This window comes from Nicotiana tabacum, chromosome 7 (assembly GCF_000715075.1).
Source record: "Nicotiana tabacum cultivar K326 chromosome 7, ASM71507v2, whole genome shotgun sequence".
Classification (NCBI taxonomy): Eukaryota; Viridiplantae; Streptophyta; class Magnoliopsida; order Solanales; family Solanaceae; genus Nicotiana; species Nicotiana tabacum.
The window spans coordinates 73901170-73972740 of NC_134086.1; the positions used below are offsets into that span (position 1 = coordinate 73901170).

At 39.9% G+C, this 71571-nt stretch overlaps 4 protein-coding genes across 11 annotated transcripts; 2 read left to right on the forward strand and 2 right to left on the reverse strand.

Moving 5' to 3' along the window:
* The first annotated feature begins 10067 nt into the window (after positions 1–10067).
* Positions 10068–27190, forward strand: LOC107806737 (ATP-dependent RNA helicase SUV3, mitochondrial). Its single transcript, XM_075257279.1, has 16 exons — positions 10068–10393; positions 12609–12732; positions 12968–13089; positions 13183–13373; positions 21334–21474; positions 22196–22318; positions 22869–22946; positions 23353–23521; positions 24196–24308; positions 24496–24576; positions 24882–24947; positions 25095–25159; positions 25434–25479; positions 25566–25682; positions 26647–26738; positions 26821–27190. The coding sequence occupies exons 1-16, from the start codon at positions 10324–10326 to the stop codon at positions 26939–26941; spliced, it is 1719 nt and encodes a 572-aa protein (XP_075113380.1). The 5' UTR covers positions 10068–10323; the 3' UTR covers positions 26942–27190.
* A 91-nt stretch (positions 27191–27281) lies between these two features.
* Positions 27282–30133, reverse strand: LOC107806736 (pentatricopeptide repeat-containing protein At3g22670, mitochondrial). Of its 2 annotated transcripts, none has more exons than XM_016630964.2 (2): positions 30009–30133; positions 27282–29239 (listed from the first exon to the last, which is right to left on the reverse strand). In XM_016630964.2, exon 2 carries the CDS (start codon positions 29227–29229, stop codon positions 27508–27510), a length of 1722 nt encoding a protein of 573 aa, XP_016486450.2. In that variant the 5' UTR covers positions 29230–29239; positions 30009–30133; the 3' UTR covers positions 27282–27507. The 2 variants fall into 2 exon arrangements, with proteins under 2 accessions (XP_016486450.2, XP_016486451.2); XM_016630965.2 differs by lacking the exon at positions 30009–30133 and adding an exon at positions 29859–29986.
* Positions 30134–31752: 1619 nt separating this feature from the next.
* Positions 31753–43140, forward strand: LOC107806735 (protein RDM1-like). 7 transcript variants are annotated; one of them, XM_075257285.1, is made up of 4 exons: positions 31753–32064; positions 33896–34005; positions 34155–34304; positions 42708–43140. In XM_075257285.1, exons 2-4 carry the CDS (start codon positions 33939–33941, stop codon positions 42989–42991), a joined length of 501 nt encoding a protein of 166 aa, XP_075113386.1. In that variant the 5' UTR covers positions 31753–32064; positions 33896–33938; the 3' UTR covers positions 42992–43140. The 7 variants fall into 7 exon arrangements, with proteins under 7 accessions (XP_075113386.1, XP_075113384.1, XP_075113381.1 ...); XM_075257283.1 differs by having other exon boundaries at positions 31759–32064; positions 34155–34409; XM_075257280.1 differs by having other exon boundaries at positions 31824–32064; positions 34155–34409; positions 42609–43140.
* A 358-nt stretch (positions 43141–43498) lies between these two features.
* On the reverse strand, positions 43499–46320 carry LOC107806740 (pentatricopeptide repeat-containing protein At3g22690-like). The gene has a single exon (XM_016630967.2). The coding sequence runs from the start codon at positions 46154–46156 to the stop codon at positions 43643–43645; it is 2514 nt and encodes an 837-aa protein (XP_016486453.2). The 5' UTR covers positions 46157–46320; the 3' UTR covers positions 43499–43642.
* Between the last annotated feature and the right edge of the window lie 25251 nt (positions 46321–71571).

The window sequence follows — 71571 nt, forward strand, 5'->3', positions numbered from 1 at the left end:
AACCATTAGAGCGATGAAGAAGTTTTTTTACCCTAAAAACATGTTGTTCTAAGTGTTACAAAATACAAGGTTATTACCAGTTTATTTAAAACAGGATAATCAAATATGAAGTTGTTTTTACATCTTTCATAATCAGTAATTTACACTAGGTGTGACGGAGCAAGTACAAATGAGATCCTAAAGCATGGTATCTAATATGCACGTATAAATGCAGAATGATTACAAGATATACAGAATTCCCAAAGCATGATTTCTAATATGCACGACATGATTGCAGAATTTCCTAAAGTAGGATTTCTAAATGCATAAAAGGTTACACCATTGTAGAGCATGTTGTCAAATGTGCAAGAGTAGCAATCTTTGTTTTAATGCCCTTTATCCTAGAACAGGATTTCTGAGTGATAATAAGAATGTCAAAAATGAAATGTTGAAACATGAAACCTAAGAGCATGGTTTCTAATTCATGTTGGTTCTAAACATGGATTCTATTACGCATATAGGAAATATAAACCTAAAGCATGGTTTCTACCCCTTTTATAACATGCATAGCTATCCTCTCATTTTCACTATCCAACCCCAATATTCGTTTACAAACAGACTAATATCGAATGAATTACATAATTAGATAAGAAAAATGAGAAATTACTCTATAGGGAGCCTACAAATAAGACCAGATTTCCAAAGTTTTCAATGCCATATTGCCTCACAGCCTTTCACATAATCCGGGTGTGTCGGAGTTCCCTAAGGACCTCAAGGGATCTCGAGCAGTGCTCACACCTAGATTTCATAGTCATAGTTGAGTAAGTGCAGTATGGAAGGGCCAGCTCTAATGTATTAGAGTTTAGAGGGATATCATAGGGATCCCTAAGCAGTCACACATTAGAGGGGCAGAACTCAAAACCTAAGAGTAGATGTGAAAGTGCTTGAAAAGATTTAAGCCGGGAAATAGTTTGAAAAGGGACTTGTTTGAAATAGTTTTGTAAAAGACAACAGAGACAGTTTTGAAAAGAGAGTAGAGTAATAAGCAATTACAGCGCCCCTAAACAGGTTCATACACAGCTAGAGAAAATAGAATCAAGGCAGGTTTAGAAACCACAAACAGGGGTAAAGGGATTTGGGGACACATAGGTCATATAGGTAAACACATAGTTACAGGAGCATAGTAGTCCTTGTGGGGGTTTATGGGATTAGGGAATAGCTAGTGATACCAACACAGTATGGATTTCAGAAACAATCATAGAATCAAACATTTAAAGTGACAGATTAGTTTGCAAAGTAAATGCATATCAAAACTGGATAACAAGTAGACAAGTATTCAAAATAGGGTAGAGTTATATTGAAACAGACTACCAGGGGAGTAGAACATGTTCTGAGATGCCCTAAAAGGTTTAGACTAGCATGCTAGATGAAACAGTAATATAAACATGCCAATCACATGTTGAACAACAGAACCATAGATAGAAACAAATTGGAACCATGATAAACTGAAAAAGTAAAAGAAACATATTGGTTTTGGGACTTGAATTGAAATCAGAACATACCAGTAAAGAGACAGTAAACACAAAGTGAAGAATAGGAGAGCAAAATAGTTAGCCTTGGCTTGCAGCCGACTAACTTAGCACAGTAATAGGTAATCATAGAAAGAGAGCAGAAAGTTTCAAGTGTAAGAGAGGAAGTTTTGAACCAATGTGTTTGTGTGTTGTGTTAATGAAAGAGCAATGTACTTATAGTTTGAAAATAGGTAGAAAATAAGGCAAAAATCATAGTTCAGCAATAATTATGGAACTATGTACTAATTAGAATCAAATCAGTGTAAGTACTTCCCTTTAATTAAGGAGTTAAATAACAAATAAGGAAAAAAATCAATGTACGACCAATAAGGACAGACTTCAAATACAGTAGATATAGAGTAAACAATTAGGGCTAAGTTCATAAGGTTCTAATTAAGGAAATAGCATAAGAATCAATCAACAACATAGTCAATCACGTAATAAGGTAAGAGAATGATTTAAAGGTCAGAAATTAGCAAGGGTATCAATCATAGGAAATTAGTAAAAGGTATTAATCACAGGAGATCAGAGATTTAACTAGAAATAGTACTGATTAGAGGAAATTACCACAAATTTTCATCAACAAACAAAGTAAACATAATATAGGCAGGAGAAGCAAAATTAGAAACCCTAATGAGCACAAGGAGGTAGAAAATCATAGAAGCTCCAAACATATGCATGAGAAACATGTATCATACAAATTAGATAAGCAAAGACATTTTCAGAACCCCGGATTAAAACCAAAATAATTAGGGTTTTCATGATGAATCAGATAAAAGGAAAAACTTAAATAAACCGCTTAAACATGGTAGAAATCATAGAATAATACTGAAAATCAGAGGGAAGTCATTTGAGAAGGGGTTACGAACCCTAGTTTGAAGACGAAGAGGCATTTTCGAAAAATCGGAGAGATTATCATGAAAAACAGCAAGAATAACTCAAAATATAGCAGATCTATGGTAGATCTAAAGAATCAAGAGATGAGTTAGGGTTTCAGAGAGAGATAATCCAAAGATGGAGAGATTCCGACTTAGAAGCCATAGATCTAGCCGGAAAATAGAAAAAAATCTTACTCAGACGGGACAAGGGTGGCCTGAGAACGGCATAGAAACCATGGGAGGTGAGTGAACTGCCTTCTGGTTCCCTTGAGGGCCTCAAGGTAGCAAGGATCTGGCATGTGAGGGAGCTATAGAGGCTAGGGGTGGTGATGGAACCACCGTTGATACCGGCGAGCCAACGGCCGGTGAGTGGAAGCTTAGGTTTAGCAGAGGGCTTGAGAGAGAATGAGAGAGTGTAACGGTGGAGTGAAAGAGAGGAAATGAGGGTTTGGGGGGGGGGGTAGTCTATTAGGTTAATTAAGGAAGGAATTAACTTGGACCATTGATAAAAAATGATCAACGACCAAGATTTGAGCGGAATTGGGTCGGGTAGGATTTAAGTTTGGGCCTGGGTCTTTGGGCTAGTGTAATTAGGTGATTTGGGCTGGTTTTAATAGGTTATAATTGAAATACAATGGGGCTATTTGTTAAATACCCAATTAAATTAAATTAAATAATTTATAAAAATAGCTGATAATTGTACGAAATGAATTTCATGCATAGAAAATAGTTAAAAATGATTACTTAGTATTTAAAAATACAAATGATTAATTTCCAGTCAAAAATAGTATAAATCATATGATTGGGCTATAATTGCAAGGTTATTGCAATTATAGCCAAAAGATGCCAACTTGGCCAATTATGAAATAATTTGGTTCAAATAAGACCATAAATAATAAATTAAATCAAGAGATGCTTTTGAAAATATTTGTAATGCCATTTTGTAATTATTAATTGGGAATAAAGTGCTGGTAAATTAATAAAAAATATAGGAAAATTATAAAAGAAATACCAATTGCTATTAATGCTTGATTTTGAAGGTATATATGCAATTTTAAAAATATTTTGGGGAAAAATTGGGTATCAACAGCCTACATTTTGGAGCCTATGCCGTGTGTCTTTCCAATTGGGCATAGAAAAGGGATTTACACTAAGGCTAGGCTTTTGAGTGCAGTTCCAGAATTTTTTGGCATTAGCACATTCAAAGAAGATGTGGTTTATGTCTTCTATTGCATGATCACAGAAGTAACAATTAGGGAAATTCTCATGCCAATGTGATGCAAGTGATTTCCTGTAGGCAATCTGTTTTTTTGCATGAGCCATATGAAGAACTTGATCTTATTAGGGTTTTTTAGTTTCTAAATCCAGTTGAAGTGGTCTTCATTAGAATTTTCATTGTGCATAAGTTCATCAAGATAACAGTAGACTAATTTGGTACTAAACATGCCATTGGGGTTAAGGTTCCAGAATAGTTTATCCTCAACTGAGGTGGAGGTGAGGATGAAGATGTTTTGTATTATCAAGGTGATGTCATGTGGGATTGGGTAGGGAATGTAGTTGAAATCCCAAACCCCATTAGAGAACACTTCATTAATCCTGGTGTTCATGTCTCTGTGGTGCCATGGACCATTAAGGATTTTATCCAGAGGTTGCATCTTGGGCATCCATGAGTCAGTAAGAAATCTAACCTTATCCCTTTTGTGAACCACCCATCTAGTGCAATTTGTGCAAATCTTCCAGCCCTCTTAAATATTCTTCCAAGTTCTAGTCTTAGCCTTAACCCTACTCCCTCCTCCATTGTAGTGCTTACCCATGAGCACTCTAGCCCAGATGGAGGTAGTATTATTGTAGAGTCTCCAAGCAAGACTGGTGTGGCATGTTTTGTTCATTAGGTGGGACTGCTAGAGGCCCAGCCCTCCCTTGTTTTTTGGTTTGGTGATAGTGGCCCATTTGACCATGTGTAACTTCCTTTTCATAGGATTTGTACCCCAAATAAAATTCCTTTGGATTTTGTCAATTTGGTTGGTTATTAGGGAGGGTAACTGGATGTATTGCATGATATGGTTTGGGATGCTACTAATGTATGACTTGGCCAGAATGGTTCGACCATCCATGTTTAGGAACTTAGTTTTCCATCTTGTCATTATATTGTTAAGTTTATCTATGATGAATTGAAAGTCATTGTTTCTAGACCTTTTAGTGAAGATGGGGAAACCAAGGTATTTTTCAAAGTCTTTAGCACCTTTGATACCTAAAATGGCACTGCAAGATGTGGCACACTCAACTTGGCAATTAGAGGAAAAGATCACTTTGGATTTTTGGAGGTTGACTTTCTACCCAGATGCATAATAGAAATTGCCAAAATGGCTAAGATTGTCTCACAAGCTCTTTTATTGGCCCTGGCAAACATAGTAAGGTCATCAGCAAAAAATATGTGGGAGATTCTAGGCTTTCCCCTGCCGATAATGATAGAGAACCAATCCTTATCAGTTACAACATTGTCAATATCTCTGGAAAGCCTTTCCATGCATATGATGAATAGGTAAGGAGACATAAGATCCCCCTACCTAATGCCTCTAGTGGGCTTGAAGTAATCAGTCTGGGTACCATTGACAAGGATGGAGATGGAGCTTACAGTGAGACATGACATGATGAGGGTGGTAAGTTTAGTGGGTAACTTGATAAAGAGAAGGGATTCTCTAATGAAAGACCATTCTAACCTATCAAAAGCCTTCTCTAAGTCCACTTTTAGGATCATGTTGGCATTCTTACCTTTCATATTTTTGAAGTAGGTAATGTACTCTTGGACCACAATGACATTATCAGCGGCTCTTCTATTGGCTAGAAAGCTATCTTGAGTAGGGCCAATGATGTTTTGAAGCAAAGGTTCAATTCTATTGACAATGATCTTAGTGATAAGCTTATACAGTATGTTGCACAGACCAAATGGTCTGAAGTTTTTCAGCATAGTGGCATTAGGTCATTTAGGGATGAGGCAGAGATTGGTTTGGTTTATTTCAGGAGGAACCATACTTGTTGAAAAGACAGTGTTACAGAATTGGATTACACTGTTAGAGACTATGTGTTAGTACTTCTGATAGAAGAAGGGGTGGAGGCCATCAGGCCCAGGTGCCTCCATGGCCTTGTAGGAGAATAGGGCACACTTGATCTCAAAGAGACTAAGGGTGGAGTCAATGGTGTCCTGCTCCCTAGTATTTAGTACATTAGTACTATCAGTGATGTGGATCCTATTCAGCATTGAGCTATGATGTTCAGTGGTATAGATCTTGGTGAAGTAGCTAAGGATTGTGTCTTTAATGTCCTTTGGATTCTGAATAATATTCCCCACCTCATCCTTTAGGGACATGATCATGTTCCTCCTTCTTTTATTAAGTATGGATATATAGAAGAATTTAATGTTAGCATCACCCTCACTTAACCAACTAATTCTAGATTTAAGCTTCCATAAGTCTTCTTCACTCTTTAAAATGACAGAGAAGTCATGTTGAAGCTTGGCTTCAAGCTCCTGAAGGAAGGTTCTAAAAGGGTAGGCATTGGACTTCTGAATGCCAGAAAGTCTGGCAAGGATATGGCTTTTCCTATGGAAGATGTTGCCAAAGACATGTTTATTCCAGTCAGCTACCCTATTGGTAAAAATAGAGGTAACTTTCAGGATATCAGTACCAGCATCGAAGCTGCCCTCCATAAGAGGGAGGAAGCCAGGGTAGCTGCACCATATAGATTCAAACTTAAAAGACTTGTTTGCCCTGTTGTGAATCTGTTGGATTAGGCTTAAAAGAAGAGGACAGTGGTCTGAGTGAGTTCTAAGAAGGTGTGTAACAGTTGATTCAGGGAACTCTTCAATCCAAGCTTCAGCTGCAAAGCACCTATCAAGTCTTTCTAAGATTAAGTCTTGCTTATTGGAGTATCTTTTATAAGACCAAGTATATTTAGAGCCTTTAAAACCTAGGTCCACTAATTTGCAATTGTTCAAGCATTTTCAGAATCTATTGCTTCTATTGGTGTTCAAGCTATTACCCTCAAACTTATCCCCGACTTTTAGAAGTTTATTGAAATCCCCTCCAAGATGCCAACTACACCCGTACACAGAAGCCAGATCCTCTAATGTATTCTAGAGCTTATTTCTATTATTGACACGGTTACTAGCATATATAGCAGAAAAAGCCATTTAGTGGAGGAGGGAATTACCTTGACCATGAAATGCACTCGCTGTACAGTAGTAGCTACTTCCTCTAACTTAAGCAGATCATCATTCCACATGAGAACAATCCCACCAGACTGTCCAACAACAGGGGATTAAAATTGGGCCATCAAACTTAATCTCAGAAGTTAGGTGCTTGTGATCTGCCATTCTAGTTTCCAGTAAGACCAGCATGGCAGGGCTATGGAGCTTCACCATAGATGAGCAGTGCCTATAGAACTTCGCATTGTTGGTCCCCCTAGCATTCCATATTATGAAGTTCAATAAGAAGGGGTTTTGGGTTGGAGCTTTCCTTTTGATTCCCTTCCCCTTGCTCACTGGGGTTGGGTTTATGGTGCCCACCAGAGGGACCAGAGTCACTACTGAGTTTTTCAAGTTTGGAAATGAGTATACACGAAGATCGAGTTTGCAGCTTATGAGTTTTTTGGGGCACAGAGCAATAAGCATTTCTCTTGACTGCTCTTTGAACTCTATCTCCAAGGGTTCCTGCATGAGGAATGCCTTTGTCTTTGGCATCCCTAATTTTTCTAGCATGTTCTCCAGGTCCATATTGGACTCTCAGAGATAGTCCAATGCCATAGTGGTGCCCCTACTTAGAAGATCGATGGGTGAGAGTGGTTGTAGTGGTGGTGGCTGAGGGACTTGGACTATTGGTGGCCAGAGTTGGAAGGTCGGAAATGGGACTGGAGCCTCCAGGTTCATGAGTGGGAAGAAGGGCATGGTCTGGCAAAGCTGGCCCATGAGTGCGTTGAGTTCCTCCATGGAAAGGGGTTATTGGTGCCTCATGTACTAGGCTTGGAGTAAGGTGGACATCCATAACGGGTATCCAAAGCTTGCCAGACCCTGGAGGAGAAGTTGTGTGGCTAGTCGAGCTAGGTACCTGGGATTTTGGATGGTTATTTCCATTGGGACCAACCCAACCATCATTTGGAGGTTCTGGGAGTGTCCTTGGAGTGCCATTTCCAACCATGACTCTGGCATGAGCTCTGGAGGCATTGGAATGGTGGAGATGGTTAGCAGAGTTGTGGTCTGTGTTTGGGAATGAGGTTGTTGTTTTCCATCAGAAAGGATAGAGTGAATGGGGCTGGTGGTGTGACTAGGAGTGAATGAAGGAGAGGATGAGGGAGACACATTATAGTCCATCTCCTCTTTGGGTTTCGTGTGAGACGATTTTCCTTTTGCAATATCTTAAGGGATTGACAGGGGGTGTCACCTCAAAGCTAGTATCGGTTCTTGGATTTGTAATAGGTAATTCATTACCTTCACTGAAAAAGGCAAAGTCAGGGGAGAAGAGGGAATGTGTAGTGTTTTGCGCAGGTGCAGGCGCGTTAGAGTGGCCTTTCGTGAGTGAGTGTGCCAAATTAGGATAGGATTGTGTTGACAAGGGATCCTTTTCCAAAAACGAGATCTCTCTAATTGTGTCAGAGTACCCGATTTGGGATCCCATATTTGTAGATTGCATTTGGATTTTTGGGAATGGAGATATTCCTTAGAGTGACATCTTTTGTGTTTGTGTCTGACTTGTGCAGATGCCTTTTCAGCCCAGTCCACTTTGCTTGTGGGGCTTCACTTGTTTTGATAAGGCCCCCTTGTGAAGATGAGCCTTTATCAGAGTTGGGCCTTAAAGACTTAGAGTCTTGTTGGATCTCCGTAGCCCATCCCATATGGCCCAAATGTTCCCCTAGATTCAGATGTTCGTGTGTTTTAGGGTTGTCGCCGCCACTAGTGATGGCATTGAGGTAAAGGAACATACTTGTAGCTTCTCTGTACCACCTTACCTGGATCATGGGTTGCTCCGGTGATGCTCCGAATGGCCTAGGCAAGTGATTTCCTTTGTGAGTTCCTTTTTTGTTTCGTTTGAATGGAACTATTTGCCACAGAGAGTCTTTGGTAGGAGTTGTACCTGTAGTTGTAGATGTAGGGTTTAGATTAGTTGGATTGTTGGCTTTATTGACCTTGGGCATGAATGGATAGTGGCGAAGTAGTATGGCTAATTCTCCCACATCCCTTGCAGAGAATCCCTTCCCCCTCATATAGGATGGGTTTGTTGTGGATTCTGATGATGATTGTGGTGGTGACTGGAATGTCTAATGGAACTTGGACACAAATCCTAGCATATTTCCTCCTAAGGGTGGAGGAGGTACATGTATCTATTTAGTAGTTTGCCCACCCTATTGCCCACTTGCTCGAGGATCACTCTGTCATAGAACTCTGTTGGGAGCTATGGGGGCCTGATCCAAATTGCTGTAATATCAAATTTGGATTCAGCTAGGACAATGTTTGGTTCTCATTTCCGTATAGAAAGGAAGTGGCTCCTGACAAACCAGGGTCCCTCTCTCAAGACTTTGTTCATGCTAGCTTCTAAGTTAAATTTGATGATGAAGAAGTCATAACCCAGGTCGATTAGCGTTAGGGGTTCAATGGGCTTCCAAAGATGTGCGAGCTTTGCTCACAGTAGCTGATGGAGAATTTTCCTCCCAAATAATTTTACTATTAGGGAGTATCTCCAGGGTAAGTATAGTCTGTTCTCGTCCTCCTTTGACAAAGGGATATGGATATTCCCCACATTTAGTTCGAATAGGGGAGTGGAGTGAGTTAGTTCATATAAAGTGGTGGACATTAAATTCTTTTCCAGCAGGATCTCTTTGGAAGAATTTTTTTGAGGGGTATCCTCATCCATCTCAATTTGGGAGGCAAAGTAAGGGGATCCAGTGGTTCCAGTGATATTTTGGAGGATGGATCCTCTGTGGGGGTGGGGATGTGGCCATGTCAATGGTATTTGGTTAGAGAGTGAACAGAGTATGGTTTTCTCTCTCTTTTCCTGCAATCATATGTTGCTTTCATTAAGAAAGTCTACCCTTCCTGAATATTGCCAAGGATAAACTGCTATTTAGGTGTATTCATTTTTTTGTATGGTAATATTTTATATTTTTATTACCAAAAATAAAATAAAATTTGTGACACTATATTTTCTAATATTTTTAAGAAAAAATAATGTATTTGTATATTTTAAAATAAGTTAACTTTAAATTTCTTATTTTAATAATTTACAGAAGTATTTAGAGCCCGTTTGGACATAAGAAATTTTTTCTTTTTTTTTTTCAAAACAATTTCAATTTATTTCGAAATCAGTGTTTGTTCGTAAAATTTCCAATTTTCACTTGAAGATGCATTTTGAAAATTTGAAAATCTCCAAAAAACTATTTTTCAAAATTTTCACTCAAATCACTCACAAAACTTCAAAAACAACCCAAAATTATATTCAAGTCCAAACACAACTCTAAATTTGAAATAACATTTTCACTTTAAATGTTTTTTTCCCCTATTTTGAAATTTTACAATTCTTATGTCTAAACGTCGGCTTAATTTAAACCGCAATTTTAGAAGTATCTTCTTTCTTTCTTAAATTTAATAAAACATTGTCGACGCAAAATAATTAGTGTTTCGGAAAAATTAATAAAGAATTAACTGTTGAGAACCGAAGGCAGCGGTCGGAGTACACGCAACAATTTTCTCAGCACCTTTCTCCTCCCATGATTTCTTCTACTTCTTCTCAATTTAACATAAGACGTGTAAACACCCATCTCTAGCAATATTCCAAAGAAAAGAAAAAAAACTGTGTATATACTTTCCTTATTCTTTTGTATAAATTAAAAGAAAAAAAGGAAAAAAAATGGTAGCTTTGCTCTTCGGCCGGAGACTAATACCGGTGAGCATTCCGCGTAAGAGTCTTATATCACATGGTAAATTTTTCAACTTTACTTTATTCTGGGTAGTTCTCAATAGTTCTTATAGTTTTCTCAAAAGATAAGACATAGAAGCAAAATAGTGTTCCTTTTTAAATTCTTGAAAGTTAGTTTCTTTTTCTTTGTTGGGTTAAAGAAAATGATTGATAATTGCATAGACTAGTGGAGAATGATAAATCTGGAGGTAAAAAGTGGATTTCTTTTTCTTAAATAAAACTTTTTTTTAAAAAAAAAAATTTGTTTCAGTATTTTATAGAATGGTAGTGAACTTATTTGCTTAAACTTTGATGTTGAATCTTATCTGAATTGTCAAAATATATAATAGAGCAACTGCTAATCTGTATGCAGATATAATGGTTTTAATAATGTTTCAATTGATAGCTAAATGTGGGATATTTTTGGATTTTAAAGTTCATTTGCTGTATTGAAGGAATGTTTGTAGAGAAAGCTATGGCTTTTGCGCTTTGACTTTCATCGAGTCGAAAGTGTGAATCTAGAGCTCCTTGTAGGAAATGAGAATTTTGTATTTTATTTATGATTAAGATTGAGAATTAGTTTTTTATATTGTTCAGAAAAGAAACAGGCCCAACTTAAGCAAAAATGGTTCATATAGTCGACGCCAACTTGTTTAGTATTGAAATACAATAATTGTAGCCTTTTGTATTGTACATAAGCACAAGCGCATTGACATCTAGCTACGAAGAGTTGGTTTGTTCTGAGCAGAAAAACTTGTTATTTATATCATCTTTGAGCAGAAAATCTTGTTGTTATTTATATTATCTTCGCATCTTTGATTTTTGGTTTCTCCGGCAAGTCGTCAACAGAAAAATATAAAGATTAGTTTCCCCCAAAATGGTGTTAATACTTGTTTGTCCTTCATAATTTGATGCAAGAGGTGATATTGTCTACTAGTAGTCTATCCAAATCTTACTCATGAATCAGCACATGCGATGTCAATGTTACATCTCAAGAAATGTGAAGTTCATCGTAACATGGTAAGGGGGAGGGGGGGTACTGACGTTGATTGAGACGTCAAGACCTGCCTAGTTCCTTGACCTCCTTTGTCTTTATGTTATTAATGTGTTCATGCGGTCTTGTAGAGAACTGGTATGATTACTTGAGATAAGACGATTGCTCATATCAATTTTCTATTTATATTGAGATGACAATCTGAATGATTTGTGCTCAGTCTATGTAGGGCATTTGGATAGTTCTTTCTCTTTTTGTGCTATTGCTATGTGTGCAGGCATAGATTGACAGTGTGCTTATGTCTCTGTGCTTTAGTGATTCTCCTTGCAGATTATAATAAGTGTGTGTTTGGTACGAAGGGGAAATGTTTTCCCTGAAAATAAGTGGTTTTTCTGGTGTTTGGTAAGCAAGCAGAATATTAGCTTGTTTGGCCAAGCTTCTAAAATCAACTTATTTTGAAAAATGCTTTTCTCAAAATTGCTTTTCAAAAAAATACTTTTGGTGAGAAACAGTTTATGTTTGGCTAATTAACTTGAAAAGCACTTTTGAGTAGCAATTAGTGTTTGACCAACCTTTTAAAAAGTACTTCTAAGTGTATTTTTTCTCAAAAGTACTTTTCACAAAATGTGCTTTTGAGAAAAAACTACTTTTTCCTGCTTCTCAAAAAGTGCTTCTGCTTTTATTCAAAGACACTTTTTTTTCCTTCTAAAAGCTTGGCCAAACACCTTAACTTTGGGAGAAGGTACTTTCAGAAAGGAAAAAAAAAACACTTATGGCCAAAATGAAGCTTGGCCAAATAGGATATATATTGTCCCAAGAGCATTTATATTTATTTATGCAAACATTATAGGGGATGGGGGTGTTTGTGGGTCAAGGGTGGGGGTCGAGGTTGGCGGTCGGGTGTGGGCTGGGTGTGGAGTGGGAGGGGTGTTGGGTCGGTGGGCGGCAGCAGGGTGGCGTGGTAGATTGGGGATGGGGGTGGGGGTGGGGAAGGATGAAACCTTCAATTGGAGAGTTTCGGAATATGTTTTCTCACCTCTTGGCAGGGAAGTTATTTTCCTGAAATTTTAAGAAAATGGGTTCATAAGGAAATTATTTTTCCACACAGTTAAGCTAACCAAACATGGAGTTGTAGACCTTTTCTATTTGGTCATTTCTAGAACTGTGAGTTTTAGCTGGAGCGCTTGCATTTCTATTGCAGCCAACCAATTATTAACGATTTTAGCACTTCCTTGTTGGACAGGTGGCGGGGAGTTGTATTGGCTCCCATGGAATATGGGAACAGAAGCTTCTTTTGCTATTTGTAATTGCCTAAGGCAATTCAGCAATTCTACTGCTGCTAGAAAAGTCGATTTTACAGACCTTACGTAAGAATTGTATCTCATTTCTTATTTACTGCATGAAAGGAGATCATCTATTGTGTTTGTTGGTTCCTTGAATTTTATATAGTAACCTTTTTGTTTATACCTATTCTTCATCCACTGGATGCATATTAATACAAGTTGTATTACCTGATAAAAAAGGAGAACTAGATCATCTACTGTTGTACTGTGATTTTTGTGGAAGTCCATTTTGATCTCTGTGATCCATTTCTAATTTCAGCCATCCGCATACATGGTACCCACATGCTCGAAAGAAAAGCAGGAATGTCTTTTTACATGTGGGCCCAACAAACAGCGGCAAAACATATTATGCCCTAAAACAGCTCGAGTCGAGTTCTTCTGGTAAACTGTAATACTAATACCCTGAAATGTTCTGAGTTTAACTAGTCTGTTCCAATTAATGGAATTACCTTAATAGTCGAATCTGATATTCAGGTGTTTACTGTGGGCCTTTGAGGTTATTAGCATGGGAGGTTGCTAAAAGGTTGAACAAGTCAAAAGTTCCTTGTGACCTTATTACTGGACAAGAGAGGGAGGAAGTTGATGGTGCAAGACATAAGGCTGTTACAGTAGAGATGGCTGATGTTGCATCTGACTATGACTGTGCGATTATTGATGAAATTCAGGTGTGCCTTTAACTGATAACGTCATCATTTTTGTGTTTTATATGTGTGTGTGTTTACACTCTAAAAATATGAGCGAACCATCTCCCACATATACTCATGTCTCTCAAAGCCAAGTCATCTCATAGACTGAGATGTGACCTTTCTCTTTAAGAAACTAATCTGCCTTCTTCTAATAATCTGTCTTATAGATTCATGGTGCCAACCTGTTGCTGATTTTTCTAGCTGGATCTATTTTTAGGCTGACCTCAATGACTAGAGTGTAGCTTTATAGGGATTAGCTGATGCCACTTGCAACTAGTGATACGATCTGAGATAAACAAAGCAGCGGAATATGAAAATAATAATAATTAAAGTAAAACAAATGATAGGTTTGATTAAGATAATCAAAAGTAGTCATAATAAGGAAATTTAGAAGAAAATCTAGAACCCTAAGTGAACGTCTCAAGCAACAATCTAAAAACTATCTGATCGCCTCCCAAGAACGACAATTAGAACCCTAGATATAGAGAAAGGAGAAGAAGATTACTCTCAAGAACCCAAGTCTTGAAAACAGGTTATCCAAAGTCGAACTCGAACCAAGAGGTTCCAAATCTCTCTCAAGAGTTTTTTTATGTCAAAAATATGTTAAATTCCCAATGAAATAACCCTAGGCTGTTATAAATACCCAATGGGTAAAATAGGAAAAGTTTCAAAGTTAATGTTAGCGGAAACGTAAAAGAAAGAACACAAGATTTAACGTGGTTCGGATCAAAATAATCCTATGTCCACCAGAGAACAGTTGCCTTTTTATTATTAACAAAGGAAGGGGAGAGTTCCCCATTACACTTAAGAGAATTTCTCTCTTAACTCTCTACTCACTACAATGTATTGTATTATTTTTGGGATGGTTTCTACAAATGAAGGAGTGCATCAATTTATAGAGGTAAAGACCTCCTCTTGATGTCATGGGTGACATAAAAAAGGAGGAAGCTTCCTCCTAGCATCCACACCAACTCTTTCCACCAACTCTTCCAATTGGCATGCCATTGTTGACTAAACATAAACCAACACTTTCAATCTCCACCTTGGTTTGCGTTTCGAGCGTGCGTGTGAACAACTCTGGCCAAAACTTCTAAGCTTACTGGGCAACCCCGTTGTAAGAAACAAGAAGAATCAAACCATTGTTGAACATACCACCTCCACCTAACAACTGTTCTCTTCGGAGTTGCATCAGTTGATGCACACCCCCGCCAAGTCCTTGCAGTGTGCAAACTTAGCGAGCGGGACTATCTTGGTCAACATGTCTGCAGCATTATCGTCTGTGATAACCTTCACGACCTTGATAGTTCCCTCTTCAACAACATCTCGAATAAAATGAAATCTGACATCAATGTGTTTAGTGCGCACATGAAATCTCTGATTTTTCATTAGATGAATAACACTCTGACTATCACATCTAAGAGTTGATTCCAGCTTAACCAAACTCAATTCTGCTACTAAACCTTTCAACCAAATAGCTTCCTTCACCGCCTCCGCTGCTGCCATGTATTCTGCTTCTGTCGTAGACAAAGCGACAATCGACTGCAGAGTCGACTTCCAACTAACGACACTGCCAACGAGGGTAAAGATGTATCCAGTTGTGGACCTTCTTCTGTCAAGATCTCCTGCATAGTCAGAATCTACATAACCGAGAATTGAAATACCTCCACCACTTTTTCGAAAGGTCAGACCAACACCAGAAGCTCTTTTGAGATATCTCAATATCCACTTGACAGCTTCCCAATGCCTCTTTCCTGGGCTGGGCATATATCTACTTACCACACTTACAGATTGAGAAATATCTGGACGTGTGCATACCATAGCATACATAATGCTACCGACTGCACTGGCATAAGGAATCTTTGACATATGCTCCACCTCATCCTCGGACTGAGGCATTTGTAACTCTGAAAGTTTAAAATGAGGAGCTAATGGTGTACTTACAGGCTTGCACGTATGCATATTGAATCTCTCGAGAACCCTTTCAATATACCTCTTCTAAGAAAGATGTACAACACCGTCTTCTCTTGAAATCTCCATACCAAGGATTTTCTTTGCAGCTCCTAAATCCTTCATGTCAAATTCCTTACTCAACAGTTTCTTCAAAGCATTTATCTCTGTAATGTTGTTAGCAGCAATAAGCATATTATCAACATACAACAGTAAATAAATCATTGAGTTACCAGACATCTTCTTGTTATACACACAGCTATCAAATGCATTCCTTGAGAATTCATGTGTAGTTATGAATGCATCAAACCTCTTGTACCGCTATCTAGGGAATTGCTTCAAACCATACAAAGACTTCTTTAGTTGGCAAACGTGATCTTCTTTTCCCTCAGCTAGGAAACCTTCAGGCTGATCCATATAGATTGTCTCTTCTAGATCACCGTGTAAGAAAGCAGTTTTGACATCAAGCTGTTGAAGCTCCAAGTCAAATTGGGCAACCAATGCTAGTAGCACGCGAATTGAGCTATGCTTCACGACTGGAGAGAAAATCTCATTGTAGTCAATTCCCTCCTTCTGACTGAAACCTTTTGCAACCAATCTCGCCTTGAACCTAGCATCTTCCACTTCAGGAATTCCCTCTTTCTTTCGGTAGACCCACTTGCATCCAACTATCCCCTTCCCCTTTTGTCTTTTCACTAAGACCCATGTCTGATTTTGTGAAGAGACTCCATCTCTTCAGTCATGGCTAACCGCCATTGTACAATATCCTTGCAAGAAGTTGCTTCAATATACGAGGAGGGCACTGGATCCTTAATCTCTTCTTGTGCAGCTGCGAACGCATATGCAATCAAGTTTGCTTGATCTATAAGGCGTTCCGGTTCTCGTGTCTGCCTCTTCTCCCTCCCCTTCGCAATTGTGTATGGTTCATTGACAGCAAGTTCTTCAAGGTCTACATCTTCTGACTCATCTTTAACCTGAGTCTCTTGATCCTTTTCCTTGGCAAGCTCCACCGGAAGCTCCACCTGCTCGTCGTTCTTGTTTCCTGAAAACTCCACGGAAATTTTACGGGGATCAAGTATGGAGGATTCATCGAAGGTGACATCTCTACTAACTGTAAATTTGAGTAAAGACAAACACCAAAGTTTGTACCCTTTTACTCCATCCACGTACCCTACGAATATGGCCTTCGTAGCCCTTGGTTCAAGCTTTCCTTCATTAACGTGATAATAAGCTGGACACCCAAATACTCGTAAGTATGAATAGTTAGATGATTCCCCTGACCATACCTCATTCGGAGTCTTAAAGTCAATTGCCGATAATAAGCTGGACACCCAAATACTCGTAAGTATGAATAGTTAGAGAGTTCACCTGACCATACCTCATTCGGAGTCTTAAAGTCAATTGCTGATGCTGGAGATCGATTGACAGTATTCAGCCCAAAATACTTTGGACATTTTGGCTTGTAAGAGCATACAACGAGCCTTTTCAAGAAGAGTTCTGTTCATTCTCTCGGCAACTCCATTCTGCTGTGGGGTATACCTGACAGTCCTGTGTCTTGAGATCCCATGAACCTTGCAGAATTCATTAAACTCTTCATTGCAAAACTCCAAGCTATTGTCTGTGCGAAGATACTTGATTTTCCTTTCCATTTTATTTTCAACCAAAATTTTCCACTTTTTAAATGCTTCAAAAGCATCACTTTTTGCCTTCAAAAAATGCACCCAAACCTTTCATGAGAAATCATCAATAAAAGTGAGAAGATACCTCTTTCTGCCCTTCAATGGAAGTTTAGAGGGACCCCATAAATCTGAATGGATGTAGTCTAGCACTCCTCTTGTCTTGTGTTTGCCAGTGCTGAAGCTAACCTTCTTCTGCTTCCCTAGAACGCAGTGCTCACAGAAGTCAAGTGTGCTGATCTTCTCACCTTCCAAAAGGTTACGATTACTCAATATCTCCCGTCCACGTGCGCTCATATGACCTAGTCTCATATGCCATAGTCTTGCCTTGTCATCATTAGATAATTGCACTGTAGATGCATTTGCAGAGCCAACAATGGTGCTTCCGGCCAATGTGTAAAGGCCGTTCTCCAGCTTGCCTTTTAGCATGACTAAAGAACCTTTAGTCACCTTTATAGTTCCTACTTCGCTCATGTACCTGTAGCCTTGTTCATCCAAAGTACTCAGGGAGATCAAATTCTTCTTCAGATCAGGAACATGACGGACTTGTGTCATAGTCCTCACGACTCTATCATGGCAGCGAACCCGAACTGAGCCAATGCCAATTATTGCACAAGTTGCAGTATTGCCCATTACTACGGTTCCTCCACTTTTCTCATAGCTGCTAAACCAGTCTTTTCGGAACGTCATATGCAGAGTACAAGCAGAGTCTAACACCCATTTGTTTCCATAACTACTATTATTATTACACGACGTTGTTAGTACATAATCATTATCAAAATCATGTACCTGTTCAACTGTAGATGCACTCGCCTTTTCCTTGGACTTTGACATTGGGCAATCTCGTTCAAAGTGCCCCTTATTGCCACAACCCCAACACTCTGTATTCTTCTTGTTCACACGAGACTTTGATCTGTGCTTTGATTTGCTCTTTCCCTGTTGGCTAGTCCGGCCTCTCACAAAGAGCCCACTTGCCTAGTCATCTCTATCTCCTTCAATGTGCCTCCGCACATCACTAGAGTTAAGTGCCTACCGCACTTGCTCAAGCTTGATAGGCCTTTGCTATACATCATTGAATTCTCAATATCACGATATCCTGAAGTCAATGAAAATAGCAAAGCACATGCAAGCGTCTCCTCCTCCTTTTTAATTCCTGCAATCTGTAAGTCCATGACAAGTTTATTGAACGCATCTAAATGATCTTGTAACGAAGTACCTGACCCCATCTTAAATGTGTGAAGACGCCGTTGTAACAACATCCTTGTTGTCACTAATCGGTCTTGGTATAGCCCTTCTAGCTTTTCCCATAACTGTTTGGTCGTCTCTTCGGTACCCGTACTCACTTCACAAAGCACGTTAGGTGCAAGGGATAGTTGGATTGCACTCAATGCATCCCCTTCAATCTTCTCCTTGTCGGGAGCTGATATATCCTTAGGATACTTTCCGTCAATAGCATGGATTGAACCTTCCCTCCGCAGTAACGCCATCATCTGGATCTTCCAGATATTGAAGTTGTTGCGTCCACTGAATCTATCAATTTCAAACTTCATGGAACTCATCTTTGCTTGTTCTTCCTCCTTGGATCGTTAAAGAATCCTGTTGCTCTGATACCAATTGTTAGCGGAAACGTAAAAGAAAGAACACAAGATTTAACGTGGTTCGGATCAAAATAATCCTACGTCCACCAGAGAACAGTTGCCTTTTTAATATTAACAAAGGAAGGGGAGAGTTCCCAATTACACTTAAGAGAATTTCTCTCTTAACTCTCTACTCACTACAATGTATTGTATTATTTTTGGGATGGTTTCTACAAATGAAGGAGTACATCTATTTATAGAGGTAAAGACCTCCTCTTGATGTCATTGGTGACATCAAACTACCTCCTCTTGATATCATGGGTGACATCAAAGGAGGAAGCTTCCTCCTAGCATCCACACCAACTCTTTCCACCAACTCTTCCAATTGGCATGCCATTGTTGACTAAACATAAACCAACACTTTCAATTAATTTCCCAAAATATCTCACCAGGCCAAGCCGTAGCCCCAACCTTAAGATACAGCTGAACCGTGAGAATTCCAGAACCCTATTTTCTTCAGCTCTTCAGGCCCCTCTTGAACCATAGCCAACGGTTGGTGAAACTGTGTCACACGGTTTGACTTGGGTCTTGATTCTTCAATTCTCAAGACTCCAAACATGGTATTCTTTGCATGAATCCTCCAAGTACCTCTCACAAACATCTTCTAGTCAATTGTTGAAGATCATGCAGCTCCTTAGCGTTCATCCCTTGGACGTTCTTGGACATGGAGCGGGTCAATTGGGGTCATTCTCAATATTCTCCATTTTGCCCGAACTATCCAGGATCATATCAACTAGTTTACCGTTGACTTAGCACTTTTGAATCTGGTAACAGCTCTGAAGGTCAAAGAACGTGTTTGGGCAGAGTTGGCACCTTAGAGTGTGAAGGCAGCTTCCTTTCTAGTAGCATCCTGACAGGTTGCTTTTGGGATTGGCTACCTCTGTATAAATCATTTTGAAGGGAAGCTAACACTCTTTCCTGACTGTTCCGGTTGAACTCCTTCTTTTTGAGCTTCTTTTGGGTTTTTTTTTGTTGGTAAGGAAAGTTGAACATTGACAGAGAGAACCTGTGGGTGATATCCGTTCTGATAATAGAGAGACAAAGAGGGCACATCATATGCTGTAGCGGGATGCATTTCCCGACTAGCCTTAGTAACTGGTACATCCTTCCCCAAAATACTAAGGCAACAAAATTTCTATTACTGAAATGGGCTAATTGAGTCACCTGGAAGGACTACATGAATGCACCTAGAGTTGTTTTGACGAGGGCAGAAGCTTTCAAATAGTAAAGCTTTGAAAAGCATGCTTACCTCCTTATCCTATTTGATCATAGCGTCTTCTTCTAATAGTTCATCTGCAACGACAAGTTTAACTCAATTTAATTTTCTCAATGAGAGAGATAAAACATCATAGAAGTGAAATCAGGAAGAGACTCTCCTTAGTCTCCTTACCTAGATTTCCATTACGCTGTGTAGCCTTTCTAGTTTCTTCAGAAAGTTCAAATTTTGTTGCACTGGAAAACAATAAACTTTGACTTAAATGGATAGGGCATGAACCTTTAAGAGATAGGTTTCCAGAAATATTTAGGTTACCACTTCTGCCTAAGTCAACAATCAGTGAAGTATGGAGCCAACATGGATGGAATCTCACTTTCAGTAGAGCATTAAATGATTGTGAAATGGGGACAGTGACTGCATTCTATCTAACTTTGGAGGGATTGAGAAGACCCAATGATAGTGAGGATACCATGGTATGGAATGGTAGGGGCAGTAAGGTATTCACACTAAGAGATGCATATACTTATTTCTCCAATAATGGACAACAGAACATCAACTGGCCTTGGAAGCAAATTTGGAAGATGAAGATACCTTACAAGGTTAACTGCTTTACATGGCTAGTAGCAAGGAGGGCTTGTCTAACTCAGGATATTCTTCAGAGAAGGGGTATGCAATTAACCTCCAGATGCTTCCTCTGCAAAGCTGAATCTCAAAACAATAGCCATCTCTTTCTCCATTGTGCTTTCACTTCCCAACTATGGAATCTATTTTTGCCCCTGGTAAATTTGAAATGGATAATGCCGGGAAACACATGTGATCTACTGAAAGCTTGGAACTATGCCGATAAAATGGTCAGTCAGAAAAAATGGTGGAGGATTATCCCAGCTTGCATCTGGTGGACCATATGGAAGGAAAGAAATAGCAGATGTTTTGAAGACAGGAGTAGCTCCATACAAGTAGTTAAAATGAATTGTATTTTAAATTTTCACTTTTGGTGTAAATAGTTTTCTGTAGGAGATGCAGAATCTATTCTACAATTTTTGGAAGCCTTGTAAAGTTCACAAGGATAGTACCTTGTAAATACTGTTGCCAGCATAATCTTTGTGCTACTGCTGATGAATAAAATTTGTTACCATTCTCAAAAATAAACTTTGACTTAATATTGGCCTTCAATAAAATAACTATAACAACTACTTTGCCTCAATGCCAAACAAATTGGGGTAATATTGACCTTCAATCTTGTAATCAAAATCATACAGAGTTTCTTTTTTTTTTTTAGTGGGGAAAAGAGAGAGAGTCACTCTTTGGTATCAGTCTTTTCTTTAAGCCTCGTCGCATTTTCTGAACCAAATGTGTTTCCGTTGCTAATGCCTATTAAAGGATTACCCAGCGATCCAGTTCTCTTTGTTACTCTTTTCTTCTGTCCTTGGATATTTTACTGTGTATGACATATTCTTTTTCAGATGATAGGGTGTAGGTCAAGGGGCTTTTCATTTACACGTGCATTATTGGGACTAGCTGCTAATGAGTTGCATCTGTGTGGAGATGCAGCAGCTGTTCCTCTTGTTCAGGAAATCCTCAAAGTGACTGGAGACACCATCAAGGTACTGAGCTTTTCTTCTCTGGTGTTTAATTTGAAAAAAATACTAATGTGGAATCTGGCCATTTCAATTCTTTTGTCTAGAATTATCTGTTATCCACTTATCCTTGGTTCTTTTTAGAATGTAATTGAAGATACCATCTTCAAACTCTGCTAAGGGATAAGGAAAGCTGTATAACCCTTTAACGATTTTAAAGAAGATACTCATTTATATGACCAGTTAGGTGACTAACATAGTAACATATCTTGAACAACATAGTTGAGGCTGAGGACGTATTTCTGATGAATTTCCCCTTTTATTCCATAGTCTTATACGATACTCATTGAGCTTGATGAGTACGTCTAGTGCCTAAGTTTAATGGGCTTGGGCTTGTTTGCATGAGACGTAGCTTACTTAGTTCGGTGCCAAAGGAAAGACAAAGGACTAGGAATTCTTCCTGTACTCGCACTGTAAATATGGGTGAATACACAGTTTTTGTGTAGTTTATTTATTTATATACAAATATGTTACCATCCCTTAAAAACACCAAGCTTTCTCCCCACAAGACCCAACAAACACTCCTATCAATTTTTATGATACTCCAAGTTTGTCATTAAAAAAAATTATGCTACTTCAAGCTGCTTTGTAATTGCTTCATAGTTTATTTATGCTAGTAACTTTTTGTTCATTTCTTTTGTGTGCCTTCTATAAATAATTTGACTCTCTTGCTTCCCTTTGCTGCCAGGTTCAATACTATGAGAGGCTCTCACCTCTTGTCCCATTAAAGGTTCCTTTAGGATCTTTCTCCAATATAAGGACTGGTGACTGCGTAGTCACCTTCTCGCGTACGGAGATATACAGGATGAAGGTGAGGAACAACTTTACACACTAATGTCACAGCCACACTCCGGTGCAGTAGGACAGAAAGAAAGAAATAAAGAGTGACACAAATTAGAGGAAATTACCTTTAGGGGGTAACTTGTTGTATAGCATGTATATACTGATAGAAGTAGTTGAAATCAGGTGACATTAGTTGTAATCTGATGCTGCCTTTTTGCAAATTGGTAGATAGCAGGATTAAACTGTTAGGAGAAGTTGAGATCAAGTGAATTTAAATTACTGGAGTAACTGGCTTGGCATGTCATAATCACAGCACAACTGGGTGGGGCATGCAGTGAATTGGTATGTAGAATGTATGCCCTGATAGGAGCAAGTTGAAATCAACTAGCATTCAGTTGATGAAGTTCCGCTATGAGTTAAAATCTAGTTCTGCGTCGGATAATCCTGCTGATCAAAGTTTAGATTTTGTAATAGCCATTGAACTTCTTGTCTTGTTATGCTCAAAGGATATATAACTGATATTTAGATTTTAGATTTCTGTTTATCCTGATTCATACTATTGCTCTTGATGTTAACAGAAGCTAATTGAAACGGGGGGAAAGCATCTTTGCTCTGTTGTTTATGGTTCATTGCCACCAGAGACTCGAACTAGACAGGTTTAATTCTGATCCTTTCTTTTTGTCTACATTGGAGTTAAGATTGGTTCATGTCCGGTCATCTGCTAAGTATTCCTACAATTGTGTTCCCTGCATTTGTTTCTTGGTTAGTTGTAATCCGTTTTTGTTCAGGCTGAGGATATAACTCACTTTATCAACATTATCATCCTAGATGAGTCTCTTTAATCATCAACTTTTTACTCTGGCCTTCCTGTCATCTGGCCATACTTATTCTTCTTACAAGAGTTTTTTTTTTTTTTTCCTTCAGTGTGCTATGATATACCTAGTTTATGTTACAGCTTGAATGGCATTCCCATCTGTGATGACTTGCCTAAATTGCAATCTGTTTTGATGTCTATTATCGTGCTGGCAAATTGGTTAGTAAATATATTCTGTAAGATTGCAGGCAACATTGTTCAATGATGCAAGCAGCGACTCTGATGTTCTTGTAGCGAGTGACGCTATTGGGATGGGTCTCAACCTTAACATTTCTAGAATTATATTTTCAACATTAAAGAAATTTGATGGTGTTGAAATGCGGGACCTAACTGTGCCAGAGATAAAGCAGATAGCAGGTATATTATTTTACTGGAGCACAACTTGGTATAGTGGATCAGATCTGATTGAGTACTCATCTTTGGAGGGATGCCGTATCATCCTTTAACTTCTAACTTACACTGCTGGTGGTCGGAAATGGTTTAGTAATTTTCTATACAGTGTTTCTGCTTAATTAAAAATGCAGTGACTCTGTTTATACGTAAAGTCTAAAGCTTATTGTTGTGATTGGATGCAGGTTAACCTCCTTCCTTTTAACATTTGAATTATAGGAGATAAGTTAAATAAAAGCTTAATGTTGTGATGAGACACATCTTAACCTCCTTTCTTTTAATGTGTAAATATATAGGAACAGAACAATGTTATTGTCATGAGAAAAGATACTACCCAAATCAAAGTTTTCTTAATTTCTGATTTACTCAATTTGTAATGTCCTATTATTGATGGAAAAATCTGTTTGTAAAGAGTTTTCAAAAAATTCTTCCTTGGTGTCTTGGACTTTGGGCTTTTTGGATAGCCGTTTTAGCTGCTTTACTATGTAATCCGAATAGAGTGAGTTTCAAATCTAAACGGTATAGACACTTAGAATGATTTTCAGGAGCTCTCTTGAGCATCATCCAACACTTGTGCATTTAGCATCTCAAGTATCAATGTTCTCTGAAATGACTATTTCGATGATTACACTTTCTTGTAGGGAGAGCAGGCAGGTACAAATCCAAGTTTTCTGTTGGTGAAGTAACTTGCTTGGACGCAGATGATCTGCCACTACTTCATTCTTCGCTGGATTCTCCATCTCCTGTACTTAAGGTAATTTACTTACTGCTGAATTAGTGCCACCCTAAATGATGGAATATCATACTTGCTTTTCTTGTCATTTTATAGTGGAGGCAGCTTCCCTGACAAAATAAATTCTTTAAAATGGTCCAAGTTTAGTGGGATGTTCTAATCATGAGATTAGATCATGGTAACTGAAGAGCAATAATTTACAATGCAGCGAGCTGGCCTCTTTCCAAACTTCGACCTTTTATACATGTATTCTCGTCTACATCCAAAGCATGGCCTACATGAGATACTGGTAAGTTACCAACTCAGATTCTCCCCAACATATATATTCTCCCCAACATATATTCTCATAGTCTAGTTTTACAGTAATCATTTAACCATAACTTCCAAACAAACTATCCTCGGTTGTGTTTCTGTCTTATCCAAATGCCATTACTAGAAAATTATGGATGGCAAAAATAAAATGTCAATGGATGTGTTCTAGTACAATGGCTTTTGCCACTGAAACTGTTAAACACTGAGTGGTTTATTACCATTTTGTCTTTCTGCAGGATTGCAAGTTGAGTGCTCAAAATTATTCTACCTTTGTCTTTGCAGGAGCATTTTCTGGACAATGCCAAGTTATCGGAGCACTATTTCATTGCTAATTGTGAAGAAATGTTGGTATGGTATTCTTGCTCAATCTGTTTCCTTTCCTTCTAGTAGCGGACTGTTTTCTAGATTGTGTTCTGTCCTTGCAGTTATTCATTTTGTTGGATTACTGATCTTTCTGCTCTTTTTAATTATTGATTGTACTGTACCTTGGAACAGAATGTTGCTGCTCTTATTGATACACTACCCCTCAGTTTGCACGATAAATATCTCTTCTGTATAAGGTAACATCTTTGGCTCTTACAAAGAAGATAAGTGGAAGTTGTGACATGTTTATAGCTTTCTGTAGCTTGACAATAGTAACAGAGAACATTTTAGGCATGCAAGCAAATGCAGCCAGAGTACTGTATCAGCTTTGAAATTATCACAACAATTATTAGTATATATAAACACCCCAATAAATTCTTAAACGGATATATGTTATTTGCATATGCTCCTGATAGATAATAATCCGATGTCAGAAGAGTATCATTGACGCATTTTGTTTCTCGTATGTAGTCCAGTTGACATGGATGATGAAATTTCATCTCAAGGCCTCACTCAAGTAAGATGATTTTTCACCTTATAGCATTTCAAGGATGATTGTTTTGGATGAGGAATTTACATGATCACTCTGCTTTGATGCATCAGTTTGCAACAAATTATTCTAAAAATGGCCTGGTACGGCTGCGTGAAATATTTACTCCTGGGACGCTTAAGGTGCCAAAATCTCATACTGCACTTAAGGAGCTTGAATCAATTCACAAGGTTAGCATGTCGTATTTTGCTACTTCACACTTTGTCCACACTTGTTAAGCAGTTCAAGTATTTAGACTGATTTCTGAATGCTTTATGCTTATGAAAGCATTTTGGTAGTCATTGCCTTAGTGATTATAATAATTGCACTTATTTTGCTCAACTAGTTTAGAGAATCCCTAATTTGTTTTGAAAGATAAATTGTTACAATAATAGTATGAACTGGGGCTCCAATAAAGTGGACGGATATAGAGGGTTCACGTAGCCAACCTGAAGTAGTTCTGTGCATTGAGGTTAAGACAATCCTATTGTGCTAAGGTAGTGTAGAAGTTCTCGTCACTCCATCTCGGCTTCTTCCATTCTATGAAAGTTTTCCAGTTTTTGTGCATAGTTATTGTCAGTCACTAATTTTTATGAAATTCCGATTATGTAAATTCTGTTGAAGTATGTTAAGTTTTCATTTTGTTTCTAGACTCCTTGAGAATTTCATGTACACAAGCTCCTTATCACTTGCGTTAAGAGCGAGATTGACCCGGTTTTTTGGTTTCATATGCACCATTTCCTGCTCTATGCTATCAAACGTGCAAACAAAGTCATAACGCTTGAAAAAAAATTGAGGGTGTAACGGTTTTCTTGTTTATTTGAAAATCACTTCCCTCCTGTTACTGCTTTAACATAGATATTAACTTGGCGCAAACTTGTTTTCTGATGTATGTGTTTAGACTGCTGTAACTGATGTTACTTGGTGACGAAATTTTTGACCAACACAAATCGATTTAAGTTCCCTTGCTCTTTGATTTTATAGAAAGAAGCATAAGCATATCTTACACTTAAGAAAACTGATGTCCACTGCATTTCAAGATGGTTGCGAAATGTGTTTATTTGTTATTTGCTGATGAATTTATGTAGGTTTTCACTGGGTAGAATTTCAAATAGATTATACTGATTATCTATTTCTTGTGAAATTCAATTGAAGGTTTTGGATCTGTATGTTTGGTTGAGTTATCGCTTGGAGGAGAGCTTTCCAGATCGAGAGCTGGCTTCCTCGCAGAAGGCTATTTGCAGCATGTGAGTATAACTAAAAGCCTTTTTCTGTTTCAATAGTGTCCTTACTCTGATATTCCGATGCCCTTTAATCGTTCATTTTCAGGTTGATAGAGGAGTTTTTGGAAAGACTAGGATGGCAAAGGCCAAGGACAAAGAGATTAACTCAACATAGTAGATTGAATTCACTGTTCTCCCAGGAAGCGAGACAGCATATTAACTCTTAGTGTTACTTTCCAAGTATGGAAGCGTCTGAATCAAAAACACTTATCCCATGTTTAACAATGGTTCTGGTCAAGAAGTTTGGCTGGTTTCCCGTGCATTGGTAGTAATTGTTGTACTTCTCCTTTTTAGGTCCAGCAAATTGGATGTGTTAACTGTACATTATGCTCAAACATATGTTCCAACACACTCTACAGTACTCTGTATTTCTTTTCATTTGAATACAATAAAATACGTCTTTCCATTTTGTCCAATTTTCTTTCAAGCAAAGGAATCTTATGTCCTAAAACAAGAAAAGAATCCTTGATCCAGTAGGAAATATTATGAGGCCTGATATGTAATTAATCAACAATGGAAAAGGAAAGTTCTCATAAATTTGGGACCAGCTAATTAGTAAGGTGAATTTACAGAAACCATGGCATTGTCGACCAAATCTGACTTACACTTCACTGAATGTAATGTTATGGGGCTTTAAAATATGCCTCTGAATGATAGAACCAGCTCCATAATAGTTGCAACTAATATCACGAAAAAGAAGTGTACAACATTTCCCTTATAAACAAGAAAAGATTCATTCTTCAATCTTTAAATGTCTCTCGGATGAAGTGCCTGATTCTTGCTGCTTAGCTTGTAACATCAGTTCTTCGATACGTTTCTTTTCTTCCTTCAAACCCCTTTCCTCAAGTTCTTTGACGAGATTATCATACATGGTATCCGTAGGGAGGAACCCTCGAAGCACTGCTAGCTCAAAAACAGCACAAGCGCGCTCAGGATTCCTATTCCTACAAAGACCGCGAACCAGAAGAGCATATGTTCCAAGATCCATGCTCACGTCATTTTTGAACATGTGATTCAATAGAAAGGATAGCACCTTCATTCTTCTCATTCTGCAGCACATTTTAAATAATGGCGCGTAAGTACAAATGTCAGGCTTGCATTGACTCTCCTCCATTTTCTGGAGAAATTTTAAAGCATCCTCCTCTTTAGAGTTCTTTACAGCAATTGTAATCATGGTGTTATATGTGAACGTATCAGGTGAAACTCCTTGCTTTGGCATATCTTCAAATATATCATAACAATCCTTCAGTCTCCCAGTTGCTCCTAACAAGTGGATCAAGCTGCTGTAAAATGAATTATCAGGAACACAACCATTTTGTTTCATCTTCTCATATACATCCAAGGCTTTGTCCACTTCCTTTGCGTGCCCTAGTGCTTTCATGTTTATGGTATACGTCACCACAGTTGGTGAGCACCCCTTCATTTGCATCTCTTTGAAAATAGCATCAACTTTGCGAAAGACTTTTTCACGACAATAGGCTTCAATGAAGCAAGTATATGTAACCATATCAGGACTAAAACCACGCTCCTCCATATCTTTAACAGTTTCATTTGCTTTGTCAATGTTTCTAGCTTTGCACCAACCATGCACTAAGATATTATATGTTTGGACCGTTGGAGCTATATGATCCTTCAAATCTAGGTAAACTTTATGAGCATGCTCCACACTTCCTCCCTTCACCAATGCATCGATTAATGCATTCATACCATTTGTATCCTTATGAACGCCAAATTTCTGCATTCTTGTAAATGCCTCTATTGCATCCTCATATTTACCAGCCTTGGCAAGCCTTCTCATGATTTTAATCATAGTATTCAATGAAACATACCCTTGCAAGTGACTCATTTCGTCCATCAATTCCCTCAAAAGATCAAACTTCTTTGATTTTCCCAAGTTGTCAACCATTAGATTATACAAATCAGAGGAAAGTGTGACACCCTTTTGCACTTTTGCCCATTTAAAGAACCCGTAAGAAGGTATCCACTCACAACTGAACCTCTTCAAAATTTGCTCAACCAAACACTCTGAAACATCAAATGTGCAGTTATTCAACGCATCTACAACAGCATCGGGTGATTTGAAATGAAACCTCAATAATTTGCTGATCTTATCAACATCGCTGTCTGCAATATCGCTTGCCAAACCTCTCACATCAACTTCACTTGCACGAAGCTTCTCATTTTTTACCCATTCTGAGAACGAGGGAAGTAAGAAATCATCATCTCCAAAGTCAACCACTGTTTCCTCTTTCTTTACAATTTTAACCCAAACTGGAAGATCTGGTGACTCGGTCATCTTTGGCTGCTGATCAGTATTAACTGTCTCTGTCACAGTACAATATCTATTGCACAACATATCATCAGAAACATAGTAAACAGAACTTCTCCACACATTCAGACGCCTTCGAGCTCTCAAACACCAGAAGTAGGGGAAATGCTTCAAGTTTGATATCATTTCAACTTACCTGGCAATGATAAAGGAAGTATCAGCACTGAAGCATCTTTAAGATACCCAATGCAAGCTCATTTGGCTTTGCACATAAAGAAACCTAATAGTATCACATAAAACTCTGAGCCTTTTTGTAGCCGTTGGTTACTAATTTTGTTCCACAAAAAGTTATACAGCAGAAATCTATATACTACTTATTTTTCTGGGATTGACCCAATGTGAAATAACAATACACGATGTCATGAATTAACAATACCCTTAAGACATCTTGTTTTAGCTTTACTTAATAGATACTCCTGCAAAAGTTCCCCTATAATGAAAATAAAAACCATAATAGTAGTAATATTTAGTTGGAAGATTTTTATTTTAATTAAAATTTGTACACGTATAATAATTAGTAAAATTATCGTCTAAACAATTCCTACATCATTATTATTCGCGGCATAACAATCCCTGCATTTAGAACTAACCAGTCAACCAAACAACCCTAAGTGCGCCCAAATAGCTAATTCAATTTTATGCCCTACCAAGTATAATTCAATAGAGCAACCCAGCAAAACAAGTTCAAGTTTAGCTTTTAATCACCAAAACAGAGAACAATAATAGTAATATCAAGACTCTAACTTTCAGCATACCCAGTTCACTGATTTCAGTACAGAATGCTTCCACTAAAGATATAGGCACAAACACAGTCCATTTTCACTAATATTCCTAATCTACCATTTGATTAAAATCGGAGAAAAAATAAATAGACAGAAACAAGTGAAAGTATGTGAGAAACATACAATTTGATTTACAACTGAGGAGTTCGCTGCAGAAAGAGAGAAGAAGTTGGCGGCTTCACTGACAATTTCAGGCGGAAAACGGGTTTGGATTTGGGTATTTGTTGTTCATACTGGGCCGTCAGAAGAGCTATGGGCTTGGGCCAATGTCAAGATTTTAGCGGGAAAAATTTCACAAATAGCCACTGTTCTTGGAGTTTTAACAGTTAAAGATCATAGGAGTACTAAAATTTATGAATATCCCGGTTAATATATATCATAACAATGGTTATTTTTCAATTAGAAAAATAAAAAATAACTAGTCAGTGCTAGGATCTAACCGTTTAAGTTTAGACCTATTTGTAAAAGTTTAGCAAAAATAATTTTGCGGCCAATTGGAGATATAATTAAGTAAATAAAAGTGTTTAAACTATTAGATGAGATGATTACACACTTCAACATGATATTAGAGCAGGTAGAAATCTTGGCTCTTGGGTTCGGGTCTAACCGCCACTCTGTATCAAAAGAACTTTTACAAAAGAATTTTCACGTGCTTGGCTCATAAAAAAAAGTTTATATACGAAGGGGTGCGTTATTGATGAGATGGTTACACATTAGATTACAACAAATCTCGCAATACTTTTGTAAAAATTGCACGGGGCGCCTTATTTGGTCACCCTCATTTAACTTATACCCATTTTTTAAACTTTTAACTTGTACCCACTTTTTAAATAACTTCAGCCCTCTTTCTCCTCCTCCCCTCCTCCTTCGTTTTCTTCTTCTTCTTCTTCCTCCATTGGACTCACAGTTTCCCCAGAGTGGTACAAGCCAATTCAGCTGCAGCCTGTTCTCAAGAAATGTTGACTGTGAATATGGGTACTGATGAATTTTTGTACAAGGCCCAGTCAAGAATAGGTCGAGGAGAATGGTCGGAAAAACAACATGAATTTGGTATCCAAAAGAACCAAGACAAGGAACTACGTTACTGTAATCAGTGGCGGAGGTAGGATCTCCACGAAGGGGGTTCAAAAAAAAATTATATTTAGTGGAAATTGAACTCATGACCTTATGTAGATTTTGAACCCCCTTGACCACTAAACTACACTTTTGGATTGTGTTAGAGAGGGTTCAAAACTTAATATATAGAGGTAAAAAACAGATTTTGCCTTATATATACAGTGTATTTTTTCGGCGAAGGGGGTTCGGGTGAACCCCCTTGCGCCCCCCTAAATCCGCCCCTGGCTGGGACCATTTCGTGGACAAATTTTTTATTCGTTTTCGACGTCGCAATCTTCGACATTTTTGAAATTAGATTGTGATAAATTAAGTTTTGATAGCTCGGCTATTATGCACTCGTTAGGATCATAAAGGTGAATTTGTTGTGACATATAATCAATTTCTTCAACAATTAAGTGAACAGAAAAGGAAAGTTCGGGGATGGTGTCCTTTTGATTGTTACGCTGTAGTTCAAAACCAGGATAGCTGAAGTTCTAAACAGTTGGCCTCTTGAAGTAAGAACTGAAGTTCGCCAGTTATAAAACAAAATCTTCAGCTTTAGAGCTGAAGTTAGCCAGTTACAAAAATAAAAACTTCAAGTTCGCCAGTTACAAAACAAAAACTTCGCCAGTTATAAAAACAAAAACTTCAGATCTGAAGTTCGCCAGTTACAAAACAAAAACTTCGCCGGTTACAAAAACAAAAACTTCAGCAATGCAAATAGAGAACAAAAACTTCAGGCCCGTCTACTAGAATGCTAAAGTTTTGCGTGATTGCCTTTGCTACTTCAGTCCCGTATGCTCAAGTTATGCGAAAAAGCGGGTAAACTTGCAATTTTTTTGCAAAACGATCACAAGTTAAAACGTTACACAAAAAGCGGGTATAAATTTGCAAATGCCCCAATACTTTTTTGCTTCAAATAGGCATGTATCCAAATTAGTCCATTTGTACTCCAATTATATGATATCTTTGACCACACTATAGTAAAAAACCAAGTGTAGAATCTGACCAAATCGCCCTGGTCTGCCACCTTGCTCCGCTCCGGCGAATCCATTGCCGATCATTATTCCGGCGAAATTGAGTTGTAGGTTCTCTTATTCCCCCACAAAATCCTCTTTCCCTTTTTCTTATGTATAATACCAGTTCTTTTGCGAGTTGCTATGTGTCTGCTCAAGTTGCATGAAGACACAATTAAAATTTTCGATTTCTCCATTTCTTTCCCATGCTAAAAAGCTCCAATTTTGTGATCATTGTTTTTTATTCAGTTCCCTTTGAGTATTCCCCTTGTAATTCTCTCGACATTACTTTTAAGAAGAAAAATAAAGGAAAGTTGACAAAGAAAAAAATTCTAAGAGAAAAACGAAAAATTCCAAAAATTAAAATGAAAGCTTTACATGGTATTGGTAGTTTTTACTAACGGCAAAGGGCTAAATATACCCCTCTACTTTCAAATATTGTTTACGTATACCCTTCGTTATACTATTGGGCTATTCATACCCCTGCCGTCATACTTTGAAGAAAAATACCCCTATTGTCATACTTTGAAACAAAAATACCCCTATTTTGGTTGGAGTGCCACGTGCCAACACCATATTAAAACGATCCATTTCTTTTTTTTACCCGATCCGTTTTTAAAAAAAACCCACAACCCGACCCCTATTTTCATTTTTTTCGAGTTTTTTTTTTTAAAATTTCAGTTTTTAAAAACCGAAAATATTTTGTTAAAAACAATTTTTTTTTCTATTTTTACAAATTTGTTTTTCCAGTTTTTACAAAACAAAATTCTTTTAAAAAACTGAAAAAATGAAAAAAAAAATATTACTCAAAAACGAAAATATTTTATTGAAATAATGTTTTCAGTTTTTAAAAAACAAAATATTTTGTTACAAACGACAAAAATATTTTTTTTCTGTTTTTACAAATAAAAAATCTAGTTTATAAAAATTTGTTTTTCAGTTTTTACAAAAATAAAATCTTTAAAAAAAATGAAAAAAATGAAAAACAAACATTTTTCAAAACAAATTTGTATAAACTGATTTCATATACCTTATAAAAAAATCCTTTATTTATAACAAAATATTTTCGTTTTTTAAAAACTGAAAACATTATTTTCAACAAAATATTTTCGTTTTTGAATTTTTTTTTCATTTTTTCAGTTTTTTTAAAGAATTTTGTATTGTAAAAACTGGAAAAACAAATTTGTATTTTGTTTTTAACAAAATATTTTCGTTTTCTAAAAAACTGAAATTTTAAATAAATAAAAAAACTGGAAAAAAATGAAAATAGGGGCCGGGTTGTGGATTTTTTAAAAAACGGATCGGGTAAAAAAAGAAATGGGTCGTTTTAATCTGGTGTTGCCACGTGGCACTCTATCCAAAATAGGGGTATTTTTGTTTCAAAGTATGATAATAGGGGTATTTTTGTTCTAAAGTATGACGGTAGGGGTATGGATAGCCCAATAGTATAACGAAGGGTATAGGTAACAATATTTGAAAGTAGAGGGGTATATTTAGCCCTTTGCCGTTTTACTAATTGGGATGGAAGTAATTCATGAATTATCTATCTCTAATCAATGTATGGGTTGTCCTTCATTTGTCTTGACATACACTAAAAGAGTGGGTTTTTAATACTTAGTACTCTTGCCTGAGATGAAATTAAGGGGAAAAATATGGCCAGTTAGGATTCATATAACCGACCTTAACTTGTTTGGTATTGAGGTATAGTTATTGTTGTGTTGTACATAGTACTCTTAGTTTTATCTTGTATTTTGCAATGCATTAATGTTTTTTCTTTTTCTTCGTGAATACAATAGATTAAAGGTTATATGCATATAAAAGGGAAGTCTTGGTGGTGCTTGAACTTTGTTGAATCTGCTATTTCGCGTGAACTTAACTGTTGGCTATTGAAACTTGCAGCTTTCGGCTGTGAAATTCAAAGATAGTTGTCATTCAAAGCTGTATGAATTACCGACCAATTTCTCATTCACTGATTGATAAGTTTTTGCTAATGGAATCAAGTGGAACCAGTTCTGAATTCTTCGCACTCCCCCCTATTACCAACTAAGTTTATCTTGTGACCTTTGTATTCTCAACTAGTTTGATTCAGTACAGCTGAGAGTTTCCATTTGCAGGATTGTTAAATGTTTTTGTTTTCTCTAAATGTACACATTTTCAGCCATGAAGATGGCTATGCCATTTGGTGAACAAGTAGATGTCTCATCTGATGAATCATCTTCGTCTGATGGGGATGACCATAAAGCAGAAAGCGAGCAGATGAGCAACAACATTGCTGTCAACCAAGTTGTTGAAGAACTTGTTTCTGAAGGTACTAAAACTATTTGTGATCATTTAGACATGTTTAAGTGTGAAAGCGAGCATATGAGCGACAATCTCAATATTGGTCAAGATGTTGAAGAACTTGTTTCTGAAGGTATTTGTCATCATTCATACATGGTCAGGTGTACTTCCATTTAGAAGTTCTCTTTTCATCTTTTTTTCTTTTTGATAGATATTAGTTTTTGTTCTTCCATCTATTCAAGCGGTTATATGGTATTCCTCAGCAGTGATTGATTTTAGTCGCTGTTACACGGAAAATTTTATTTTCTTCTCTTGATTAAGCTGGGAAGTTTTGTAGGTTGAAATTATTCTGTTTTTGGCTAAGTTTTTAGGATATGTTAGCCCTTTGGCACAGTGCTTCATGTTAGTTTGATTTGAGGAGAGTCAAGTTCATCTCCTTGTTTAAATATAGCAACTCCTGTTCCAATATGAGGACTAGGACAGTCAAGGACAAAACTAGGAATTTGAGTTAGCGGGGGAGCAAAATTTACTCGCGTCAAGCTTGCGAATCTATGCACATACTGTAATGCATTGCTTACATCTACCGGCCAGTTTAAATATAAGTAAAGAAACGAAGCGAAATATATAGAAGGGAGCTGTAAAATTCAACTGAGTCATGGTATTCTGAATTGTCTTTCCGTAATGTAGAATCTTCACATGACACTGTTGACATGAAGCTTTATGCACATTTAGATAAATCATCCAATAGTATTTGTAACTGTCCACTATCTGTTTTGTAAATTCTAAGTGGCTCAAAAGTAATATGTTGAAAAGCATGATTTATGAAACCTTGGTATTTGCCAGCCAAAGGTCATACTGACTTTTTTTTCAAAAACATGTGAAGTTAAAACCTTTAGGCAAGAACAATGTCAAGCATAAAATGCCAATAACCAAATCGCTAGATAATCCTTTAGAGATAAATCATTTCAGCGAACTTGATTTATTTTGTCTCTTTTGTTACTCTTCAGCTTGGAACCAAGACTGATTCAGGTTTCTTGAGGGTACTGTACCATTTCGGATCTGAGTTTCAATCACACTCTATGTTTTTTTAATCAAGTTCAATCACACTCTGTTTTTTTTTTAATCAAGTTCAGTCACACTCTATGTTCCAGTAAAGCAATGAGAAATGTAACTGCCAACAAAGACGTAATTTCTGCTGCTACTTGAAAATATAAACAGATTAGCCATAATATTATTCTGAGATATGGATTTTAGCTATATTTAGGGAAGCAAGCATTTTCGATCTAATAAGTCATCTAAAGTTCATCATGCATACCCTTGGGAACTAAAGCAAATAAGCAAAAATGCATATTTCTACTGAAAACGATGCTTTCCTTTAAAAAAAAGCATTTTCCAAAGGCCGAGAGGCGAAAGGTCATTCTCCTTGTGGTATGGAAAGTGTTAATGAATTACCTTGTAATTGTTGAAGTTTGGCAAAATGCCAAAGTCCCACATTGGTTGGGAGTTAAGTTTGGAGGGGATTTTTCCCCTATAAAAGAATGCCTAATGTTTAGGATTGAAACACACCTCTCATTTGCCTTCTCATCTGTTTAAGGCATTTGTATCTTCTCTCTTTAGTATTATTTCACTTGTATTTTTGGAGTGGAATAAAATATTGGTTGTATCCGAGGAGTAGGCAAAATTAGCCGAACCTCGTAAATTCTAGTGTTTCCTTTATTGTTGTTTTATTGTCTTATTTATTATTTGGTGGCTGTCATAATTTTTGGTATAGTAGTTGTGACTTATTCACACTATATACATTTGGCTTCCGCAACTATTGGTATCAGAGCCAAGGTACTGTCTAAGTATGCTCTGTGGTTGCAGCATAGTCTGATCTTCCACATCAGAAAAGATTTATCTTGGTAACTGAGTCAAGGTTCTGTCTGAGTATGCTCTGTGGTTGCAGCTTAGTCTGATCTTCCACACCAGAAAGGAAATAATCTTGATTTGTGTCGTCAGCTATTAAATAATATTTGTGTCAAAGATGGGAGACAATAAACAAGAAAAATCTACATCAAGTGTCAACAATACGTCATCATTGGCATCTTCGCTTATGACAAGAATTGTGTCAAATGCGAAATTTGCGGTCGAAATATTTGACGGGTCCGAACATTTTGGGATGTGGCAAGGCGAGGTTCTAGTTGTCCTTTTTCAACAAGGGCTAGATCTGACCATTGAAGAAAAGAAACCAGATGTTATTGGAGAAGAAGATTGGAGAATTATCAACCGTGTTGCTTGCGGTACTATTCGATCCTACCTTGCTAGAGAGCAGAAATATCCATACACAAAGGAAACTTCTGCAAGTAAATTATGGAAAGCGCTGGAGGATAAATTTTTGAAGAAAAACAGTCAAAATAAATTGTACATGAAGAAGAGACTGTTTCACTTCACCTATGTTCCTGGTACCACGATGAATGAACATATCACCAGTTTCAATAAGTTGGTCACAGATTTGCAAAATATGGATACAACTTATGATGATGGTGACTTGGCCTTAATGTTGTTGGCGTCACTTCCTGATGAGTACGAGCACCTTGAAACTACTCTACTCCATGGAAATGACGAAATTTCTCTCAGAGAAGTTTGTTCGGCTTTGTACAGCTATGAACAAAGAAAGCGAGAAAAACAGAAGGGCGGAGAAGGAGAAGCACTGTTTGTGAGGGGTCGTCCTCAAAATCAAACGAGGACAAAGAAGGGAAGATCCAAGTCAAGATCCAGACCCAGCAAAGATGAATGTGCCTTTTGTCGAGAAAAGGGGCACTGGAAGAAAGACTGTCCGAAGTTGAAGAATAAGGCCAAACATAACAATGGAAAGGCTATTATGGATTCAAATGTAGCTGATTGTGATGATTCAGACTTCTCATTAGTTACAACAGAGTCATCAACATCATCAGACATATGGTTGATGGACTCGGCTTGTAGCTATCATATGTGTCCCAACAGGGACTGGTTCGTGGAATTTCAAGAAGGAGAATATGGAGTCGTCCACACAGCAGATAACAGCCCTCTTACCTCATATGGCATTGGTTCAATACGATTAAGGAACCATGATGGAATGATCAGAACATTAACAGATGTTCGATATGTACCGGATTTGAAGAAGAATCTCATCTCTGTGGGAGCCCTGGAATCAAAAGGGTTTAAAATCATTGCAGAAAATGGAGTGATGAGAGTATGTTCCGGTGCACTAGTGGTAATGAAGGCTAATCGGAAGAATAATAATATGTACCGCTATTGTGGCAGTACAGTTATTGGGACAGCGACAGTGACATCCAGTGACGACAAAGAGGCAGAAGCAACCAAGCTATGGCACATGCGCTTGGGACATGCTGGAGGAAAATCCTTGAAAACTCTATCAGATCAAGGATTGTTAAAAGGAGTCAAGGCTTGCAACTTGGAGTTTTGTGAGCATTGTGTTAAAGGGAAACAGACAAGGGTTAAATTTGGTACAGCGATCCATAATACTAAAGGCATTTTGGATTATGTACACTCTGATGTTTGGGGTCCTTCCAAAACACCTTCATTGGGTGGGAAGCACTATTTTGTAACCTTTGTTGATGATTTTTCCCGAAGAGTATGGGTGTATACAATGAAGAGCAAAGATGAAGTGTTGAGAGTTTTTCTCAAATGGAAGACGATGGTGGAGAATCAGACAGGCAAGAGGATCAAGTGTATTCGCACAGACAATGGAGGTGAATACAAAAATGATCATTTCAATAAGGTCTGTGAAAATGATGGCATCGTCCGACACTTCACTGTTAGACATACACCACAACAGAATGGAGTGGCAGAACGTATGAACCGGACCTTGCTGGAGAAGGTACGGTGTATGTTGTCCAATGCTGGCTTGGGCAAAGAATTTTGGGCTGAGGCAATTACATATGCATGCCACCTCATTAATCGTCTACCATCTGCTGCTATTGATGGCAAGACACCATTTGAAAAATGGTATGGAAAACTTGCTATAGATTATAACTCTTTGCACGTGTTTGGCTCAACTGCATATTATCATGTGGCGGAGTCAAAATTGGATCCAAGGGCAAAGAAGGCTATTTTTATGGGAATTACTTCTGGAGTCAAAGGATATCGCTTATGGTGTCCTATGACAAAGAAAGTAATATTCAGCAGGGATGTTACCTTTGATGAATCTGCTATGGTAAATAAGGTAACAAAAGATACCAAACAAAATGAAAGTGCTTCTAAGCAGGTGGAGTTTGAGGGAAAATTTATTTTTCCTACACAAGAAGCAGAGGAGGAAACAAATGAAGATTATCCTCTAGAAGGAGAGCCAGTAGAGGAGATTCCAACTCAGGAATCTCAACAACAACTTGAATCAATAGCAACCAGCAGGCCAAAAAGAACAATAACGAAACCTGTTCGTCTCATAGAGACGGTTGCTTGTGCAACCTCAATTGTAGCTGATGATGTTCCTACTACTTATAAAGACGCTGTCCAAAGTTCAGAAGAAGATAAGTGGAGGATTGCCATGAATGATGAAATACAGTCCCTTCATCAGAATCATACATGGAGATTGACCAATCTCCCGAAGGGAAAGAAAGCAATTGGGTGCAAATGGGTATTTGCAAAGAAAGAAGGATTTCCTAACCAATTAGATGTTCGCTACAAAGCAAGATTGGTGGCCAAAGGATATGCTCAAAAGGAGGGAATTGATTACAATGAAGTGTTTTCTCCAGTTGTAAAACATTCCTCCATTAGAATTATGTTGGCTTTGGTAGCACAATTGGATTTGGAACTAGTTCAGATGGATGTAAAAACTGCGTTTTTACATGGAAACTTGGAGGAGGAAATCTACATGACTCAGCCAGAAGAATTCAAAGTTGCTGGAAAAGAAAATATGGTGTGCAAACTTGAAAAATCGTTGTACGGATTGAAACAATCTTCTAGACAATGGTACAAGCGATTTGACGAGTTTATGTTGCGGCAAGGGTACAAGAGAAGCAAATACGATCATTGTGTGTATTTGCACAAGCTTAAAGATGGTTCCTTTGTATATCTTCTCCTATATGTTGATGATATGTTGATAGCTTCCAAGAATTTGGAAGAAATTGATAAGTTGAAGATTCAACTGAAGAAGGAGTTCGAGATGAAGGATTTGGGTGAGGCAAAGAAAATTCTTGGCATGGAGATAATTAGAGATAGACGTTCAAAGAAACTCTGTTTATCTCAAAAGGAATATTTGAAGAGAGTACTTCAACGTTTTGGCATAGATGACAAGACTAAGCCAGTTAAGTACTCCACTTGCTTCCCATTTTAAGCTAAGTACTACTATGTCGCCAATGGATGAAGCTGAACGAGAGTATATGTCAAAGGTACCATACGCAAATGTTGTTGGTAGCTTGATGTATGCAATGATTTGCACAAGGCCTGACATTTCACAAGCTGTTGGAGTTATTAGCAGATATATGCACAATCCAGGGAAGGAGCATTGGCAAGCTGTGAAGTGGATTCTACGGTATATTCATAATACTGTAGATGTCGGGTTAGTTTTTGAGCAGGAAGACAATCAGTCTGTAGTTGGATATTGTGACTCAGATTTTGCGGGTGATATGGACAAACGAAGATCAACTACTGGTTATGTGTTTACTTTTGCAAAGGCACCAGTTAGTTGGAAGTCTACTTTGCAGTCAACAGTTGCTTTGTCTACAACAGAGGCAGAGTACATGGCTATTACAGATGCTGTGAAAGAGGCAATTTGGCTTCAAGGATTGCTAAAGGAGCTTGGTGTTGAACAAAAAGGTATCACAATTTTTTGTGATAGTCAAAGTGCTATTCAATTAGCGAAGAACCAAGTTTATCATGCAAGGACGAAGCACATTGATGTTCGGTATCATTTCGTACGAGAAATCATAGAAGAAGGTGGAGTCACGGTGAAGAAAATTCATACTACAGAGAATCCTGCTGATATGCTGACAAAGGTGGTGACTGCGGTCAAGTTTCAACATTGTTTGGATTTGATCAACATTGTTGAACACTGAAGATTGAAGATGAAGACACAACCAAAATTTGTTATTGAGAGAGAATTGAAAATGTGGAATTTTGCCAAGGTGGAGATTTGTTGAAGTTTGGCAAAATGCCAAAGTCCCACATTGGTTGGGAGTTAAGTTTGGAGGGATTTTTCCCCTATAAAAGAAGGCCTAATGTTTAGGATTGAAACACACCTCTCATTTGCCTTCTCATCTGTTTAAGGCATTTGTATCTTCTCTCTTTAGTATTATTTCACTTGTATTTTTGGAGTGGAATAAAATATTGGTTGTGTCCGAGGAGTAGGCAAAATTAGCCGAACCTCGTAAATTCTAGTGTTTCCTTTATTGTTGTTTTATTGTCTTATTTATTATTTGGTGGCTGTCATAATTTTTGGTATAGTAGTTGTGACTTATTCACACTATATACATTTGGCTTCCGCAACAGTAATTATTTCCCCCGGAATCTTCCAAAATAGGACATGCAGAAAATGTGATCTAGTTTTTGTCTCTCCTGTCACATTATACTCAGTTACTCACCACTTGGTCGCTCTCCCCCTATATTTCTCCAACCTATTTTTCCAGAACACCACTGCTACTAAACGAGAAGCCCGCTGTTCGGTGTATGCAAAGAACAAATTCAGAAGAAGACCTGAGCTTCTCTGGATCCTCCGGCTTTTTTTCCCTCTTCTCATTCTTCTTTTAATGGCAGATCAGGAATCGGGTATTGATTCTTTTCTACCATTCTTTCCGTTTCCTGCTTGCTTTGACTTTTCTGTTTTTCTGATTTTGGATTTGTGTGGGCTTAAAATTGTAGAGCATTAACATTATTATGGGGATGCATGACATGGAAAGCTTTGCTGCTCTTTTAAACTAGTTTTGGTAAATTTTGAAAATGGAAACATGTGAAAGAAACTTTGAACAAAATTCTTCTTTTAAAACAGAAACAGAAAATGCTATGAAGTCACTCAAGATTTTTTTTTCTTCCCTTTTCTGCTTTTTCTCGTCCAATAAATGGATCACTAAACATTAATGCTATTGGGCTGAAGGAGTATTAACAATTATACTTCATTAAGTGAGTGCTGCCTTGTATTTATCTTGATGAAATCAATTCATCTGGCTATCTACTTACCTATTAAAAGAAATATCTGGCTATCTCGTGCAAGGGAGTTTTGTTTATATCTTTTTTCCTTCAGTTCCTTGTTTTGATGGTTGAGTGGAGAAAAATGTGATCTAGACCTGATGAGATGGTTCAGCCTATCCTTTTGTCTGGGAGCCAGAATTTGAAATTTTGATCTACTGGTCGTTCTAGCCATAGGTTACCAGGCTGATTCACTCTTTATCAGGAAGAATTTTACATTGACCAGGAATGAGAGGATAGGAAGAGAAACTGATAAAAAATAGAGCATAGGAAGAGAAAGTCAGACAAGAATTAGCATATAAAAGAAAGATTTGTTCTGCCCTTTGCTTTTCCCACCAGTGGAAGGTTTCCTGCATTAGTCAATGCATGCAGAATAAATCGGTCCCTAAGAAGCCCCTGAAAGATTGCCCTCCAATGGGTGCCCGAAAGTGAAGAAGAGCGTAGCACTATCAAAAGAGCCAGATGTTCCTGGAAAAGCTCATACATGGATCTCGTTTCTGTTACTTGTTAGTCAATCAATCAACTACACCTTAATTCCATATTGTTGGGGTCAATAATATGAATTTCTGTTCTGCTCTTTTTCTTTTTCTTTTGTCTCTCTTTTTGAGCTCATTTCATTTCAATACTAAGTAAATTTGTCTTTTTAGAGAAACTAGGGGTTCTCTAAGTCTAGAACTTCTCCATATCTCACACTTATACTGATGCTCACCTGCAGCTCTCTAACTAGACTGAAAAGATCTCGTCAAGCACCATACTTAGCATTAATAACCCAAAAAGACCATTTATATGGATCGTCTGCTTCTATTTTGTTATATTCTTGTTAAGTCCGACTGATCAAAAAAATGTTCTTTGTTAAGTTCGCATTGATTCTGTGACATTGGAGATTTGGAGGTTTTTTGAGACATCTTCCATAAAACAGAGGATCATAGAATAGTTTCTTTACAAAGTGAATATGCAGGTTGAGAATCTGTTTATTGATGGTACTGATACTGCAATGAGATCTTTTCCTTTGTCAGGAAATCCATTTCAGATTTTTTATTCAACTAGTTTCCAGTCAATTGAAAGGTGCATGGTTTAACTATCATATAGGTCCCTGACCATTATTCGATGAGTTACATCTATATAACTGGTCTAACTGTTAGACTCTAACAGGCTGTGGTGTGCAATGCAGATGCATTTCTCAGAAGAGCGAGAATGTATCAAGAGTACATGCAGCTGGTTCCTATCCCCACACAGACTCACTCCTCTATTCCTTGCACCTCTTGGGCAGGGTTGGCTGCATCAATTAAGAAGTTATATGGGCAACCACTGCATTACCTGACCAACCTCTGCATAAAGCAACGGGATCAAATGAGGATTGGGGCCGATGACGAAGTTGATCCATTGGAGATGCTCATCCATCCGACCAAAGCCGAATCAAGCATCTGGCTTATGGAAGAAGTTCACAGGCGTACTTCGTCTCCTCATTACCTTGCCAAACTCTGGCTTGCTGATCCCATGTATCATGTTTATATTGATCCAATTTTCCCAAAGTTGCAGAATCCATCCAAATAGATTCTTTCTGCAATACCAATCCATCTGATGGACTTTGTCTATAATCCTGAATTTCTAGTTAGAAAAACAAAATCGTTATCCCCATCACCCAGCCCAAGACAAATTTTATATTTTAAAAAGTGTTTGTCAGATGGCTGCTTTTAAGTTTATCTCATGTTTTCATATTGATGTAGTACTTTTTATCCACAGTAGCTGTCATGATAATGTTTTTGAGAGATGAAAATATGCATCAAATTTGCAAATTTTTCTTCACCTACCGCGATAATGGACTTGAGAAATACCAGATAAAGAGATCAGAGATGTCTTAAGCTGTTATAACAAAGTATCGTTTTCTCTCTCTCTCTCTCTCTCTGGCTTTTTGAGAGATGGTGCGAGTTCACCCTGTTATGGAACACGGCATGTATATATGTGGAATAACTTATCTACATTCTTGGAGAAGTACAAAGAATTTCCATTTTTTTTTGGGAGAGAACCTCTTGGTTATTGGACGCAGGTTTGCAAAACGGATCAAAGTTAAATTTGCTTTGTAATTATTTATTAGGCCAAATAAATGGAATTTATAATCAAAGCATTTGGTGAAGTTACACAATTAAATTTGAGAAAGTACGAATACTATGTACTCCTATCATACAATCATATACAACAATGCAGCTACCAATAATCACCACAAGAGCACAACCCTCTCTGGAAAAAATGGAAACGGTTGTTATCTCTGACAATAATATGCCGTTCATATACTCTTGACACCAGTTTTGCAAATGAGTGGCAATCAGAGCACATTCGAAGGTTTTTCACGATCCGAATGGGATATCCCTGAGATGTCGAGATGAGTCCAAATGCCATGGCTATTTTCTCACTATGTCGATAAAGCAAGAATTCTTTCTCTTGCTCATCAACATCCATCATAACATTTGTTAGATCAGGGACATGACCTGCCTCTCTAACCCTGCACTTCATTTCTTCTAGCATTAGACAAATACTAGTCTGCTCCGGGTGAGATTCATCACCTGAAGTAAACTCGTGAACAGTTCCATTCACCTCGATTGAGCTTGAACCGGGGTTCTTCTTTATCCCTCTTTCCTTCATAGACATCCTTACCTTGGCAACATCGGTCCACTTCCCTCCCGAAGCATAAATATTTGACAGAAGCACATGGATTCCAGCTTTATCTGGGGATGATTCAGAGATCATATCAGCTGCATAAGTTGCCATCTCGTCGTTTTTATGCATTTTACAAGCAGCTAGAAAAGCCCCCCAAACTGCATCATTTGGCTTCATTGGCATATTTTTTATAATATCAATAGCTTCTTTCAATAAACCAGCCCGACCAAGCATATCAACAATGCACCCATAATGCACTATCTGTGGTGAGATTCCACGGATCTCTTTCATAGTCCTGAAGATTTTCATTCCCTCTCCTACTAAACCCCCATGGCTACATGCTGTTAGTACAGCCACAAACACAACTTGGTCAGGTTCTACCCCTTCCCGGAGCATCTCATAGAATAGTTCCACTGCCCGCTTACCATTTCCTTCCATAGCCATAGCCCCTATCGCTGCAGTCCAGGCAGAGACATCCCTCTCCTTCATTTTATTGAACACTTTCATTGCACTTGCAGGATCGCCACACCTAGCAAACATGTCAATAAGCGCAGTACTTAGCTGCATATCTAGATGAATTTCGTATTTCTCAATGTAATTATATATCCACTTAGCAATATCATTAGCACCTAAGTATCCACACGCAGATGCAACACTGACCATTGTCACCCTATCTGCTTTAATTCCCTCATTCTGCATAACACGAAATAAATGAATTGCATCTTCAAACATACTCTGTTGTACCAAACCACCAATGATGGTGTTCCATGACACAATATCACTCTCCGGCATCTCATCAAAGGTTCTGCAAGCTGCCTCCACATCACCATTTCTCAGAAAGCCTGCCATTAGTGAATTCCATGATACCACTGTCTTGTTTGACATCCGATCAAAAACTCTGCAAGCCCATTCTTGACACCCACACTTCATGTACATATCGATGATGGCATTACCAATGGAATCCCAATTCTCTAACCCGTTCCTCAAAATATAAGCGTGACACTGCTTTCCTAAGAAAACATCAGCCATCTCTGTCGAGGCTGATATAGCAGACAACAAAGTTACTCTATCCGGACGAGGTCCTCCACAAGAAAGCATTTCACCCAAGACATCAAGTGCTTCTGTCACCATCCCATGGCGTACATAGTTTGATAAAATCGTGTTATAAAGTACCAAATTACGATCAACACATTCCTCAAAAAGCCTTTTCGCCTTAACCACGGATCCACATTTCATATACATATCTACAAGAGCATTTACCATAACAGTATTGACCTTTAATCCAGCCTTTCCAATATAACCACACACTCTTTCCGCCAATCCCAAACCCCCCAACTCCCCACAAGCCGAAATCACACAAACCATCGTCACAGAATTCGGCATAATACCCTCCTCCTCTACCATCTCAAAAAACAAACGAACCGCCTCTTCAGCCTTCTCCCTCCTCGAGTACCCGCAAATCAAACAAGTCCAAGACACCAAATTTCTGTCAGGCATTTTATCGAACACCTTCCTCGCTTTATCAACCTCCCCACATTCACTATACAAATGTATCAGAGAATTCAACACAAACACATCATCACCAAAGCCCCATTTTAAAGCCAAACCCTGAATTCCACTTCCCTCAAAAAACCTCCCATCCTTGGCACAAGCACTCAAAACCAAAGGAAAAGTGTAACCATCAGGCGCCACATTTTCAAGAACCATTCTTGCATAAATCAACACAGCATCAGAAAACAAACCAGCTAAAGAATACCCTTTTATTAAAGAATTAAACTTGTAAGTATTATTTAAACCTTCTTCACTATAACAGAAATAGTCAAAAGCTGTTTGTGCATATTTTAAGCTATCGTATGAGCCTATTTCGGAGCATTTAGCAATGAGTTTACCAAGAAAACCAGGATCTTGATTGAACCCTTGTTTAGTGAAACGGGCATGCAGCTGTTTGATTTCGTTAAGGTTTTTGCATGATTTGATTAGGTCGGTTGTTGTACTTCGATTTGATTGAGGTTGTTGGGGAGTGGAGAGAAGAGGAGATAGAGATAGATTTACGGTTGCTGTCATTGTTGTTTGAGGTGTTACTTCCAGTTTTCAACTACACCCAGCTGACTCCATGCTTGAATCTGATGAGAAACTACAACTTCACCATTTTCCCAAAGTCACAGATGCAGCGCGGAATATTTTACCTGAAAGCATAATCGTACGGTTTCTTATTCTAGTTCTATCTTAACAATATTTTTTAAACTTATTGTCTTAAGTATTTAATACTTATTCTATTTTAATTTATGTGATACTTTTTATTTTTTGAGGTTCAAACTTCTTAATTTTGATCGTGTACATAAATATTTTTACTTTTTTAAAATTAAAATTTACAAATTTAAAAACTACTTAAAAATACGTCAAGTCACAAAAATTAATAATTTAAAATATTTAAAAGGTATATGCAAAAATTTTAGTCAAAGAATAATTCTTTTACAACAACAACAAATCTAGTATAATCCCATAAGTAGGGTCTAAGGAGGTTTGTATGTATGTAGACCATACCCCTATCTTATAAAGATAGAGATGCTGTTTCCGATAGACCCTCGGCTCAAGGAATAGTGAAGATAAAATAACCAAGCAACAAATAATAATAACAATAATGTAATATACTAACGGACGCGAATGACACATCATGTAATAATAAAGAACCATGAATAAGAAAATGCAAAAAATATTCTTAGTACTACTTGTAAGCCTAGAAGAAACACACTGTTACCTATCAACATTCAACCCTAATCCTTGACCTCCACACCTTCCTATCGTATGTCATATCCTCGGTAAGCTAAAGCAATGACATGTCCTGCCTAATTACCTCTCCCAAATACTTCTTTGGCCTACCCCTACCCTTCCTCGGACCCACCATAGTCAACCTCTCTCACCTCCTGACCGGAGCATCTATATCTCTCCTTTTCACATGCTTGTACCATCTCAACCTCGATTCCCGCAACTTGTCCTCCACAGAAGCTGGACTCACCTTGTCCCTAATAACTTCATTCTTAATCTATTCTTTCTTGGTATGTCCACACATCCATCTCAACATTCTCCATTTCTCTACTTTTATCTTCTGGACATGGAACTTCTTGACGGGTCAACACTCAGCCCCATATAACACAGTAAATCTAACCACCACTCTGTAGAACATGCCCTTAAGTCTAGGTGACACATTATTATCACATAAAACCCCTGAAGCGAGCCTCATTTCATGCATGCCATCACTGAATTTGCACTTACTCTATTTTCTACCTACTCAACATAGAACCTTTAGACCCATCAATTATCTCCAAACTTCCAACCTAACGTTAACTCCGCCTCACGTCTCGTCAATCGGAACTATGTCATCAACAAATAGCGTACACCATGGCACCTCCCCTTGTATGTGTCGCGTCAGCACATCCAATGCTAGGGCAAACAAAAATGGGCTAAGAGCCGATCCCTGATGTAACCTCATCTCCACTAGAAAATGATCTAGGTCTCCTCCCGCAACCCTCACCTCGCTCCCCCGTACATGTCCTTAATCACCCTAATGTATGCTACGGGACACCCCTAGCCTCCACACATCTCCATAAGACCTTTTTCGGTACTTTATCACAGGATTTCTCTAGGTCAATGAACACCATATGCAAGTCTGTCTTCCTCTACCTATACTGCAATACGAATATCCTCACAAGGTGTAAGACCCCAAAATTGTTTACCTAGAACTTGAGATTTCGTGGTCCACTATGCGATCGCAAAACCAGTTTGCGGGTCGCATATCGGCCGCAAAGTGAAGTAGAGAGTTGACCCAATTTTGGGCCACTATGCGACCCATTATGCGGTCGCATAATCACTTTTGTGACTGCAGATCCCATCGCAGAGCCAGCGCTAAGTTTTCTAGGAGGAGGTTTTGCTGCACATTATGCGACCGCAGAACCGGTCCGCGGACCACAGACCTGACCAGAATAGACTAGATTTTGGAGAGTCATTTTTGCGGTCCATTATGTGGACTGCACACCCGTTATGCAGTCACTCTGCTATCGTAGAGTTGGAATCAGAGGGTCCAATGTCTGGTTCTTATAACACGACCCCATTTTCATATATAGCCTTTTGGAGCTCGTTTTGAAGGCAAAAATCTAACATTTTAGAGAGAAGTGAGTGTGTTCTAGAGAGAGAGAGAGAGGAGGAAGCCCAAGTGTGTTGTTCATCAAGATCTTGTCTAAACTTTTAAATCCAACAAGAAAATATCACAAGATCTTCACTCAAGAGGTAAGTTTCTAACCCTAGTCTTCAATTTTGAGTTTGGGTAAAAGATGGTTAAATGGGAGTATGATTCTTGGGTGTAAGAGTGTTATTTATTTATGCATGTACTATCAAGGGTTGTGGAAAGGTCATTGAATTAGTATGGATAAATATTGGGTTGTCGGATGAAAGAATCCACCATAGAAGAACCTTAAAATCAAGATGCACTCCTAGTGTTTGATAAAATGCTCAAATGAGCTGAAACCATGAATATCTTCCTAATTATGGTTCGATTTTGCTATCTCTCTAAATAGATTGAAGCTGCTAGGATTTTAGGAACACTGTTGTAATTTAAGGAAATCTCAAATGAGGTATGTTGGCTAAACTCTTCTCTTATAATTGAACCCCACCACAATGTCCTTGTAAGTCCCGAGTTGTTCATCATAAATTGATTATTCCGAATAAGCTTTGTGGCAAAAGATATATGTTCAATACGTTTTTCAAATGTTCTTGTTATGTTGTTGTAAAATTTGAGGATGTGTTCAAAGTATAGATTTTATATCTAAATGTTATAACTTCAAGTCGTGTTTCACATGAAAGCTATTATGCTAAATTGTGGAAGAAACCTTAATGCGTTTAAGACTCTTATTTGCTCACATGTGTACCTGATGTCTTGAATAGAAATTCCTTGTTGTTGAAAATCCATGATGATGTTTGAAAGTGAAACATGTGAGAATGAAATATGAAATATGGTCAACGTGCGAGAATGATATTACATTTGGGGCCACTAGTGCCAATGAAATAAAGAGATGTGTAAAAGATTATGAAATGAGCTGAAAGTCCTTTATTTGATAAACAACATGGGAGTATCGTTAGTCACCAAGGAAGGGTAGGTAGAAATAACCTAACCCCGAAACTACACATACCGGTGTAGGAGTGAATTGTGATTATTACCCTTTTTTGGGATGAGATTGATATGATGAGAATAATCCCTTTTAATGGGATGAGATGATTGCTGGAAAAAAGGTGATGTCGATCCACACGACATTATGATGAGACAGCCTAGCCGGTCGGGTCGTGATCGGACGCCATGCCGCACACATAGTGGTGATTGTGCTTGAAACTATCATTGAATCAATGATTGCGATTGAGATAATGTTTGTGATTGTGGTTTATGTCTTTATGTGAGATGGCCTAGCCGATCTGACTGTGATTAGACTCCGTGCTGGAATTACGGTGGTATATCAGTGCTAAGATCTCCCAACCTAAAATATGGAAATTTACTCGAAAGATTATCTTGTTCTTAACTTGATGGTTTGACATTGTTTGAGGCTTCATTGGTTTTATGATTTTTCCCTTTTGTATTATTACTCATTCTATTGAGAGGATGTTTAGTCATACATACTAGTACTATTCCATATGTACTAACATCCCTTTTGCCGGGGGCGATGCATCTTTAATAGATGCAGATAGTTCCACAACAGGTGGCATTGATTAGTGATAGTGGTACACCCTCTTCCCAGCAGACTTGGTGAGCCCCACTTTATTTCGGGGTCATGTATCTTTTGTTCCTTGTGTATTGTGTTTGAGGTATAGTCGGGGCCTTGTTGCCGGTACTATCATAATACATTTTTGTATCTATTAGAGACTCTGTAGACATAGTGTGGGTTGTATATTGGTGTTGTGAAAGTCAAACAAGTTATGTTGTGTTTGAATCACTTGTTCCACTTCAAACTATGAAAATGTGTGTATTTGAGACTTTAAAAATAAGTAATTAATGGCAATGAATTAGTGTTTTATTCATGATCCCGCTTATTATCTAATTAATGAAATATATCTTCTCTTTATTCATGAGTGAGTTTGGGTAGAATGTATCTAGCAGGCTTGCTTGACCGGGTTATCTTTGTTGAGCACCGGTCACGCTCCATGAAGTCGGGACGTGACACAAGGTGAATGGCTTATGCAGTTGAACGTCCCAGCAAAGATCCAAACTGATTCTCAAAAATAGTTACACTTCTCTGCACCCTCCTCTCCACCACCATCTCCCAAACTTTCATAGTATGACTCAACAGCTTAATACCCCTATAGTTATTGCAGTTCTGGATATCACCTTTGTTTTTATACAACGGGATCATCAAACTCCACCGTCAATCTTCAAGCATCTTCTTAAACCTGATAATGACATTAAACAAACCAGTAAGCCACTCCAAGCATGCCCACGTCACTTCCTTCCAAAATTCCACTAGGATCTCGTCAGTCCTAGTCGCCTTACCCCTGCTCATCTTCCGCGTTGCCCCCACCTCCCCGCTTTTAATACGCATACAAAACCTAAAATTCCTTTGACTCCCTGAGTTCTCCAACTCACCTAGCACGATGTTCCTGTACCTTTCCTCTTTCAAGAGTTATGAAAGTACTTTTGTCATCTACGCCTGATACACGCCTCCTCTACCAATACCTTACCATCTTTGTCTTTGATGCACCTCACTTGGTCCAGGTCTGAGCCTTCTTCTCCTTAATCTTGGCTAACCTGTACAACTTTCTATCACCTCATTTGCCCCCTAACATCCTCTTATACCGCTCAAAAACTGCAGTCTTAACCGGGATGACTACTAATTTTGCCTCTTTCCTTGCCTTCGTATAACACTCCTTACACGTCCTCTTCTCCTCCTCGTCCGTGCTCCCCCACTAGCTTCAGATATGCCATTTTTTAGCTTCTGCTTTTCCTTGGACCTCTTCATTCCACCATGAGTCCCCTTTATGGCCTCCTGAATAACTCTTCGTGACCCCTAGAACCTCTCTAGCAACATCCCTAATGCAGTTAGCTATCATGGTCCACATACTACTCGCGTCCCCACTACTCTTCTAGGACCCAATAGCCAATAGCTTCTCCCCAACTCCTGAGTTTTTTCCTTAGTCAAGGCTCCGCACTTAATCTTGGATTAGCCATACACCACTCTCTACTTCTTTGCTCTCTTGACCTCCAAGTCCAGTTTCAAGAGCCTATGTTGCATCGACAGACACTCACTCGAGATAACCTTGCAATCACTGCAAAGACCCTTATCACCTCTCCTAAGGAGAAGGTAATTGTAATGACCTGACCGGTTGTCTTAAGAATTTACACCCCGATCCCCTATTAATTGCTTTCCCTGTGTTTGTTTCTGCTATTGTGATTCACCGGGAAGATTTATTTTTGAGTTTTGGAGTGTTTTGGGACACTTAGTCCCTAAATGAGAGCTTAAGCTTTATAATTTGGACTATAGTTGGAACAGTGTGAAGACGACTTAAGAATAGAATTTTATCAATTCCGTTAGCTCTGTTGGGTGATTTCGGGCTTAGGGGCATGTTTGGATTGTGTTTTAAAGGTCCGTAGCTTATTTAGGCTTGAAATGCCGAAAGTTGAATTTTTGAAGTTTCTAGATTGATAGTGAAATTTTGATATCCGGGTCGGAATCCAATTTCGAAAGTTGGAATAGCTCCGTAGTGTGAAATGTGACTTGTGTGCAAAATTTGGGGTCAATCGGAGATGGTTTGGTTGGTTTCGATATCAGTTGTAGAATTCTTGAGATTTCAAGTTCATTAGACTTGGATTGGACGGTGATTCGTGATTTTAGCGGTGTTTGATGTGATTTGAGGGTTCGACAGAGTTCGTATGATATTTTAGGATTTGTTGGTATGTTTGGTTGAGGTCTAGGGGGCCTCGGGTGAGTTCCGGATGCTTAACGGAAATGAATTTGGACTAAGGCAAATTCTAATGTTGGCTGCTTCTGGTATTTGCACATGCGGTAAGGAGCCCGCAGGTGTGGCCCCGCATAAGCGAGGAAGGAGGTCGTAGGTGCGGTCTGGGGCATGAAGACCAATGGTCGCAGATACGACTCAAGAACCGTAGAAGCGAAACTGCATCTGCGAAGAGTTGAGTGCAGGTGCGGTGCTTGGGGATTTAATGAAAATCCGCAGATGAGGAGCCCTGGCCGCAGAAGCAGGACCATAGGTGTAGTCCTGGGAGCGCAGATGCGGGCATCGCTGGGCAGAAAAAGGAAATTTTGAGGGTTTGAAGTTCATAACGCCAAATTCAATTTTTAGCTCAGAAGAAGGCGATTTTGTGAGGATTTTGAAGAGGAAATTAGTGGGTAACGATTCCTAACCCTATTTCGTTTATATTTCATCAATCCATAGTAATTTTCTCAATATAATCAAGGAATTTGAGTGGAAAATGGGAATTTGGGGGAAAAGTTCCACAATCGAGTTTTTGGGTTTTGATCGGGTTTTAGGTGTCAGAATTGAATAATCTTTAGACGAGTGATCTCGTGATTGAATGGATGTTCTAAATTGGCAACTTTTACCCGATTCTGATACGTGGGCCAGGGGAGGAATTTTGGGCATTTTTCTATTTTCTAACCTTAGTTTCGATTCTTTAGCTAAATTCGTTGTTGGTAGTTATATTTATATTATGAAATTGATTTGATTAGATTTGGGCCACTCGGAATTGGATACTCGTAGCAAGAGCGTGATTTCAGATTGATTTTGAGCTGGTTCGAGGTAAGTGGCTTGCCTAACATTGTGTGAGGGAACTCCCCATAGGATTTTGGTACTATTGTTATATGAGTGCCGTGTACGTGAGTTGAGGAGTGCGTACACGTGCTAATTGTTGAAAAACCCCATTTTCATTAAGTAAATATCTATATTTTCTTTTAATTGAGCAATACTTGTACTTGAAGCCTCCTGTTTAGCTTAGGAAAAGCGTGCTTATGTGACCTAATTGTCTTACCTGCTTTAACTGCTTACTTGGATTTTGTGCAACATGTTTAGAGTAGAAATTCCTGTTATTCTCGACTAGAACTATAGATTTCCTTCTTAAGACTGTTGTGTATTTATTTTGGGACTACCGATCGGTATTCCGGGAGATCCCCCTGCATGCTTACTTTGGGACTACGAATCAGTGTTCCGGGAGATCCCCCTGCACATTTATAATTGGGACTACAGGACGAGATCCGGGGAGATCCCCCTGCACTGGATATTTACTTTGGGACTACGAATTGGTATAGGAGATTCCCCTGCATATTTAAGATTCGGACTATGGGACAATTGTAACGACCTGACTGGTCGTTTTGCTTTTTAGAACCTCGTCCCCCTAAATAAAACTTTTCACGCTTGCTTTAACTAATTTACGACCCGCGGGGATGGTTGGTTCGAGATTTGGAATAGTTTTAGTTGTAATAGGCACACTTGATTCCCTAAGATTTTCTTAAAAGGCTAAGTTTGACTTTGGTCAACATTTTTAGAAATGGACCCGGACTTGTGTTTTGACGGTACCGGAGGTTCCGTAAGAAAATATGAGACCTGGGTGTATGCCTGGAATCGAATTCCGAGGTCCCTAGCCCCAGTAATGAATTTTTGTTAGAAATTGTTAAACTAAAATTCTAAGGATTTAATGAAATTAAATAATGCTTGATCATATTGGTATCGAGCTCGTATGTTGGTTCTAGAGCCCGTTACAAGTCCAATATAACATTTAAGACTTTCCCACAAAATTTGGTGTCAATCCGAGTAGTAGAAGTACATTTCGGCACGTTAGAAGTGAATTGAAGAACTTGAAGTTCATAAGTTTGATTCAATTGGTTTTAGGGGGTGATTCTTAGATTTAGCATTGTTTCGGGCATTCCAAGGGTTTGAGCGAGTCTGTTTTATGATTTCAAACTTGTCGGTATGTTCGGGCGGGGCGCGGGGGCCCCGAGCGTCAATCAGGCCAGGCTCGAGTGAAGTTGGAAAACTTGGGAAGGATCTGAAGCTCCAGGTTCCTGTCATAACCGCACCTGCGGTTGGTCAGCCGCAGGTGCGACACCACAGAAGCGGTCGTCCCCTCGCAGAAGCGGCCAAGGCAGGCCAAGCCAGAAGCCGCAAAAGCGGCTAAGCTTCCGTAGAAGCGAAATCGCAGAAGCGGTTGCTTCCCGCAAAAGCAGCCCAGTGGCCCAGCTGAATTTCCGCAGAAGTAGACACCTTTCAGTAGATGCAGTGGGCGCAGGTGCGGCCCAGGACCGCAGATGTGGAAATCACTGAAGTAGTGACCTTCATTTATTACGGGCTCTAGGCCACTTTTGCTCATTTTCACTCATTTATTGGGCGATTTTGGAGCTCTTGAGAGAAGACTTTCACCTAGCATCTTGAGATAAGTTCATCTTATTTATTTCTAATTTAATACTTGAACCTCGGGTAGATTAACACACAAAGATTTAAGGAAAATCATGGGATTAGAGCAAAACCTAGGGTTTTAATAAAAGTTAGATTTAACCACGAAATTTGTTATGAAATGAAGTAGAAATCATATATTATTGATCCTTAGGTTATGAAGAACAACTTTCTTCGAAAAATTTCAGAATCTGAGCGCGTGGGCCCAGGGTCGAATTTTAGGAAACTTGTGTTTGGGGTTGGGAAATTACTTTAACAGTTAGAATGCGAACTTGTGAGCTTGTATTGACTAGTTCCTACCTCGTTTAATTAGTTTTGGATCGTTCGGCTCCAAATTGAGGGTTTAAGCACATTCTTGGTATTGGAAGTACGCTTTGGAGTGAGGTAAGTCTCCTTTCTAACCTTGTAAGAGGGAATTGTCCACATAGGTATAATAATTGAATAAATTGCCACTAAATGTGGGGGCTAAGTACGCACTAGATGACGAGAGTCCGTACATATCTACTACTATATTAATTGTCCGGGTAGTTTAGGACCCGTATCATGCTAAATTTGTAAATGTTTATATCCTTTCATGCTAATGAGATCACTTAAGATATGCTAGAAATTTGGAAATGAACCTATGTGAACGTATGCACTTGTTTGAACACTTGTATGAATTATTTGAATATAAATGCGCCTTTATGCTCCTTCTTGATGATAATTGATATTTGTGGCCGATCACCTCGGTAGAAATAGATGCATCTATGGTTCATGCCATTCGACCCTCTAGCAGTGCACAATTTCTTTTCTGTTAGACCGGGCCGTCGACCTCAGCATAACGTGCGCATGATATTTATGTGAAATCTTATTCATGGCTTAATTTGTTAAATGCTCTAAATTGTAAATGGCTAACTATGATACTATCTAGGCATGACTTATCACTTTCTGCTATAAATTGATATTATCTGTGACATCCATGCTCAGCATAAAACTTTTGTATACGGAAAAATCGGAGGGGCCAATTTCTCGTTGTTAAGGCATCTCAGAAGATCACCTCGAAGACTCTAGACCACGGATCGAGTACCCTCTCTCGAGGGTCGTCGACACTCAAACTCAGGATAACGACGACCTCGGTAATGGTAGAAATATGAAGCTCCCTAGGCGCACGACTAGGACTGACAGAGCCTAGTGGACTACTCTAAGACCCGAATCAAGGTGTCATCTAGTTGTCACATCTCTGTATCTTTGTAATTAATGCGTGTTGTACTATGATGGGATTCCCCTCCTATATAAAGGGGATCCTTGTCACTTTGTAGGAGGTTTTTTCTCCAGCTTCTCCACACGAACTATACAAGAAACATTCTCTTTGCTCTCTAACACATTCTCTTGATATTACTGCTTTCATTTATTATCTTCATATTTGTTCTTCATTTATTGCTTATCATTGGCCATAAAGAGCCTCCGTTAATTTTACTCCAACTATTAGTCATACTTCGACCCCCCTTGATAGCTCCCTACCGAGCTCCGAAATCGACCTCGAGGCCCCCAAATCGACAAGCTAGAGGCACCGATAATTGTCCTATCAATTTGATTATCCCCTATGTTTAACTCTCGTTTCGTTTCTAAGTCTCACATACATAGCATCAAATTCTTAACAAACTAGCATAAAAATAGATCACGTATTTTTAGAATCCCATTATCAAATTTAATTGTTATTACCATTTTTACGGTAAACGCTTTGGTGCCCACCGTGGGGCTAAAAATAATAGTGATTATTTTTTTGCTGATTTTACTACATAACACAAGTTATCTTTCACGCTTTTTCTTATCCAAGATCTTCGATTTCAGGTCGAAATGTCTAACTCGGTAAATGGAGGTGAAAACAACAATCTTGAGGACCACGGGGAAAACAGTGTGGTTGTTCAAGGTGTTGGTGTGCCAACACAAAACCCTGGGAATGCACCAGAACCAGTCCTCGTGGATGCGGTCTCACGCGGCGCCCAGTGCATCGACATAAGCTCCCACACTGACAGGAGCGTGCACCAAGAGGATCAACAAGAAGCTCAGAAAACCCCAACTAGGGAAGAATAGGAGGTTAGCCTTCATGTTATTTTTGAAATGTTGCATGCACAACAACTGGCTATTGCTCAGCTCTAAAGTCACCAGAAAACTCCTAGCACGGTAGCACCGGGGACAGCTTCCCCGGCCGAATAGGCACCAGAGAGATCGAGCAATAATGAGTCGATGACCGATCCCGCGATCGTAAAAATGCTCGAGGACCTAACCAGAAGGATCGAATCGGGTGAGAAAATGATAGAAGCCAATGACAAAAAGGTCGAGACTTACAACTCCAGGGTCGACCAAATTCCAGGAGCGCCCCCGGTCCTGAAAGGTGTGGATTCGAAGAAGTTCGTGCAAAGGCCGTTCCTAGAGGAAGCGGCCTCGAAACCCATTCCAAGGAAGTTCAGAATGCCAGAACTCCCAAAATACAATGGGACCTCAGACCCCAATGAGAACGTCACTTCTTACACTTACGCAGTGAAAGGCAACGACATAAAGGATGACGAGATTGAGTCCGTCTTGTTAAAGATGTTCGGGGAAACACTCTCAAAAGGGGCCATGATATGGTACCATAACCTATCTCCTAACTCCATAGACTCATTTGCCATGCTGGCAGACTCCTTCATAAGGGCACATGCCCGTGCCATCAAAGTGGCAAAAAGGAAATCTGAAGTGTTCAAGATCAAATAGAAGGAGAACAAAATGCTACGAGAGTTTGTATCTCGCTTCCAAATGGAACAAATGGAACTACCACCGGTCTCCGATGACTGGGCAGTTCAGGCATTCCCTCAAGGTGTGAATGAACGAAGCTCGTTGGCTTCAAAACAGTTGAAACAAAATTTGGTCGAGTATCCCGCTGTGACTTGGTCAAACGTCCACAACTGATACCAGTCAAAGATCAAGGTCGAAGACGACCAGCTATGAGCCCCCTCGGGCTCAGTATACCCAAGCAGGGTCTTGGCAAAGGAGCCAAAGCCAAACAAAGAAATATATCAACCATACACCGAAGATAGAAGGAACGCCCCAAGGCTCAACCCACCTCATAATAATCGAAGGATAGACTGAGGACGGAATCCTCGGGGACTCATCAATAGAGTCTGGTTCGATAGGAATGCAGGACCGACAGAGGCACCTTGCTTATCGGAGTACAAATTCAATGTCGATGTATCGAATATCGTGTTCGCCATCAGCAAAATCAGAGATGCCAGATGGCCCAGGCCTATGCAATTAGATCCTTCGCAAAGAAATCATAACTTAGTATGTGAATTTCACAACACACATGGCCACAGGACCGAGGATTGCCACCAAGTCCGAAAAGAGGTAGCCCGACTACTTAACAAAGGTCACCTCTGGTAATTCCTCAGCGACCGAGCCAAAAATCAGTTCCGAGAAAGAGAGGAGGCCAAGAAGAACGAGACGAGTGAGCCATAACATGTCATCCACATGATCTTGGGAGGCATCGATGCCCCACAGGAGCCTGTGATGAGAAAAACAAAAATATCTATCGTCAGGGAAAAGCGAACTCGGGGTTACATACCCGAGGATGCTCTCACATTCAGTGACAAGGACATCAAGACCTTGTCTCAGCCTCACAACGACGCACTGGTAATCTCTTTACTTGTAAATACATTTCAAATTAAATGTGTACTTGTAGATCTAAGTAGCTCGGCTAACATTATCAAGTCAAGGGTGGTAGAGCAACTCGGACTGCTTGACCAAATAATGCCCGCCACTCGAGTCCTCAATGGATTCAACATGGCAAGTGAAACAACGAAAGGAGAAATCACCCTCCTAGTCAACGTGGTCGGCACAACCCAGAATGCCAAATTCCATTTCATCGATGGAGGCATGAGATACAACGCCTTGCTCAGAAAGCCGTGGATACACTGCATGAGAGCAATACCATGCACCCTTCATCAAATGATGAAATTCCTGACAAAGGATGGGATAAAAACTGTTTACGGGGAGCAGCATACGGCAAAGGAAATGTTCGCGGTGCATGACGTAGCACCAGCGCCAATACCTTCACCACTGAAGGAGCCAAAGGATAAGAAAACGGTAAAATAGTGATGACAAGTTACATTCTCGGCTATGCCCGACTTAACGAAATGAAGGACCGTACCAAGTCCTCATAATAAGCGATTGAGCCACACCGAGATCCGAAGCGCCATTTGCACTAAGGTATGACTGTTTCCCTTTTTTAGTTGCATTTTATACTAACCAGAATGCAGGTATCCGACCGAAACAACCGAAGCTCTTCCTAGCCCGAAGACCTTAGGTTTCAAAAGCATGCGTACACTTTTTTCCTTCGAACAGGTTTCATCCCGAGTAGGGTTTTACCGGCAAGGTTTTTAACAAGGCGACCTCTATATACTACCTAAGGAAGATCCAACAAGTATTCAAGGCTTCTTTTGAAATCAACCTCGAACACTGGGGGGAATCCCCCCGGAAGGTCATCCACTTGGAAAGGCTAAGAAACGCCAAATGGGGTCCCAATAGGAGAATGATGTACCGGGCCAAACGGTCGAACGAACTGTGTCCGTATAGCCGGACCCCCGACGGCGAAAACATGTACACTTGTACCAAGTAACTGAAAAATATCTCTTATCAAAGCATCCCACACTCTAAAAGAAGCTTGGCACCTCTGCAAAAATGACTTCTCCGCCAAAAACTTCCCGAACACTTGAGGACTGGCGTCTACAATTCAACACCTAAATGACCTCCGGGTGGGACTACAAGCTTGTAATCCCTCAATGAGGCAACATGAAAATCACGAAACATCTCCAAGGTCGAAAGTGACCCGAATACTCGAGGACTAACGTCAAAATCTCAAACAAAACGCACGACCTCAGGGTCAGAATCTCCGAAATCGTAAGCCCTCAATGAGGCAATACAAAGTTTACAAGTAACGGCTTCTGAGCCAAAAACCCTCGATGATTCGGGGACTGTCGCCAAACGCCATTCGTTAATAAACAACCCAAGGCCATAAGACCCCGAGCGGGCAGACTCGGTCCCGTAAGACCTACATAAGGCAACAACTATATCTGTAAGACCTCAAGAAAGGCATGAATCACACTTGTACCAAGTGACAATACTTGTAAGACCTCAAGCAAGTCATGAACAATACTTGTAACAAGTATCCAAAACTATAAGACCTCAATGACATGAAAAACTTGTAAGATCTTACTAAAGGCATAAACCCGATCTCAAAGCTTCAACTATATATCAAACCTTGTAAGACCCTTAAAAAGGTATACCCTCGATATAGATGCCAAAACTATTTCACTCTAGATTCAAAGGCTCCGGCCAAACACAAATGACTCCGGTCATATGGTTGTGCCAACCAAACTAATACGACTCGGGGATGCCCGACCGTCGCTACAAAATCACAAGCCTTCAATTACTTCGAATCTACTTCAAAAAGAACTGGTTAAACAGGCTACCCTCGATATAGGTAAAAGAGCTTCGACCGCATCAACTCCTAAACATCAGCTTCGAGATACTCAGCCGCCGAGCCAAACCTCCCAAGGTGCTCGATCATCGCCATATAACGACTCACAATCAAGGTTTTTTATTAAGCCGTCGAAGAGTCAGGCAAACATTATTTCAAAATCCTTATCGAGGGAAAAATAAAGCCCACATAAGTGGTCGCATCGACCAAACGCGTAAGAGCCATTATTGCCAACCTAATAAGCCTCAAGGCCACACACATAAAAGGTCTCTTCGACCCAAGGCGTAAGATCTATTGTCGCCAACCCGCATAAATACAAAACTTGAGGGTCAAATGAGCTCGAGTCATAACCCGATTCAGAGACGGAACCCAAAATAGTTAGCTAAATATGCCTAAGAGTAAGGCGTAAGAGCCATTGTCACCAACCCACACTAAAAGGCCGCATCAGCCCAAGGCGTAAGAGCCACTATCGCCAGCCCACATAAAAGGTCACATCAACCAAGCATGTAAGAGCCTACGGGCTAGCCTAATGAGCCCCAGGGCCGTGTTACGACTCTAAGGATTCATACCAACTCAAAGACCAGTTCACTTGGCCAAATTCAAGACAGAAAGGGATACAAAAGAAATAAAGCTGCACTATTTTCTTTTACACACATATGCAAAGAAAATGCAATCTCCATCTACAAACATGTTTTGAAAATGGTACATACAAATGGCAAAATCTACGCCCCCTGTGGGCTACGACCTGCCGGCCTCATCTTCGCTTTCTTTAGCATTGGGAAAAATTAAACCGAGCATCACGCTCGTCTACCCTCGCTCACGCCAACTCTTTTGAGAGGGCGAAACCCCTAGCACATATCTCCTAGAGGGTCTTTCTCCGAGACTTGCAACGAGCATATTCTCCAACCCTCTCTTCGTGGTCGAGAATCCTTCTCAGCTCAGCTTGGGCATCGACAACATCCTTTGAATAGATTGCCATATCCTGATCAGCCCTAGTTCGGCACATTACAGCTTCAGCCCGGGCATCAATGATCTCAGCCCTGACCTTCGAAAGCTCAGACTCAAGTTTTGTAATCATTTCTGTCTAAACCAAAGCGTTATCGCGAGCTAAGCTAAGTTGAGCATCAAAAGCGGGACCTTTAGCCAGAGCATCCTTCCCCTCTAAAGCCTGAGCCTCCACCTGAGCTTTTAGCTCATCATGCTCACGCTTGGCCCGGCCAACTTCATCCCGAAGGTGCTCCAGGCCTTCGTCTTTTTCTGCAACTGAAATAAACAAAGCGTTAGCCTCAAAAGCCAGTAGGCGAAATGTACACTCACCCGGGATAGAAAATCACCTGCTCCTTCAAATGGTTCTCATAATCCGAACTCCGGCCTGCCTCATACCGCAAGTATACCAACTCAACCTCCTTTTCATCACAAAGGAGCCTAAGGGATCTCTCCTCATCTAGAGCTTTCCGCAGCCTGGATTCATGACGAAGCATCCCCGACTTAAGCTTGTCGGAGGCCTGCAAAAGGAAACCCAATAAGAAAGGGAAGGCACGAAGCTCGAAAGGCCTGTGCCAAAACTCACCGCAAAATGAAGCCGCCAGGCTTCCTCGAAGGCCAAACGCACACCTACCAATCTAGTTCCCTTAGGTTTGAAAGAGTCGACTCCAGTCAAGCAACTCTCCAGTCGAGGCACGATCGCTCGGTGTATGTGACCCCAAGTTCCTAGTGTCTCCCAAAGTACTATTGATAGAAAAAGAAGGGGACAACAACGGAGAAACCCTCTTTCCAGAACTAGGAACCACGGAAGCGACAGACGATGCTTCCGCTCTGAAGCCCAGGTCCCATTTTTCCTTGCTTTGAGCGCCATCGCCCTGTAAAAGCACCTCTCGCTTATTGTTGTTGTTCTTTAGCCCGGCAGCTAGAAACCCTTTTCCCTCTCCAAAGGAGCACGACCCACCTCGGAAGGTTCTCCAATGCCTACAACAACAAAATTAATACGCATAAAGGGAAAAATCTTCTCCATATGAAGGAAGGGCAAAGAAAAAATAGCACAACACGCACCATGATGTTCTACTTCCCATCTGCCCTGGGACAAAGCTCGCCACTTATCCTCATCGCAGGTCGAGTGGGTCGTCAACTTCCAAACCAAATCCGGAAAATCAGGAACGTCACTCGGCGCCCATGAAACACTGCAGAAAAAGAAAAGAAGGCACGATTATGAAACTAGCTTTCGCCATAGACAAAACTGAGAAGGCATGGAATGCACTACTTACGTGTATAATTCCATTCCTTAGGGAATGGCATAAGCTCCATGGGGATAATATCAATGGTCTGCACTCGAATGAATCTACCCATCTATCCATACATCTTTCTCATCATCAACAATGAAGGGCGTGGTCGATTGACATTGCAAGGTTAGCAGACCTTGATGGTGAAAGGGTCGGTACAGCCTAACAAGATGACTTAGCGTAAGTTCTAGCCCCGCCTTCTCCGCAAAAAAATCTCATAATCAATACTGTTTTCCAAAACAATGGGTGGATATGCGCCAAGGTAACTCGATACTTCAAACAGAAATCGAGCTCAACCCTATCAAGGGGGCCCAGTATGAAAGGATACGTGTACATATTCAAAACTCCATCGGCACGATCCGTGATGCCTTCATCCAGGGAAAATGTCTGTAACACTACTTTCTCCCCCTATCCATAGTCTTTTCTCACTAACTCAAGGTTCTCTTCTCATATCAAAGAAGTAATCTGCAAGTTATGCTCTCGTTGGTCCTTAATGCCGGAGGCGGAACTCTCCCCTCTCTACCGAACAGATCCCGATGTAGCGGTCATGACTATGGCAAAATTAGAGAACTAAAAGTAGGAATCTGGGCAAGTACGTTATTACTAAAGCAATGAAAGTCTTAACACATAAAAAGAAGGGTAACAACTCAAAATGGTGGGATCTCCAAAAGAGTAGAAACATCCATATATATATATATGTATGGAAAAAATGGCGATGACCCGCTTGTCTCGAAGCCAATAACGCCTTCGCCAGTCCCAAGGTGGTACCCGACCTTGAGGACCTCCATTATAAAAAGGTTAGGCTCCAGGAAGCCAATAACACCTTCACTAGTCTCGAGGTGGTACCTGACCTCGAGGACCTCCATCAGGAAAAGGTTAGGTTCCAGGAAGCCAATAATACCTTTGGTAGTCCCGAGGTGGTACTCGACCTCGAGGACCTCCATCAGAAAAAAGTTAGACTCTAAGAAGCCAATAACGTCATCCCTAGTCCCGAGGTGGTACCCGACCTCGAGGACCTCTATCAGAAAAAGGTTAGGCTCCAGGAAGCCAATAACACCTTTGCTAGTCTCGAGGTGGTACCCGACCTCGAAGACCTCCATCAGGAAAAGGTTAGGCTATAAGAAGCCAATAATGTCATCGCTAGTCCCGAGGTGGTACCCAACCTCGAGGACCTCCATTAGAAAAGGGTTAGGCCCCGGGGCATCGTCTAAGCTCGGATAAACACTCTTCCAGGATCTATCTACAACACCCTAAGGCTATCTACACTAAGTTCAAAGCAAGTTTCTAGGTGGTCCGAATTTGAACAAACCTCCGCTCGGGGACTTCCCTCGAAAGTTCAAAGGCAGTCCCTGTCCACGGGCCTTTGAGCAAATTTCTCCTCAAAAGCTACCGCAAAGGCTAAGTGATAAATCACGATTTCAAGGGTCAAAGCGTTACTTCCATTCGACTCGAAGTGAGGGGCCCGATGACCCGAGCTTATTGGTCCAATCCAAGCTCGATCTAAGGGATGGCGAAGGGTTCTGTGGAAGGTCATATTAGTCAATCAAAGGTCAAGAAAACACTCGCATCTGGGATTGGTATTGGCAATAGCTGACAGAGTCATGCATTCAGGGTCTCCACAAATGTAAAAGAATATAGCAAGCATCAAAGACAAAAGTTGAGGAAACATCTTTATATTCATAAACATTTGATTACAAAAGCCCATGAGGGGTCCTTACACAGAAACAAAGAAGCGAAAGGGTACACATATGGTAAAAGCCCAGAGCCTAACCTACTCTTGAAGGTGCATCCTTGGCAGCAGCATCTTCGAGCACCGTCTCCTCGAGCATGCATCCTCGATGGTGATATCTTCGACTGCCACCTCCTCTAGGTTCTCATCTCAATCCCACAGAGCAATATCTCCGAGGGCAAAGATGAAGAAGAGGAAAATAGAGAAGGATAATGAGAAGAAAGGGATGGAAAGATGATGAAAAGCACTTGGATAAAAAGATATTATTGAAAGGCACCCATTTATAGAGGATGATAATGTGGCCAACAGTGCCATCAATGCCTTTGAAAGACAGATTGATGGGCGCAATCAATGTGTTATTGGAAACCGAGTCAACGGTAGTACTATCGCTCTTAAGAATGGGAATTGAATGACACTGAAAAGAAAAGTCCATGAGACATACCGGTTATCGCAAAGGCTTACGTCACAAGTTGATACCATCAGTATAACACCATCATAGGGAGCCTGAAGAGGCAGATGTCAAAATCATTTCTTGTCACTCCTCTCTAAGAAATGTGGGGACTATCTGTATACGGCAAAATCGGTGGGGCCAATTTCTCGTTGTTAAGGAATCTCTAAAGATCACCTTGAAGGCTCGAGAACACAGACCGAGTACCCTCCCTCAAGGGTCGTCAACACTCGAACTCAGGATAACGACGACCTCGGTAATGGTAGAAATGGGAAGCTCCCTAGGCGCACGGCTAGGACTGACAGAGCCTAGTAGACTACTCTAAGACCCAAATCAGGGTGTCACCTAGTTGTCACATCTCCGTATCTTTGTAATTAATGCTTGTTGTACTATGAGGAGATTCCTATCCTATATAAAGGGGATCCCTGTCACTTTGTAGGAGGTTGTTGCTCCAGCTTCTCCACACGAAATATACAAGAAACATTCTCTTTGCTCTCTAACACATTCTCTTGATATTACTGCTTTTATTTATTATCTTCATATTTGATTTTCATTTATTGCTTATCATTGGCCATAAAGAGCCTCCGTTAATTTTACTCCAACTGTTAGCCATACTTCGACCCCCCTTGATAACTCCCTACCGAGCTCCGAAATCGACCTCAAGGCCCCCAAATCAACAAGTTCGAGGCCCCGATAATTGTCCTATCGGTTTGATTATCCCCTATCTTTAACTCTTGTTTCATTTCTAAGTCTCACATACATAGCATCAACTAATTAACAAACTAGCATAAAAATAGATCACGTATTTTTTAAAATCCCATAATCAAATTCAATTGTTATTACCATTTTCATGGTAAACAACTTTATTATATTATTGACCCTAGTAAGTATCAAGTCGACCTCTCGTCTCTACTTCTTCGAGATTAGACGTGATACTTACTGGGTACATATTATTTATGTACTCATACTACACTTCTATACTTAATTGTACAGAATCTGAGGTAGGTACATCTAGCTACCAGTCTGGTGCGCATTCCTGATCATAGTTCGAGACTTTCACGGTGAGCTGCCCCCTTCCTATGCCGTTCAACAGCTTGATGGAATCTCTCTTTACTTTTGGCTGTCTATTCTATTTCATACAGTAGGATAGATTTACTCTTTTGTATATTCTACTAGATGCCCGCATACTTGTGACACCAGATCTTGGCACACACATTAGTAGACTATTCTTTTGGGGATTGTATAATTATTTTTGGTACGTTACTGATTATCACTTGTTTTACCTTCAACTTAAGAAATTGCTGTACTTGATTTGGTAAAGTAAAATGAGAACTTATTAATATTTTTGCATTGGCTTGCCTGACAATGGTGTTGGGTGCCATCATGACCTTTAATGAAATTGGGTCGTGACAACATGGTATTAGAGCACTAGGTTCACGTAGGTCTCACAAGTCATGGGCAAACCTAATAGATTCTTGCGGATCAGTACAGAGACGTGTATATTTATCTTTGAGAGGCTATAGGGTGTTAGGAAACTACTATTTATTCATTTCCTATCGTGCAGTGGTTGGTATGCTAAATTTCCCTCTTCTATTCTCTCACAGATGGTGAGGACACACACGACTGATATTCTAGACCCAGGATGAGCTACTCCCCCCATTGCTAGAGGCCGAGGCCGAAGGAGGGCACCGACCCGAGGTAGGGGACGAGGGCGTCACAGAGATGTACCTATAGCGCCACCGACGGATCCTGCAGGAGATCCTATCATTGAGGAGCAAGGTGAGGTGCCCGCAGCTAAGCCTACCCCAGCAGACTTTATGACAACATCGGGTTTCTAGGAGGTCATGGGCTGTATGCTGCAGTTCATGGACACCATGACTTAGGTTGGTTTATTTCCAGCAGATCCAGCTACATCACAGGCAGGAGGGGGAGCACAGACCCCTATTGCTCAGGCTCCTGGTCATGCAGCTGCAGTGTATTAGACTCCGGGTTCACTACCCGCGGATGGGGCTTAGCCAGTTATTGCAGTGATGCCCGAGCCCAGACCAGCTGCAGATGGTGACCTGCAGAAGTTGTTGGATAGATGGACTAGACTTCACCCTCCTGTCTTCGGGGGTGAGCGTTATGAGGATGCCCATGAATTCATTGATAGGTGCAGGGACAGATTGCACATCATGAGGATATTGGAGTCGCATGGGGTTGACTTCACTACTTTTCAGCTAGAGGGCAGGGCTCGTAAATGGTGGTAGTCCTATGTTCTTGGCAGGCCTGCAGGTTCTCCTCCCATCACTTAGGGCCACTTCACATAGTTATTCTTGGACAAGTATATTCCACCCTCTAAGAGGGAAGAGCTGCGGTATCAGTTTGAGCAGCTTGAGCAGGGTCAGATGTCTGTGACCGACTATGATGTGAGGTTTTCTGAGTTATCCTGCCATGCATTGATAATGGCATTCTGGCATTAGGGCCAACATTGTCCCACCAGCTAGGGGTAGAGGTCAGTTTGCGAGGGGTCAGCCCGGTAGACCCCCATATTCAGCACCACCACCTGCTCGGGGTGCTCCGGTGCACCCCTATTTCAGTGCCATGCCAGAGAGTTCTTATCGGCCGCCAGCTATTTAGGGTTCCTCTAGTGGGTATTCAGGTCCCCAGGGTTATTCAAGTTCCTATTTTAGTTCTATGCCGGAGAGTTCCTACCGTCCACCGACTATCCAGTCTTCTTCTAGTGGGTCTATAGGCCACAAGGGTCAGCCATTAGGGCAACAGGTCGCCGTGATGCAAAGTTGTTTGAGTGTGGTGACCTTAGTCACATGAGGAGATACTGCCCCAGGTTTTGGGGCAAGGCAATACAGCAGGGTCAACAGCCTATGATTTCAACACCGGTTGCCCAGCCATCTAGAGGTGGGGGACAGACTAGTAGGGGCCGTCCTAGAGGTGAAGGATAGATAGGGAGAGGTCAGCTAGCTACTATTCAGTCAGTTGGAGGCCAGCCAGCCGACGCTCTAGCCAGATTCTATGCCTTTCCGGCCAAGCCAGATGCATTGGCCTCAGATGCCGTCATTATAGGTATTATATCAGTCTGCGGTAGATATGCTTCGGTATTATTTGATCTAAGGTCTACCTATTCATATGTATCATCTATATTTGCTCGTTTTTTGGTTATTCCTCTTGAGCCTTTGGGCACTCCTGTTCATGTGTCCACTCCTGTGGGCAATTTTGTTGTTGTGGATCGAATCTACCGGTCCTGTGTGGTCACATTCTGTGGTTTCGAGACTAGAGCAGATCTCTTGTTACTTGATATGATAGACTTTGAGGTCATCTTAGGCATGGATTAGTTATCCCCATACCACGCCATCCTTGATTGTCATGCCATGAATATTACATTAGCAATACTAGGGTTGCCAGGGTTGGAGTGGAAGGGTTCCACGGTTGATACATCTAGTCGGGTTATCTCTTTCCTGAAGGCTCGGCATATGGTCGAGAAGGGGTGTGTAGCTTATCTGGCCTATGTTCGGGACACCACCGCCGAGTCTCTGACGATTGATTCAGTTCCAGTAGTTTGGGAGTTTGCCAATATGTTTCCTTCTGATCTTCCTGACATGCCACCGGATCGCGATATTGATTTCTATATTGATTTGTCTCTAGGTACCCAACCTATATCTATTCCGCCATACCGTATGGCTCCGAAGGAGTTGAAAGAGTTGAATGAGCAGCTTGAGGAGTTGTTAGCAAGGTTTTTTTTTAGACCAAGCGTGTCACCTTGGGGTGCACCAGTGTTGTTTGTAAAGAAAAAGGATAAGACCATGCGGATGTGCATTGATTACCGCTAGTTGAACAACGTTACCATCAAGAACAAGTACCTGTTGCCGCGCATTGATTTGTTTGACCAGTTGCAAGGTGCTAGGGTGTTCTCTAAGATCGACTTGAGATCAGGGTAACATCAGTTGAGGATTCGGGACTCAGATGTTCCGAAGACTGCTTTCCATACAAGATATGGTCATTATGAGTTTCTGGTGATGTCCTTTGGCTTGACTAATGCCCCAGCAACATTTATGGACCTGATAAATAGGATGTTCAGACCTTATATTGATTCCTTCATCATCGTCTTCATTGACGACATCTTGATATACTCACGTAGCCTGGGGGAGCACGAGCATCATTTGAGAGTAGTGCTTCAGGCCTTGCGGGAGCTGAAGTTGTATGCTAAGTTCTCCAAGTGTGAGTTTTGGCTAGAGTCAGTGGCATTCTTGGGACATATTGTGTCAGGAGAGGGTATTAAGGTGGATCCCAAGAAGATTGAGGCAGTTCAGAGTTGGCCATGTCATACTTCATTGACCGAGATCAGGAGTTTCCTAGGGTTAACAGGTTATTACAGACGATTTATGTAGGGTTTTTCATCTATTGCATCACCTCTGACTAGATTGACCCAGAAGGGTGCTACTTTCCATTGGTCTGATGATTGTGAGGCGAGCTTTCAAAAGTTCAAGACAGCTTTGACTACAACACCAGTTCTTGTGTTGCCTTCCGGTTCAGGGATGTATATGGTATATTGTGATGCTTCACGCATTGCTTGGGTTGTGTATTGATGCAGGAGGGGCGAGTTATTGCATATGCTTCACGCCAACTGAAGATTCATGAGAAGAATTATCCTATGCATGATCTAGAGTAGGCTTTGGTTGTTCATGCTCTTCATATATAGAGACATTATCTGTATGGGGTGTCATGTGAGTTTTACACTGATCATCGCAGCTTACAACATTTGTTCAAGTAGAGGGATCTCAATTTGAGGCAGCGCAGATGGCTTGAATTACTAAAGGATTATGACATTACAATTCTTTATCATCCGGGCAAGGCAAATATGGTCGCGGATGCCTTAAGTAGGAAAGTAGAGAGTATGGGTAGCTTGGCATTCATTTCAGAAGAGGAGAGGCCACTAGCCTTGGACATTCAGTCCTTGGCTAACAGGCTTGTGAGGTTAGATATTTTAGAGCCCAGCCAATTCCTTGTATGTGTTGTTGCTCAGTCTTCATTATTGGGATAGATCAAGGCCCGACAGTTCGATGATCCACATTTGGTGGTTCTCAGAGAGACAACGCTACAGGGTAGTGCCAAGGAGGTTTCTATTGGCAAAGATAGTGTTCTGCGATTCCAGGGTCACCTATGTGTTCTTAATATTGATGGTCTGAGGGAGAGGATTCTAGAGGAGGCACACAGTTCGCGGTATTCCATTCATCCGGGTGCTATGAAGATGCATTGTGACTTGAGGCAGCATTATTGGTGGCAGAGATGAAGAAAGACATAATGGAGTATGTGTTTAGGTGCTTGACATGCCAGCATGTTAAGTATGAACACTAGAGGCCTGGTGGCCTACTTCAGCAGATGCCTATACCTGAGTGGAAGTGGGAACGCATTACTATGGACTTCGTAGTTGGGTTGCCCCGGACCTTGCGGGAGTTTGATGTAGTGTGGGTCATTGTTGATAGGTTGACCAAGTCGGCACACTTTATTCCAGTTGTGACTACTTACACTTCAGAGAGATTGGCTCAGATTTACATTCGGGAGATAGTCCGGTTGCACGGTGTGCCTATTTCCATTATATCAGATAGAGGCCCTCAGTTCACTTCCCATTTTTGGAGAGCCGTTCAGAGTGAGTTGGGGACCCACATGGAGCTTAGCACAACATTCCACCCTTAGATCGACGGCCAGTCAGAGCGGACAATTTAGATTTTGGAGGACATGCTCAGAGCATGTGTGATTGACTTTGGAGGATAGTGGGATTAGTTCTTGCCCTTGGCAGAGTTCGCTTACAACAATAGCTATCAGTCTAGCATAGAGATGGCTCCATTTGAGGCTTTATATGGTCGGCAATGTCGTTGTCCTATCGGGTTGTTTGAGCCTAGTGAGGCTACGTTGTACAGTACAGACTTGGTGAAAGATGCCTTGGAGAAGGTAAAGTTGATTCAGGAGAGGATTCACATAGCTCAGTCCAGGCAGAAGAGTTACGCGGATCAGAAGGCGGGTAATGTATCATTCATGGTTGGTGAGAAAGTCCTCTTGAAAGTCTCGCCAATGAAGGGTATTATGAGGTTCGGGAAGAAAGGCAAGTTGAGCCCAAGGTTTATTGTCCCCTTTGAGGTGTTAAGGCGAGTTGGGGGAGGTTGCTTTACCCCCAGCTTGTCGGGAGTTCATCCAGTTTTCCATGTATCGATGCTACGGAAGTAACACGCCGACTTGTCCCATGTGTTAGACTTTAGTACTATTCAGTCGGATGAGAGTCTGGGTTATGAGAAGGAGCCAGTTGCCATTATTGATAGACAAGATCGCCAGTTGAGATCCAAGAGGATTTCCGTGGTAAAGGTCTAGTGGAGGGGCCAACCAGTTGAGGAGGTGACCTGGGAGTCCGAGGAGGACTTGCAGAGCAGATACCCCCATCTTTTTCCTAGCTCAGGTACCATTCTATGTTCGTTCGAGGAAGAACGTTTTTTTAAGAGGTGGAGAATGTAATGACCCGCTTGGTAGTTTTTCTTTTTAGAACCCCGTCCCGCTAAATAAAACTTTCCACGCTTGCTTTAACTAATTTAGGACCTGCGGGGATGGTTGGTTCAGGATTTGAAAGAGTTTTAGTTGTAATAGGCACACTTGATTCCCTAAGATTTTCTTAAAAGTCTAACTTTGACTTTGGTCAACATTTTTAGCAAACGGACTCAGACTTGTGTTTTGACGGTCCGTAGGAAAATATGGGACCTGTGTGTATGCCCGGAATCAAATTCCGAGGTCCCTAGCCCGAGTAATGAATTTTTGTTAGAAATTTTTAAAGTGAAATTCTAAGGATTTAATGAAATTAAATAATGCTTGATCATATTGGTATCGGGCCCGTATGTTGGTTCCGGAGCCCGGTACAGGTCCAATATAACATTTAATACTTGCCCGCAAAATTTGATGTTAATCCAAGTAGTATAAGTATGTCTCGGCGCGTTGGAAGAGAATTGGAGAACTTGAAGTTCATAAGTTTGATTCAATTGGTTTTAGGGGGTGATTTTTAGATTTAGCATTATTTCGGGCATTCCGAGGGTTTGAGCGAGTCCGTTTTAAGCT

Excerpts from the sequence above, each read along its gene's own strand:
- LOC107806740 (XM_016630967.2), bottom strand. The coding sequence starts at position 46,156 with ATGACAGCAACCGTAAATCTATCTCTATCTCCTCTTCTCTCCACTCCC.
- LOC107806737 (XM_075257279.1), top strand. The coding sequence starts at position 10,324 with ATGGTAGCTTTGCTCTTCGGCCGGAGACTAATACCGGTGAGCATTCCG. Across the intron at positions 22,319-22,868 it reads CGGAGATATACAGGATGAAG|AAGCTAATTGAAACGGGGGG; the intron begins GTGAGGAACAAC and ends TGATGTTAACAG. Across the intron at positions 25,480-25,565 it reads CATCTCAAGGCCTCACTCAA|TTTGCAACAAATTATTCTAA; the intron begins GTAAGATGATTT and ends TTGATGCATCAG.
- LOC107806735 (XM_075257280.1), top strand. The coding sequence starts at position 33,939 with ATGAATTACCGACCAATTTCTCATTCACTGATTGATAAGTTTTTGCTA. Across the intron at positions 34,006-34,154 it reads AATGGAATCAAGTGGAACCA|CCATGAAGATGGCTATGCCA; the intron begins GTTCTGAATTCT and ends ACACATTTTCAG. Across the intron at positions 34,410-42,608 it reads TGAAGAACTTGTTTCTGAAG|ATGCATTTCTCAGAAGAGCG; the intron begins GTATTTGTCATC and ends TGTGCAATGCAG.
- LOC107806736 (XM_016630964.2), bottom strand. The coding sequence starts at position 29,229 with ATGATATCAAACTTGAAGCATTTCCCCTACTTCTGGTGTTTGAGAGCT.